This window comes from Gossypium arboreum, chromosome 4, assembly GCF_025698485.1.
Source record: "Gossypium arboreum isolate Shixiya-1 chromosome 4, ASM2569848v2, whole genome shotgun sequence".
Lineage (NCBI taxonomy): Eukaryota > Viridiplantae > Streptophyta > Magnoliopsida > Malvales > Malvaceae > Gossypium > Gossypium arboreum.
The window spans coordinates 25754418-25826506 of record NC_069073.1 but is presented as its reverse complement, the minus strand read 5'-3'; the positions used below and the strand labels follow the sequence as shown (position 1 = coordinate 25826506).

At 36.2% G+C, this 72089-nt stretch overlaps 1 non-coding gene across 1 annotated transcript; it reads left to right on the top strand.

Annotated features, from left to right (window-relative positions):
- Positions 1–38295: 38295 nt before the first annotated feature.
- LOC128292470 (small nucleolar RNA R71) lies at positions 38296–38401 on the top strand. Its single transcript, XR_008282455.1, has one exon. It is a non-coding gene; the product is annotated as a small nucleolar RNA R71 (small nucleolar RNA).
- Positions 38402–72089: the final 33688 nt, after the last annotated feature.

The window sequence follows — 72089 nt, the reverse complement described above, 5'->3', positions numbered from 1 at the left end:
CCATTCTTTGACTTTGTTTCATAATAGCTATTCGGTCACCACATATATACCATTCAATTCACATTCGACTTTATACAAACAAGTACAATAAAATTGTATACACATATTACACACTTTCACATCATCACTTAATAGTCATTCAGCCACATTATATACATAAATCATTCATTTCATATTCGGCTTTATAGCCTAAATTCAATATACTTATTGCAAATCGAACTTGTAAAGGTCAAATAATTACATATCATATTATATAATCTTAAGCGCGCAACAAATCAAATTTAATTACTTAAGGACTTACCTCAGACAACGATAATCGAAACGAGACGACTAATCGACCACTTTGATTTTCCCCCCGATCCAAATCCGAATTCCACTTTTGCCAATCTAATTAATATCAAAATTAACTCACTTATTCAACATTTCATTAAATTTTATCTAAAGACACATAATTTGGGCATTTTGCATTTTATCCCATAACATTTCACATTTTTACAATTTAATCCCTATTTCAAAATAACACAAATTACTCAAAATTTCCAATTACCCATGTTTAGCCGAATCTTACCCATTACTATACGAGTCCATATATTTCATTAATTTCACATTTTAGTCCCTCAATTTATTATTTTTGCAATTAAGTCCTAATTACTCAAAATTATCAAAAATTCCAAAACAAAATATGTTAAGCTAAAACATATTTTTCATTTTCATCATTAAACCACAAAAATCACAAGCTATCAACAATGGCACAACTCAAAATATTCATCAAAATCAAAAATTCAAGCATGGGCTTTGTAGTACTCAAGCAACGATCTCAAAAGCGTAAAAATTATCAAAATCGAACAAAAACGAACCTTGTATGGGCTTGAATATTGACCGAACCCTAGCTTGCTTTCTTTTCTTTTTATTTTGTTTAGTTTCGGCTACCAAGAACATATGAACACTCAAATATGGCTTTGTTTATTTTATGTTTATATTATAATATAACATATATTATATAATATTTAATTTACTTATATATCTTTACTAATATAATAGAAAAACCATGTAACTTATATTTTATGCCATCCCACTTACTTATTAATGGGATATTTACAACATAAATGTCCCAACTTAGAAAGCCACTAACAATTTGGCCCTCATGCTTTAAACTATCAAGTTTTTAATTTATGCGATTAAGTCCTTTTTATTAAATCAAGCACACAACAATAAAATTTTTGTACGAAAATTTCACACATATCAATTCACATACTTTAAACACGGAAAATAATATAAATATATATATATATATATATTTGTACTCAGATTCGTGGTCCCGAAACCACTGTTCTTACTAGGGTCTAAACTAGGCTGTTACAGCTCGTTTGGGTTAGGCATCGGCTAAGAGTGCTTGGAGCGCGGATTAACTCCAGTCTCCTATCAGGTGTGTATTTCTTACTACTCTAGCTATAGGATGGCCACTTCGGGCCGCGATGGGCCGAAAGGGGCCATGTGGGCCTAATGGGCTTACGGGTCCAATTGGATAAATTGTTTGATTGTATAGTAAATATTGGGTTGGATTATGTGATTCTCATATCTATAGGCTAGCATTATTGAAATACCCTTGTAGGGTAGAATTACTAAAATACCCCTGTAGGGTAGAATTACTAAAATACCCTTGTAGGGTAGAAATACCGAACTACCCCTGTAGGGTAGAATTACGGAAATACTCCTGTAAGGTAGAATTACCAAGATAACCTTGTGGGGTAAAATTACCAATTTTACCCCTAGGGTGTTAAATGACTGTTTTGCCCTTATGGGCAAGTGACTGACTTGGACTGTGTGGTTGACGGATTTGATTGTGAATATATGTTAGTGATATGAATGACTTGACTGTGATTGTTTGATTCAAATATGGACATGATATTCGATTACGTATGTTGTATGCCATGACATGTATATCATTGCATGGGATATGGGTTATATTGATGGAGGAAGCGTTACGCGACCTCATTGCAATCTGTGGCCTCGCCACATATATCTGATACGGTGACTTCGTCACAATATCCGCGATCTCACTGCAATCTGGTAACCATACAAATATATATATATATATATACATTACGGTGGCCTAGCCACAATATTCAGATCTGGTGACTTCGTCACAATATCCGGTGACTTATTGCAATTTCTATGGTGTGTAGTGGTTGGGTGGGTCGAGTAGTCTCCCCACATGGTGTAAGGTTGGCACGGGGGTGTATACGGCTGGATTGGGTTGGGATTGCATTCACATTCGATTTTGATTACATTTTTGATCTGATTCGATTCTAATTTTGTCACCGATTCGATTCGATTTTGATTACGATTACGTGCTTTGATTCGATTCGAATCTCATTTTGATTCTGGTTCTGATAATATTTCTTATTCTGTAACGGGCTAAGGCCCATCTGGTACTGTCTGTTATAGTGGGCTAAGGCCCAATTGATACTGAAACTGTAAGTAGGGTTGGGGCCAGACTTTTAATTCTATTATATGACTGACTATTCCTTTTTATAGTAGAGGATTTCAAACTGAGTTTTCGTAAACTCACCCTGTTTATTAACCTTTCAGGTAATTTCCAGCCTTAGACGGATTGGAGCTGCGAGGGGCTCGGAGGAAGCCACACACACTGTTTATTTTATAGTTTTGATTATTACTTTTAAATGTTTTATGTGGGTTGTAGTAAAGCCGTTGTAATTTTCTGGATTTCAAATTTGAAATTTTACTTATTGTTCTTATAATTGCTAGTATTAGAACACGATTTTCCAAAGCAACTACTATTGTTCAAAACATCATGTATCCGCAATTATTTTTAAATTAAGTTTCTGCAACTGCCAAGATTTTTATAAAGTTGTTAAGAATGTTATTTAGCTGACGTTTTCTAACAAGGTTTAAAAAGGGTATAAGTTTTTAATTATTAAGAAGGGTGTTTAATGGAAACATGGTTTTCGAAAAACACTTCAATGTGACACGCCAGATTCGAGCCAAACTTCCAGGCTGAGTTTGGGGTGTTACATTTAGTGGTATCAGAGCCAAGTTGCAACAACTTTGCTGTGGATTGGGTTTTCAAAGGTTAAATTTCAGAAAATTACTTTCAACCATGTGGTCAGTTTGAAGTATTTCTCTTAAAAAGTGTGGCACACCGAGTCTCCGGTGCCGAATCTGTAAGTCCTCTGAATACTTTTGTCTGTTTAGAAATTGAAATATTGTGGATTCTTTAGATATTGGTCTGAATTTAAATTTGGTATTTATTTTATGTGGATGTGATGTTTAGATATAGAAATTGTATATATGTGTGATAAATATGTGTCTGCTTCAGTGAATAAGTGTTGTATGTATAAGATGTTTCAAGTTCTAGTTGAAGTGTGATAGTGATAGTAGGACCAGAGTACGTAGTAGTAATGTAGTGGGTAGATGTTACACGACTACCCTGTTAGATGGAAATTTTGGGGACGAAATTTCTTTAAGGGAGGTAGAGTTGTAACACCCTGAATTTGGGCCTAGAAGTTTTGAGCCTTGAGCATGGGAGCGGTTGAAGGCAGCTTATAATATTTTGTTGTGCATGTAAATTTCGTTAATGAAGGCTTGTTTTAGTGGTTAAGTGTGCTGAGAAGTGTTGAAGAAGTCTTGGGTTCAAATCTGGACTCTAGCAAAATTTTTGGTTTAAGGTGAATCAAACCCTGGGTGTAGTAGGTAGGCCTGAAGAATATTGTTGGGGAAATAGTGCCACAAAAAGCCTTGTGGTCTAGTGGCAAAGTAGCGCCACATAAGAGGCAGGAAGGTGGCGTTGTAGAGTTGGCAAAGAGGTCCAGGGTTCGAAACTCATGGCAATCAAAGAGCATTGATTTTGCTATGTTGGGACGGCAAGAGTTGGTGTTGGTTTTAAACTCTGGTGATGGAGGGATCCCACATCGAGAAGCTAACATAAGAGTAGATGGAGAGCTGGCTTTAAATAGAGAGAACCATGAGGAGAGTAAAGGTACCATTCTTGGCTGATCCCTTTTGCTTTATAACGTGCTCGTTTGGGTTAGGCGTCGGCTAAGAGTGCTCGGAGTATGTGTAACACCCCAAACCCGTGACCGTCATCGGATTTGAACACGTGGTGTTACCGGGCTTACTTCCCTTATTTCTCTCTTTGTAAAATCTGATTGCTGTTCTAGGCAGGCTAGCTAACTGCGTCACTGTCGCCTTAAAAATCATATCTCGAGTTTCAAAACTTGGAAACTGATTCCGTAAATTTTCCCTGAATTTAGACTCATATATCTATCCATGGATTTATTTCTAGAATTTTTGGTCAGGCCAATTGGTACAGTTTATTAGTTAAAGTCACCAATGTTACAGGAGTCGACTACACTGACCTTCGCGCGTTAAAACTTGAATATCTCTCTGTACAGGGCTTTAATACTGGTGCCGTTTGTTTCTAATGAAACTAGACTCAAAATAGAATCTGCACATATAAGGCATGACTTCTAATTCTTTCTGGATAATTTATAGTAAATTTTCAAAGTCACGACAGGGGACCCAGAAACCGTTCTGGCCCTGTCTCACGAGAACTTTAATATCTCTCAGTATACTGCTCATATGGTCGTTTCGTTCCATCCATATTAAACTAGATTCATCAAGGTTCAATTGCATAATTTATTCACTATTTAATTCTACTTCTACTATTTTTAGTGATTTTTCAATCTCACCTCACTGCTGCTGTCCGCAACAGTTACTGCAGTAGACTATGCCAATTTCATGAATCTTTCCTTGGCCTTAATCATCCATCATACATGACACAAATTATGGCCACCTTATCAAAATTAAAGTTTCTAAGACTCGTGGCTATAGGTTCTAGCATCCCACTCGGCGACCACATAGGCCATTTTCACATGGCTTAAAGTTTACAACCCACAGTTCAACAAAATATAATAGCCTATACATGCCAAATGTTCTTCAACAACGAAGACAATACCAAAATATTTCAGCCGGTGTGATGACTTCAACGACGGTTCGATCACGCAAACAATACGAGTCCGAGAGACCTAAAATGGGTGACAAGAAAACACCGAGTGAGTTTATAACTCAGTAAGTCATAAGCATTCATCAATCCACCGATAAAGTTACTACAACATGAACAATAAACGAGGTTAGGTACTCATCCATATCGAATCTATACCATAATTCCTCGGACCTTTTGGTCCAATCTCATACCAAGTCATACATCCACATTTCATATTCTACACAACAAGATATTTGAAGCATTTTCACACACTAACTCATTTCCACCACAATCATACAATTTCAATCATCACATAGATTTAAGGCTTACCAAATTCAACCCCGAGCATGAACGTATTTTCTATTCGTCATGAGCTCGAGGTACTTACCGATCCGCTGTCCATACTCAACTCGATGGAGACACACCCTCCATATATATAGAGTACGCACACACGTGCTTAATACTCGATTTTGCACACTTAGTGCCACGCAATTTAAGCCCGCACACATAGTGCCATACCCTTGAGCTCGCACACCCAAGGTCGTATTTTTTCCAGCATGCACACTTAGTGCCATATATTTCCAGCATGCACACTTAGTGCCAATCTCGTCACCGTACACACGTATTGCCCGCAGACACTTAGTGCCGAAAGCAAACTTTCTACACATTTCACTATTTCTTTTACATTCAACAATTGTCATCACTCCATACACATACAATTTCATTTATATATATATATATAGCATCCCATTAAATACAATTGCATAGATTTTACAATCATTTAAGCAATATCAAACATATGTGTAATGACTTACCTTGTGTTGGGCAAAATGGTTCCAACTCGGCTACTCGATGTTCTTTCCTTTGCCTTTGCTTGTTTCTCCACCTCGAGCTTCTTGAGCTTAGTCAATAAATTAACTAGTTTAACCGTCTTGCCAAATATTTATACATATATACATGACATCAACTATACTATCATCATTAATACATCAATTCACAAAATTTTATCTCATGAGCATATGACCCATTTTTACCCCATATGGCGAATGCTTCATTCATTACCCAACTAGCCATTCAACAATTTTCAACCTCATTACCACCCTTTTATGTCTAATTGTCTAAATGAGATTATCAACATGCCTATCTATAGCCGAATGTGCTAAAATTGATCTAACATCACCTACACACTTGATTAAATGGCGAATACCTATACTATCAATTATGGCATCATTTTATTCTTTCAAACACATAGTTTTCCTCCCATGAACACTTGGCGAATTTCTTTTCTCTTCTAGCATAGCTTCACATCTATTTGTAACATCCTATGAATCCACATACATCATATTTCTACATAAATTTCTTTTACTTTTCTTCTACTTCCATTCACAACATCAAAACACCATACACATATATCATTACAAAGCTTGACACTTAGCATGCAAATGACATCCACACAAACCCACCTTAGCGAAACTTAACTCATCTTCATGCCTCACCACCACAACATCAAACATCAAACATCAATGATACCAAGAAGACAACACCCATGGCCGAATATCATCCCCATTTCATGGTAAAGGTTTAGACCATGGGTTAGGTGGAACTCAAACTATCAACTAAAAACATGCATGAATCTCATGGATAACATCAACATACCTTAGTCTAGCAAACTCCCATGGCTGATTTTCTCAAGCTTTCCCCCCCTTTCTTCTTAGTACATTCGGCCAAGCAAGGAGAAAAATGAGAGAATGAACACTTTTTTTTTTCTTTTCTTTGTTTTTCTTCATATTCTCTTTTTTTTTTTCATTTCTTTATTCTTCCTACATAATCCACTAACTAAACATGTTGGCAACATGTTTCCACTCATAGCATGGCCGGCCATCATGCTTCATTTTGGCTAATTTGACATGCAAGGACAACACTTTCCCACATGTATTAATAGGCCACCTTACATTTGCCTAGCACATTTCTAAATTTTCTCACATAAGTCCTATTTGATAAAAATTCACTTACAATTAACAAAATCCAAACATGAATTTTTCACACATGCATATATGCATATAATGAGCATCAATTATGATGGTTAATTATTATTATGACTTCGGTTTAGTGGTCCCGAAACCACTTTCCGACTAGGGTCAATTAGGGATGTCACAACTCTCCCCACTTAAGAAATTTTCGTCCCGAAAAATCTTACTGGTAAATAGGCTCGGTATCGCTCTTTCATAGAGTCTTCAAGTTCCCAAGTGGCTTCTTCCATTCCGTGTTTATGCCACAACACCTTCACTAACGGGATTTTCCTATTGCGCAATTCTTTTACTTCACGCCTCATAATGCGAACCGGTTCCTCTTCATAGCTCAAATTAGGTGAATCTCAATCTCGGATGGAGCAATTACGTGCGATGGATCGACCTATATCGTCGAGCATCGAGACATGAAAACGTTGTGAATCTTTTCGAGCTCGAGGGCAAAATTAATCGATATGTGGTGGCCCAACTCGTTCGGATACTTCATATGGCCCGATGAACCTCGGACTCAATTTGCCCTTACGACCAAATCTAAGCACCTTCTTCCAAGGTGAAACTTTGAGAAAGACCTTGTCTCCAACTTGATATTCAATATCTTTTCTTTTCAAATCCGCATCGACTTTTGGCGATCCGGCGCTTTCAAACTTTCACGAATTACTCGAACTTTTGCTCGGCATCCTTAATCAAATCAACCGAAGAATTTACCTTCACTAAGTTCAGTCCGAATAATGGGGTATGGCATTTACGACCGTATAAAGCCTCGTCGAGCGCCATCTTAATACTTGATTGAAAGCTATTGTTGTAGCGAATTCAATCAAAGGCGAATACCGTTCCATGAACCACTAAACTCAAGGATGCAACATCTCAACATATCCTCGAGTATTTGAATTATCCGTTCGGATTGACCATCGGTTTGGGGTGAAAGGCGGTCTTGAAATGCAACTTGGTACCCAAAGCTTCTTGCAACTTCTTCCAAAATCGCGAGGTAAATCTCGGATCTCTATCCGACACGATGAAATAGGCACCCGTGTAGTCTCACAATCGAGAAACATACAATTGGCTAGTTTGTCCATTGAAAAATCCGTGCGTCACGGGGACAAAGTGAGCCGACTTAGTCAATCTATCTACAACGACCCAAATCGCATCCTTCTTACTAGGCGACAATGGCGGTCCGGATACAAAGTCCATTGTGACTCGATCCCATTTCCACTCGGGTATCGTGATCGGTGAAGTAATCTGAAGGAACTTGATGTTCCGCTTTCACTTGTTGACATATTAAACATCTCGAAACAAAATCAGAGATGTCTCGTTTCATACCATGCCACCAAAACCGACGTTTCAAATCGTTGTACATCTTCGTACTCCCCGGGTGGATTGCCATTCGGCTACAATGGGCTTCGTTCAGAATTATCGAAATAAGTTCCGAATTCTTTGGAACACACAGACGACTTCTGAACCTCAAACAATCATCATCATCAATTTGAAACTCCGATTCCTTGTTCAGAACACACTCAGCCCATTTTGCAAGCAACTCCTCATCAACTTTCTGAACTTCCCGAATTTGATGAGCCAACAATGGTTTGGCCTTTAATTCGACTACTAACACATTGTCGGGTAGGATAGACAAGTGTACATTCATCGCTCAAATAAAAGCAAGCGGTGATTTCGGCTTAAGGCATGCGCAACCACATTAGCCTTTCCGGGTGATAATCAATGACGAGCTCATAATCTTTTAACAACTCGAGCCATCGCCTTTGTCGCAGATTTAAGTCTCTTTGGGTCATCAAATATTTGAGACTTTTGTGATCCGAATACACATGGCACTTCTCACCAAATAAGTAATGTCGCCATATCTTTAAAGGCGAATACGATGGCGACCAATTCGAGATCATGGGTGGGATAATTTTTCTCATGTGGCTTTAATTGTCTCGACGCATATGCCACAACTCGCCCTTCTTGCATCAATACGTAACCCAACCCAAGTAGGGATGCGTCACTATAAATGACAAACTCTTTGCCCGATTCGGGTTGCACTAGAATTGGGGCTTCAGTCAAATAAGTTTTCAGTTGATCGAAACTTTTCTGACATTTCTCCGTCCATTCGAACTTAACATCCTTTTGGAGTAGCTTCGTCATTGGCGTGGCTATCATTGAGAAACCTTTTACAAATCGTCGGTAATAACCGGCAAGCCCTAAAAAGCTCCTAACTTCGGTAACATTCCTTGGTGGTTTCCAATCGACTATGGCGAAATTTTGTTCGGGTCCACCGACACCGATGGACACCACGTGCCCCAAAAGATAACCTCTTTCAACCAAAATTCACATTCTTGAACTTTGCGTATAATCGCTTATCTCGTAAGATTTGCAACACTAGCCTCAAGTGTTCAGCATGTTCGTTTCATCTCGAATAGACCAAAATGTCATCGATAAATACAACTACGAACCGATCCAAGTATGGCCTGAAAATTCTATTCATTAAATCCATAAACACCGCGAGGGCATTAGTGAGCCCAAACGGCATCACCAAGAATTAGTAGTGACCGTACCTTGTTCTAAAAGCGGTTTTGGGTATGTCCGATTCTCGGACCCTCAACCGATAGTACCCGACCTCAAATCTATCTTTGAAAACACCGAGGCTCCTTTAATTAATCAAACAAATCGTCAATTAGGTAACGGGTATTTATTCTTTATCGTCACTTTATTGAGTTGGCGATAGTCGATACACAACCTCATGCTTCCGTCCTTCTTTTCACAAACAATCTTGGTGCGCCCATGGAGAAAAACTCGGTCGAGCGAAACCTCTATCCGTCAATTCTTGCAATTGAACCTTCAATTCCTTTAACTCCGTTAATGCCATACGATCACGGAGCTATTGAGATCGGCGTAGTACCCGGTACAACTTCGATGCCGAATTCCACTTCTCGAATCGGTGGCAATCCCCGGTAACTCCTCCGGAAAAACGTCTGAATACTCACAAACCACTGGTACCGATTCGAGTTTCTTTTCCGTCTCTTTACTTTCAAACACATACGCAAGGTATGTTTCACACCCCTTTTTCACATACCTCTGAGCGGTCATAGAAGATATTATCGCTGGCACTCCTTTTAAATCGATGACTCGACTCGGACTACCTCATTATTTGCACTCCTCAAATCAATGGTTTTCCTTTTGCGATCCACCAACGCATCATGTACGGTCACCAATCCATACCAAGAATAACATCAAATTCATCAAATGGTAGAAGCATCGGATCGGTAGGAAAAGCAGATTCTCGAATTATTAGGGGCATCTCTTGCACACTTTATCAACGAATGCGTATTGACCCAAAGGGTTTGACACTCGAATTACGAACTCGATAGACTCAACAGGTGAGAGTCTTCTTGGATGCTAAAGTTTCACATACATATGAATGAGTAGAGCGGGTCAATCAATGCAATCACACTAGTATCAAAGAGAGTAAAAGTACCGGTGATAACGTCGGGGAGGATGCCTCCTCTCGTGCGCGGATGGCATATGCTCTAGCAGGAGCGCGGGTCTCGGATCGAACAGCCGTATCAGTGGCTCCTCTCTGATTACCACCCCTACCTCCTGAAATCCTCGGGGTCTACCTCTAGTTGTCGCCCCACTAGATCTTGCACCTTGCATCTTATTCTTCTCATCTAGTTCGTGCAATCTCTAATGAAGTGGTCCTTGAACCACATCCGTAATAGGCCGGTTAACGGACTTACCCCAACATTCACCTAGGTGTCGTCTTCCACATTGGGGGCATTCAGTCGCTCTTGACGATTATTGCCCACACTAGCTACCGATGTAGCTCGGAGTCCGTCAATGGTCGGGCTCGATGGAAATTCCCGATGCCCTCGACTTACTAGTGTCCTCCACGAATTTCTTTACGGTCGAGAACGGAGCTTTACTCGCCGATCTTTTACGATAATCTCTTGCTTCAAATTCAGCCTTCTTCTTCTCCTTTCCAAGTTCTTCCGCCTTGCGTGCTCGTTCGACTAGTGTTACGAACTCCTTTATCTCCAAAATACCCACTAGTAGCTTTAAATCTTCATTCAATCCTTCTTCAAATCTTTTGCACATAGCAACCTCATCAGCCACACACTCCCGAGCATACCGACTAAGTCTTACGAACTCATGTTCAGTATTCGAGATCTTGTCATACGGCCTTGCTTGAGCTCCAAAAATTCCTTACGTTTACGATCGATGAACCGTTGACTAATATATTTCTTCCAAATTACATTTGAAAGAAACCCCAAGTAACTTGTTCCTTTGGGACTATGGAAATCAAGGTCCTCCACCAATAGTAGGTGAGTCTCGTAACAAAGATATAGCACACTTAAGACATTCATCGGTGTGCATGACAGTTCATCAAACACTCTAATGGTGTTATCAAGCGAATTCGGCCCTTTCGGCATCATTGGTAACTATGGCCTTAAACTCCTCATTACGCTTCCTAATCAAGTCCACAGGTGGTTTACTCAGCCTCACGATGTCGATGGCGATGGCATCACGGGCTCTTAGGGTGGATTATTTAAATTGGGAATGGTTGGACAGCCGGATTAGTTCGGGCATCTTCTTGCGACCCACTCATTCATCATGGTGAAGAAGGCTTGTTTCGCCCTTCATTTTGATTATTCGCGGATGGTGAGGCTCAACAGGCGGTGTCCCTTGCGCAGAGCAGCCGCTACACTTTCAACGTCATCCGCCAAGGGTCTCTCTATCCGGGTTCCATCGCTAATCAAAACAAAAATTTCAACCGTCAGAAGTCATCACATTATTAAGCACTAACAATTTGGCATGTATAGCTAGACTCACACGCTCTATGGTAGTCCTAAAACCGACTAAACCATAGCTCTGATACCAATAAAATTGTAACACCCCAAACCCGTGACCGTCACCGGATTTGAACATGTAACGCCCCATTCTCGATACCATCGCCGGAGCAGGACACGAGGGGTTCTCAGACCAACTCTCATGTGTCACACAGACTATTTTTCACATTCCCAGTCCAGCTGGCAAACTGCGTCACTGTCAGCTTAAAAATCATATCTCGAGTTCCAGAGCTCGAAATCCAGTTCCGCAAATTTTCCCCGAATTTAGACTCATATATCCATCCATGGAGTTATTTCTAGAATTTTTGGTTGGGCCAATTGGTACAGTTTATTAGTTAAAGTCACCCCTGTTTCAGGGTTCGACTACACTGACCTTTGCGCATTACAACCTAGATATCATCTCGTACAGAGCTCCAATGCTCATGCCGTTTGTTTCTAATGAAACTAGACTCAAAGGGGAATCTATTCATATAAGGCATGACTCCTAATTGTTTCTGGATAAGTTATGGTAAATTTTCAATGTTGAAACAGAGGATCCAGAAACCGTTCTGGCCCTGTCTCACGAAAACCTGAATATCTCTTAAAATACAGCTCACATGGTCATTTCGTTTCCTCCATATGAAAATAGATTCATCAAGGTTCAACTTCATAATTTATTCACTATTTAATTCTACTTCTACTATTTTTGGTGATTTTTCGATCTCATATCACTGCTGCTGTCCGCGACAGTTACTGCGATGAACTATGCCAATTTCATGAATCTTTCCTTGGCCTTACTAATCATTCACATACATGACGCAAACTATGGCCACCTTATCAAAATTAAGGTTTCTAAGACCTGTGGCTATATGTTCTAGCATCCCACTCAAAAGACCACATAGGCCATTTTCACATGGCTTAAAGTTTACAACCCAAATTTCAACAAAACAAAATAACCCATACATGCCAAATGTTCTCCTAGGTTGACTAAGAAGACAATACCAAAATTTCTCGCGGTGTGATGACTTCAACGACGGTTCCGAGCACGCATAAGCGAGACGAACCCAAGGGACCTAAAATGGGTGACAAGAAAACACGAGTGAGTTTATAACTCAAGAAGTCCTAAGCATTCGACAATCATCCATCAATAAAATTATCACAACATGAAATAATGTACGAGGCTAGGTACTCCATCCATATCGAAAATATACCATAGTTCCTCGGACCTTTCGGTTCATTCTCATACCAATTCACCCAATGACATTTTATATCTGTTCAATAGAATAATAGAGGCATTTCCATACATCATCTCATTTCCGCAATAATCATACAATCAAATGAACTTTCATCTATTCCACGATACTTTATTTACGGAATGCAATTGAAATCATCACATAGATTTAAAACTTACCAACTCAACCCGAGCATGAACATAGCATCTATTAGCCATGAACTCAAGGTACTTACTTTTTTTCGCTGTCCGTACTCAACTCGATAAAGTCACCCTTTCGTATAAATATTCAATCGAAATATATATATAGAGTTCGCACACATAGTGCTTAATACTCGATCACGCACACTTAGTGCCATATATTCAGCTCACACACTTAGTGCTATATAATCAAACTCGCACACTTAGTGCTGTACAAATTTTAAACCCGCACACTTAGTGCCAATCTTGTCACCATGCCCATTTAGACCCGCACACTTAGTGCCAAATCAACAACTCAATACATCACACCTCTTTTCTTTTCATTCAATACCTTCATCACCACATACATACATGTATATAAATTTATCATTTCTTTCGGCATAATTACATAGACATTATGTCTATTTAAATCAATACCAAATACATGCTTAGTGACTTACCTCGGATGTTGTCGAACGTCTTCAACGGCTATTCAATTACTTTTTCTTTCCCCTTATCCAACTACGATCCTTTAAGCTCTTGAGCTTGTTTAAGAACAATTGAATTCATTTAATTCCAATTCAAATAGACGATTTAATATAACACATGTACATTATAAGGTTGAGGTACATATGACTTATTGGTTAACTATCAAACACCATACGCATATATACATATATTCTCTAGTCATGCACAACCCAACATCTTACTTGGGCATTAACAACTTTATAGATATATGCATATCTATGTTAAGGCGAATATATATATTTAACACATTCTACAATTATGGTTATTTATAATGACTAACACCGTTTTATCTCAAGTCATACTCATAAACACATCCATCCAAATACATTCGTACTTAAACATTATTCGGACTTAACACTCATATCACATTTATAAAACTACAAGCCGAATATACCTATACTTACATTACTTAAACATCAACCCTCAATTTCTTTGACAAAGCACATTCCCGGAAATGATAAGACAATATAACAGCCTTTAATCCAACTTATAATTCATTTACATCACATTCCAAGCATTCACTCTATTCTATCACTTAAAATACAAACATTACTCAATAACTTCCTAGTTCAAATTCGGCAATTACACATACACACAAGCGATTTCTTTTCCTACCACCCAAACCACCTATATGAACATTTAACTAACTCATACTTCACCCATCCATAATTACTCATTCAAACATGAAGAAGGTAATCAAATTTCTTCACTATCAACCATGGCCGAATGCTTCATTCACCACCCAAAACCAAAATTTTAGCATGGGCTAATTGAAGAACTTAGTAAATAACTTAAGTTAAGCTAAAATCCCAAAATCTAACAAGAATTACTAACCTTGTTTTTGAGCTTAAGATGACCGAATGCCATATCCCCCTTCCTTCTTTAACTTTCGGCTCCTAAGGTAGAAGATGAACACCAATATTTTTTTTTTTCAATTTCCTTTCTTCTATTCGGCCAAGGCACCCAAGGATGAGCAACAAATTTTCTTCCCCTTTTTTTTTCTTTGTTTCTCACGGCAAAAGAGCATCCACACCCATTTTTTTTCATCATTATCTTTTTTTTTTCCATTTCTTTATTCTCCCTTACATCATGCACTAGGCCAACATGTCTAGGACATGTTTTCCTTGCCCATCACCTAGTCATGGCCGGCCACTCACCTTAGGAAAAGGGGTTATTTGACATGCAAGGACAACCCTTTTCCCACATGTATTAATAGGCCACCTTACATTTGCCTAGCACATTTCTAAATTTTCTCACATAAGTCCTAATCACTAAAATTCACCTATAATTAAGCAAAAATTCAATAAAGAAATTATCACACATGCATATTCACATATTTAGACAGTAACTATCATACTCAAATAATTTAGTGACTCAGTTTAGCGATCCCGAAACCAGTTTCCAACTAGGGTCACTTTAGGGCTGTCACAACTCTCCCCCACTTAAGAAATTTTCATCCCCGAAAATCTTACCGGTAAATAGGCTCGGGTATCGCTCTTTCATAGAGTCCTCAAGTTCCCAAGTGGCTTCTTCCATTCCGTGTTTATGCCACAACACCTTCACTAATGGGATTTTCTTATTGCGCAACTCTTTTACTTCACGCATCAGAATGCGAACCGGCTCTTCTTCATAACTCAAATTAGGCTGAACCTCGACCTCAGATGGAGTGATTACGTGCGACGGGTCGGACCTATACCGTCGAAGCATTGAGACATGGAAAACGTTGTGGATCTTTTCAAGCTCAGGGGGTAAAATTAATCGGTACGCTACTGGTCCAACTCGTTCGGATACTTCATACGGACCGATGAACCTCGGACTCAATTTGCCCTTACGGCCAAATCTGAGTATCTTTTTCCAAGGCGCAACTTTAAGAAACACTTTATCTCCCACCTGATACTCGGTGTCTTTACATATCAGATCCGCGTACGACTTCTGACGATCGGAGGCTATCTTCAGACTCTCACGGATTACTTTCACTTTCTGTTCAGCATCTTTAATCAAATCCACCCCGAAAATTTTGCTTTCATCGAGCTCAGTCCAAAACAATGGTGTACGGCATTTACGACCGTACAAAGCCTCGTAAGGTGCCATCTTAATACTTGATTGAAAACTATAGTTGTAAGCGAATTCAATCAAAGGCAAATACCGTTCCCATGAACCACTGAACTCGAGGATGCAACATCTCAACATATCCTCAAGTATTAGAATTATCCGCTCGGATTGACCATCGGTTTGGGGGTGAAAGGCGGTGCTGAAATGCAACTTGGTACCCAAAGCTTCTTGCAACTTCTTCCAAAATCGTGAGGTAAATCTCGGATCTCTATCCGACACGATAGAAATAGGCACCCGTGTAATCTCACAATCGAGAAGCGTACAATTGGCTAGTTTGTCCATTGAAAAATCCGTACGTACGGGGACAAAGTGAGCCTACTTAGTCAATCTATCTACAACGACCCAAATCGCATCCTTCTTACTCGCTGACATTGGTAGTCCGGATACAAAGTCCATTGTGACTCGATTCCATTTCCACTCGGGTATCGTGATCGGCTGAAGTAATCCTGAAGGCACTTGATGTTCCGCTTTCACTTGTTGACATATTGAACATCTCGAAACAAAGTCGGAGATGTCTCGTTTCATACCATGCCACCAAAACTGACGTTTCAAATCGTTGTACATCTTCGTACTCCCCGGGTGAATTGCCATTCGACTACTATGAGTCTCGCTCAAAATCATCAAAACAAGTTCCGAATTCCTTGGAATACATAATCGTCCCTTGAACGTCAAGCAATCATTGTCGTCAATCTGAAATTCCGATTCTTCATTCAAAACACATTCGGCTTGCTTAGCGACCAATTCAGCGTCGACCTTCTGAGACTCAAGTATTTGATGAATCAACAACGGTTTGGCCTCTAATTCGACTACTAGCACCTCCTCGGGTGAAATGGATAGGTGAGCATCCATCGCTCTCAAAGCAAACAGTGCTTTATGACTTAAAGCATCGGCCACCACGTTGGCCTTTCCCGGATGATAATCAATGATGAGTTCATAGTCTTTCAATAACTCAAGCCAACGTCTTTGTCGCAAGTTTAAATCTCTTTGAGTCATCAAATATTTAAGACTCTTGTGGTCCGAATAAATATGACACCTTTCTCCAAACAAGTAATGCCGCTATATTTTCAAGGCGAACACTATGGTCGCTAGTTCAAGGTCATGGGTGGGATAGTTTCTCTCATGCGGCTTTAGGCGTCTCGTCGTAAGCCACAACTCGACCTTCTTGCATCAACACACAACCTAACCCAAGCAAGGATGCGTCCTTCAAATGACAAACTCTTTCTGGGACTCGGTTGTACTATGCTGGGGCCTCGGTTAAATAGATTTTTAGTCGATAGAAACTTTCTTGACAGCGTTCCGACCACTCGAACTTAACATCTTTTTGAAGTAGTTTTGTCAACGGTGCAGCTATCATCGAAAAACCCTTTACAAACCGTCGATAGTATCCGTTAAGCCCCAAAAAGCTCCTAACTTCGGTAATATTCCTTGGAGGTTTCCAATCGACTATGGCTGAAATTTTGTTCGGGTCCACTCGGACACCCGATGCGGACACCACGTGCCCCAAAACGCTAACCCCTCTCAACCAAAATTTCACATTTACTGAACTTTGTGTATAACTGCTTATCTCGTAAAATTTGCAACACTAGCCTCAGGTGTTCAACATGTTCAGTTTCGTCTCTCGAATAGACCAAAATGTCATCGATAAATACAACTACAAACCGATCCAAGTATGGCCTGAAAATTCTATTCATTAAATCCATAAATACCGCAGGCGCATTAGTGAGCCCAAACGGCATCACCAAGAATTCGTAGTGACCGTACCTCGTTCTAAAAGCAGTTTTGGGTATGTCCGATTCTTGGACCCTCAACTGATAATACCCCGACCTCAAATCTATCTTTGAAAACACTGAGGCTCCCTTTAATTGATCAAACAAATCGTCAATTCTTGCAATTGAACCTTCAATTCCTTTAATTTCGTTAATGCCATACGATACGGAGCTATCGAAATTGGAGTGGTACTAGGTACCAGTTCGATGCCGAACTCTACCTCTTGAACAGGTGGTAAACCCGGTAATTCTTTAGGAAAAACATCCGGGTATTCACAAACCACCGACACAGATTCGGGTTTCTTTTCTAACTCTTTGTCATCAAGTACATATGTAAGGTCTGCTTCGCACCCCTTTCTTACATATTTCTGAGCCATCATTGTAACACCCCGTACCCGAGTCCGCTGCCGGAGTCGGACACGAGGGGTTAACGGCTTAAACCATTCACTTTCACGGTCCATTTTAAAAAAAATTTCCAGGCAGTTGGCTAACTGCGTATCTGTCACTTTAAAATCATATCTTGAGTTCCACAACTCAAAAATCAGATTCATAATTTTTCCCGAAACTAGACTCATATATCCATCTACAGATTTTTTTCTAGAATTTTTGGTCGGGCCAATTAGTGCAGTTTATTAGTTAAAGCCTCCCCTGTTACAGGGTGCGACTACACTGACCTTCATGCATTACGATTTGGATATCTCCCTGTACAGGGCTTAAATACTGATGCCGTTTATTTCTATAGAAACTAGACTCAAAGAGGAATCTATACATATATGGTATGACTCCTAATTATCTCTGGTTAATTTACAATGAATTTCCAAAGTCGGAACAGAGAATCCAGAAACCGTTCTGGCCCTGTTTCACGAAAACCTAAATATCTCTTAACATACAACTCATATGACCGTTTCGTTTCTTCCATATGAAAGTATATTCATCAAGGTTCATTTACATAATTTATTCGCTATTTAATTCCATTCCTACTATTTTTAGAGATTTTCACATTCACATCACTGCTGCTGCCAGCATTTATTTTGAGGTAAACTTTACCTATTTCATGATCCTCCATGGATCAACTAGAGTTTGTCATACATATACCAAAAATGATCATGAATACCATTCCCATGACTAACCGTTACCAACATTTCCATACTTCTTGATGGACGACATACAAAATGATTACAGTGCTATGATCAAAGTATACTTAAAGCCATTTTCGCATGGCTTATATACATTAACCGAATATCCCCTCGCTACTAGTCTATTCTATACATGCCATAAGATATTCCAAAACATAGCGATACCAAGCGGTGGATAGTGATAGTGTGACTAGTTCTTGACGATCCCGAGCACTGTAGCTTCCAATTGAGATCTATAAAACAGAGGAAACAAAGTACGGAGTAAGCATTACAATGCTTAGTAAGTTTCAAGCAGTGCCAACAGATAACAATCAAGTTATAACATAGTTGTTCGTATTTTTATTTCACTCTTCCTTCGGGCATACCACCCCTTTACCCAAATATGCACATCTCATCATAATCATAGGAATAGTCTCATAGATTGCTCTCGTATACATCACATAACTACCTTATGGTTTGGTTTAAATCAAGCTCACATATAAACTTGGAGTACATACCTGTTTGACCTTTCGCATTGCGTATTTTTATAAGCAATTCTTATAAAAGAAGTCTTACCGGTCATAATCTCCACACGTAGTCATCGGGTCTTACTCGGTCATAATCTCCACACGTAGTCATCGGGTCTCGCCGGAACATATTCAAGTTTCATGTACATTTAATCACATGTTACAACATTCACATTAGCCATTCGGCTTTACCACATATGCATATCACACATATATTTTACATTGGCCATTAGGCCTCATCACATATACATACACTTTCACATTCACCACATCGGCCATTAGGCCTCATCACATATCGTACACTTTCACATTCACCACATCGGCCATTAGGCCTTATCACACATATATGTATATCATACATATTTCATATTTTCTTGTACATCAATTGCAGCAATAGCTTATAAGCAACTCAAATAGTTTCATCAAAGTTTACAACAAAATCACATATTCACTACAAGCAGTTTTTCTGACCAACAGTCATTAAGTTGTTTATAACTGGAGCTACAAAACTCAAAATCAATTGCCGTCAATTTTCCCGAATGTAGACTCATGTATCTTTCACCCATAAAATTTTCAGAATTTTAGGTTTGGCCAATCAATACCAGATTTTTCTTAAAGTTTCCCTGTTTCACTGTTTGACTAATCTGACCACTCTTCGCTCTGAATCGAATTTTTCATTGTACAGAATTCATAATGTGTTCTATTTGATTCCATTTGAAACTAGACTCATTAAGGAGTCTAAGAATATAAATCTTATCTTATAACCATTTTTGTACAAATTATAATGATTTTCCAAAAACAAATCAGGGAATTTCGAGTCAATCCGACACTGTCTCGCACAACTTTAAATATCTCTTTATAGAAAATTTCTTTGCTTCCACAGTCTCTTTTATAAGAAACTAGACCAACTAAGCTTTGATTACATATTTTACTCAGCCTATAATTCCACACCGACAATTTATAGTGATTTTCTAAAATCACATTACTGCTCTTGTTCAAGCAAATTATCACAATTTGCTCTTAAATTTCAAGTCCAAACACTTATGAACTTACCACTTGGGTTTAAGACATATCATGGCCACATCATATCTTATTAAATCAACTCATTATGTCCTATTATGATTGAATTTACTCAACGTTTAATCACTTAAAACTTACAAAGGAATCAAACTCATATACTTAATAACTTACCTCGGGAATTGCCGAACGGTTACAAATCGACTATTCGGTTAGGTAGCTTGTTCTCTTTTTTCCGAATTAGACTCCCTAAGCTCTTGAGCTTGCATAAACAAATTTAATCTATTACCAACCAATTATACAAACTCATGGCCGAATATAACAAGAAGACTACTAGATTCTACTAGCCACTCATTGCTCTATTATTAACCTTACTTAATTATAAACGCATTCGGCAATTTGATAATTAAGTTCATTTCATGGTATCATAACTCAACATTTATCAATATATCATTAACAAAATATGCTCATGTCAAATTCACTCCCAATCACATCTCAAAATTCAGCAAGCTTAGAACTCATTTAATAATTAAATTCGGTAGCTTAACCACTTTGCTAACTACTTATGCATATAAGACTAATTTTTCATACTCGTCAACTTGAACCTAAAACAATAGCCGAATGCTCACGTACATATTATCTATTATTTCCATCACATAAATCATGCCATAAAACAATTTTAAAACAACTCACCATCATAGCCAAATATACATTTAATGAACATTACTCCTTTACCAAAGCTACTAATAACTATCACAAATACAAAACATATCAATATGTCAAACTCATTACCTCACCTATTTAGTCAAGCGAATAATAGAATCACTCACACTTAATCCATCCCATTATCTAATTTTTTTTTTCTCCAAAATGAACTAACCATAATACCGATTGTATATTATACCTAGCATTTCTCATTACCAAATCACAAAACCAAACACCACAAGCATATTTACCATAAAACATATCTCCAAAATAGTTGAAAACACAAACAATAAACACAAACATTGGCATTATGCTCAAATCACCATAAGAAATCTCAACTTTCTTGACATTACCAAGAGTGCATCCACAACTTAACTTAGCATATTATAAAGCCAAATCAACAAATTCAAAGCTTACCTCCTAATAGCTAAAGATGAAGGCCGAATTGCTCTAGGTAAGTTTTCCCTTCCTTTCATCTTTGTTTCGGTTAGAGAGTGGCATGAGAAGAAGATGAGCACCATCCTCCTTCTTCTCTTTTCAATTCGGCCAAAGAGAACCGATTTCCTCTTTTTAGCCTTCTACTTGAAAATTTCAACTTAGAAGCAAACAAATTCCATGGTTTTCCACTACATGCAGTCGGCCTATCTTCTCTAGCTTCCTTTGCAAGAGACAAAGAAGCAAGATAGAAAATGAAAGTTGAGTCTTTCTTTCTTCCATTCACGGCAAGGGGGAGACAACTTTGGTTTCTCCTCCCACTCCCTTCTTTATTTATTATTCTTCCCACACCTTTTTAACATAATATGTCTACAATATGCCTTACCCCATAGCATGGCCGGCCACCATTTAGATTTTTGGCTAATTTGACATGCAAGTCCCTCATGTCAATAGTTCATGCATTAGTTGGCCACTTTAAATTTCACCTATCACATTTTCAAGTCCTATCACATGGGTCCTTTCTTATAAATTAGCACCTAATTGATAAAATCAAGGCACGAAATATTCACACATACAAATCCCACATATAATAAGCACGAATATAACATCTAATTATTTTTGTGACCGGTTTTGTGGTCCCGAAACCACTTTCCGACTAGGGTCACATTAGGGTGTCACAACTCTCCCCACATAAAAAAAATTTTCGTCCCGAAAATTTCTACCGATCATAGTTTAGAATAGCGTCCTCTTATTGAATTATATTCATATAAACATTAGCTCATCGATAGCAATTGTAATTCATTATTGATTTCACATCGATCTATAAAATCATTTTCCTATCTCAAAACAAATACATAAACATTTCTACAAGTATGCACATATATCTCATTTCCTTGATTTCATAAGCAATAATCACTTAATTTAATTCACAATTGCATTTCAAACACATATCAAGCACATACTAACATGTATAATTCACATCATCCACCCACATATTTGTAACCCACATTTTCATCCATGTATAAGCTGTAACTTGGCGAAAATACACATATACTCAAACATCCCAATAATTATCCTTCATAACTCCATCGTATCTCAATATTCAACTTCCACACACGAACATTTGATTCATTCAAGACATACGAACATACCTCGTTGCTGAAATTTTTGCAAGCGTATTAGCTGAAATTTTTACAGCAAGATTGCTCATTTCGAATCACGTACCTTGAGTTTAACCGGATATAGCGACTCGCTCGATTGTTCTCGGGACATAGCCGGTTATAGTGATTTGCACAATTGCCTTGAAATTAGCCCGGATTTAGTAACTTAGCACAAACGCCGGGACTTAGCCGGATACCATTCGAATAACCAAGCACATATATCAACCAATCAATACACATTCTTATTACATTTTCATTACCAAAGCTCAAACACAAGACACTCATCATATTTACAATTTCGGCTCAATAGCCACACACCAAGAGCATGATTTCGATTTGCTTAAAACATGATCTAATCCAATCATAAGTTAAGCTCTATTCACTCAAGAACTTACTTCACATTACCAACCCTTATGTTCATACACATAAGATCAACTTAGCCAAAGGCGGTAGCTCGTTTATCAAGCGGCGAATACTTACTTGTAAGGGCTCAACTAATTCAAGCACATATAGCTCTTACAATGCCATATCCTAGATATGGTCTTACATATTCTCACATCTCGAGCCGATGCCATGTCCTGGGCATGGTCTTACACATTATCTCAAATCAATGCCTTCGTCCCGAGCGAGGTCTTACATGAGTCTCATTTCACACACTTAGTGCTCTGTTGAAAACTTCGTACACGGTGCCTCAATTCGATCTCGCACACATAGTGCCTCGATTCGATTTCGCACACATAGTGCCTCGATTCATCGATCTCGCACACACGGTGCCTCGATTCGATCTCGCACACGGTGCCTCGATTCTTGATCTCGCACACACACGGTGCCTCGATTCGATCTCGCACACACGGTGCCTCGATTCGATCTCGCACACACGATTGCCTCGATTCGATCTCGCACACACGGTGCCTCGATTCGCGATCTCGCACACACAAGGTGCCTCGATTCGATCTCGCACACGGTTGCCTCGATTCTTGATCTCGCACACACGGTGCCTCGATTCGATCTCGCACACACGGTGCCTCGATTCTTGATCTCGCACACACACGGTGCCTCGATTCGATCTCGCACACATAGTGCCTCGATTCTTGGTCTCGCACACATAGTGCTCGGTTAGCGAATTTGCACACAGTGCCTCTAATCATTCGCTACGTAATGCCCATATTCATTCGTTATTACCCATTGAAAGGACTTAACCAAGTCTATAAAACATCATATATGTACACTTTTAAACATATCATCTCATTTAAGTTTGAATTAGTATAGAAATGAACACTTAAATTTTGCTCAAATTACCGCACGAAGCCTACTAGGCACGAAGGCGAATACCGTCACTAGTATGATTGCTCTTGAACTTAGTCGGATACATCACTCTCAATTCCCATGTACATATACACATATAGCAATACACATTTGTATATCATTTACATTACTTGAATACAAACACAACATGCTTATCGACCACTCAACTTCCAGTTCCATAGCCACATACAAAATCACATTTATAGTCATAACACTCTTTCAAAATTGCATCACCTATACCCTTAATTCAATCCAAATCAAAATTCAAATACGAGTACATGATCGTGCACTGATCAACTTAATAATTTAGGCGTATCTAAGTGAAGTTATATCACAAATTCTCATAGTCGAAGCTTGCTACAGCTCGATCGGGATCAAGATTCATTACAATCAAAGAACCACATTTTAATAGTCAAAAATCATCACACTATCATTTTATCACTTTATGGCATGTATAAATAGACTCACGCGTGCTACGTTAGTCCTAGAATCGACTAAACCGTAGCTCTGATACCAATAAAATTGTAACACCCGTACCGAGTCCGCTGCGGAGTCGGACACGAGGTTAACGGCTTAAACCATTCACTTTCACGGTCCATTTTAAAAAAAATTTCCAGGCAGTTGGCTAACTGCGTATCTGTCACTTTAAAAATCATATCTTGAGTTCCACAACTCAAAATCAGATTCATAATTTTTCCCCGAAAATAGACTCATATATCCATCTACAGATTTTTTCTAGAATTTTGGTCGGGCCAATTAGTGCAGTTTATTAGTTAAAGCCTCCCCTGTTACAGGGTGCGACTACACTGACCTTCATGCATTACGATTTGGATATCTCCTGTACAGGGCTTAAATACTGATGCCGTTTGTTTCTATAGAAACTAGACTCAAAGAGGAATCTATACATATATGGCATGACTCCTAATTATCTCTGGTTAATTTACAATGAATTTCCAAAGTCGGAACAGAGAATCCAGAAACCGTTCTGGCCCTGTTTCACGAAAACCTAAATATCTCTTAACATACAACTCATATGACCGTTTCGTTTCTTCCATATGAAAGTATATTCATCAAGGTTCATTTACATAATTTATTCGCTATTTAATTCCATTCCTACTATTTTTAGAGATTTTCACATTCACATCACTGCTGCTGCCAGCATTTATTTTTGAGGTAAACTTTACCTATTTCATGATCCTCCATGGATCAACTAGAGTTTGTCATACATATACCAAAAATGATCATGAATACCATTCCCATGACTAACCGTTACCAACATTTCCATACTTCTTGATGGACGACATACAAAATGATTACAGTGCTATGATCAAAGTATACTTAAAGCCATTTTCGCATGGCTTATATACATTAACCAGAATATCCCCCCTCGCTACTAGTCTATTCTATACATGCCATAAGATATTCCAAAACATAGCAGTACCAAGCAGGTGGATAGTGATAGTGTGACTAGTTCTTGACGATCCCCGAGCACAGTAGCTTCCAATTGAGATCTATAAAACAGAGGAAACAAAGTACACGAGTAAGCATTACAATGCTTAGTAAGTTTCAAGCAGTGCCAACAGATAACAATCAAGTTATAACATAGTTGTTCGTATTTTATTTCACTCTTCCTTCGGGCATACCACCCTTTACCCAAATATGCACATCTCATCATAATCATAGGAATAGTCTCATAGATTGCTCTCGTATACATCACATAACTACCTTATGGTTTGGTTTAAATCAAGCTCACATATAAACTTGGAGTACATACTGTTTGACCTTTCGCATTGCGTATTTTTATAAGCAATTCTTATAAAAGAAGTCTTACCGGTCATAATCTCCACACGTAGTCATCGGGTCTTACTCGGTCATAATCTCCACACGTAGTCATCGGGTCTCGCCGGAACATATTCAAGTTTCATGTACATTTAATCACATGTTACAACATTCACATTAGCCATTCGGCTTTACCACATATGCATATCACACATATATTTTACATTGGCCATTAGGCCTCATCACATATACATACACTTTCACATTCACCACATCGGCCATTAGGCCTCATCACATATCGTACACTTTCACATTCACCACATCAGCCATTAGGCCTTATCACACATATATGTATATCATACATATTTCATATTTTCTTGTACATCAATTGCAGCAATAGCTTATAAGCAACTCAAATAGTTTCATCAAAGTTTACAACAAAATCACATATTCACTACAAGCAGTTTTTCTGACCAACAGTCATTAAGTTGTTTATAACTGGAGCTACAAAACTCAAAATCAATTGCCGTCAATTTTCCCCGAATGTAGACTCATGTATCTTTCACGCATAAAATTTTCAGAATTTTAGGTTTGGCCAATCAATACCAGATTTTTCTTAAAGTTTCCCTGTTTCACTGTTTGACTAATCTGACCACTCTTCGCTCTGAATCGAATTTTTCATTGTACAGAATTCATAATGTGTTCTATTTGATTCCATTTGAAACTAGACTCATTAAGGAGTCTAAGAATATAAATCTTATCTTATAACCATTTTTGTACAAATTATAATGATTTTCCAAAAACAAATCAGGGAATTTCGGAGTCAATCCGACACTGTCTCGCACAACTTTAAATATCTCTTTATAGAAAATTTCTTTGCTTCCACAGTCTCTTTTATAAGAAACTAGACCAACTAAGCTTTGATTACATATTTTACTCAGCCTATAATTCCACACCGACAATTTATAGTGATTTTCTAAAATCACATTACTGCTCTTGTTCAAGCAAATTATCACAATTTGCTCTTAAATTTCAAGTCCAAACACTTATGAACTTACCACTTGGGTTTAAGACATATCATGGCCACATCGTATCTTATTAAATCAACTCATTATGTCCTATTATGATTGAATTTACTCAACGTTTAATCACTTAAAACTTACAAAGGAATCAAACTCATATACTTAATAACTTACCTCGGGAATTGCGAGCGGTTTACAAATCGACTATTCGGTTAGGTAGCTTGTTCTCTTTTTCCGAATTAGACTCCCTAAGCTCTTGAGCTTGCATAAACAAATTTAATCTATTACCAACCAATTATACAAACTCATGGCGAATATAACAAGAAGACTACTAGATTCTACTAGCCACTCATTGCTCTATTATTAACCTTACTTAATTATAAACGCATTCGCAATTTGATAATTAAGTTCATTTCATGGTATCATAACTCAACATTTATCAATATATCATTAACAAAATATGCTCATGTCAAATTCACTCCCAATCACATCTCAAAATTCAGCAAGCTTAGAACTCATTTAATAATTAAATTCGGTAGCTTAACCACTTTGCTAACTACTTATGCATATAAGACTAATTTTTCATACTCGTCAACTTGAACCTAAAACAATAGCCGAATGCTCACGTACATATTATCTATTATTTCCATCACATAAATCATGCCATAAAACACTTTTAAAACAACTCACCATCATAGCCAAATATACATTTAATGAACATTACTCCTTTACCAAAGCTACTAATAACTATCACAAATACAAAACATATCAATATGTCAAACTCATTACCTCACCTATTTAGTCAAGCGAATAATAGAATCACTCACACTTAATCCATCCCATTATCTAATTTTTTTCTCCAAAATGAACTAACCATAATACCGATTGTATATTATACCTAGCATTTCTCATTACCAAATCACAAAACCAAACACCACAAGCATATTTACCATAAAACATATCTCCAAAATAGTTGAAAACACAAACAATAAACACAAACATTGGCATTATGCTCAAATCACCATAAGAAATCTCAACTTTCTTGACATTACCAAGAGTGCATCCACAACTTAACTTAGCATATTATAAAGCCAAATCAACAAATTCAAAGCTTACCTCCTAATAGCTAAAGATGAAGGCCGAATTGCTCTAGGTAAGTTTTCCCTTCCTTTCATCTTTGTTTCGGTTAGAGAGTGGCATGAGAAGAAGATGAGCACCATCCTCCTTCTTCTCTTTTCAATTCGCCAAAGAGAACCGATTTCCTCTTTTAGCCTTCTACTTGAAAATTTCAACTTAGAAGCAAACAAATTCCATGGTTTTCCACTACATGCAGCCGGCCTATCTTCTCTAGCTTCCTTTGCAAGAGACAAGGAAGCAAGATAGAAAATGAAAGTTGAGTCTTTCTTTCTTCCATTCACGGCAAGGGGGAGACAACTTTGGTTTCTCCTCCCACTCCCTTCTTTATTTATTATTCTTCCCACACCTTTTAACATAATATGTCTACAATATGCCTTACCCCATAGCATGGCCGGCCACCATTTAGATTTTGGCTAATTTGACATGCAAGTCCCTCATGTCAATAGTTCATGCATTAGTTGGCCACTTTAAATTTCACCTATCACATTTTCAAGTCCTATCACATGGGTCCTTTCTTATAAATTAGCACCTAATTGATAAAATCAAGGCACGAAATATTCACACATACAAATCCCACATATAATAAGCACAGAATATAACATCTAATTATTTTTGTGACCCGGTTTTGTGGTCCCGAAACCACTTTCCGACTAGGGTCACATTAGGGGTGTCACAATCATTGATGACATTTCAGCTGGCAACCCCTTTAGGTCCGTAGACTCAACTCGGACTATCTCGTTATTTGCATTCCTCAGATCAATGGTTTTCTTTTTGCAGTTCACCACTGCCTCATGTACGGTGAGCCAATCCATTCCAAGAATAACATCAAATTCGTCAAACTGCAAAAGCATTAGATCGGCCGGAAAACAAGATTCTCGAATTATTAGGGGCATCTCTTGCACACTTTCTCAACAAGTGCGTATTGACCCAAAGGGTTTGACACCGAATTCGAACTCGAGAGACTCAACGGTAGAGTCTTCTTGGATGCTAAGGTTTCACATACATATGAATGAGTAGAGCCGGGTCAATCAATGCAATCACACTAGTATCAAAGAGAGTAAAAGTATCGGTGATAACGTCGGGGAGGATGCCTCCTCTCGTGCTTGCAGATGGCATATGCTCTAGCAGAGCACGGGTCTCGGATCGAACAGCCGTGTCGAGGCTCCTCTCGATTACCACCCCTACCTCCGAAATTCTGGGGCCCTACCTCCAAATTGTCGTTCCACTAGGTCTTGCACTTTGCGTCTTATTCCTCTCATCTAGCTCGTGCAATCTCTAATGAAGTGGTCCTTGAACCGCATCCATAACAGCCCTATTAAGACTTTCCCCAACATTCACCTAGGTGTCGTCTTCCACATTGGAGGCATTCAGTCTCTCTTGACGATTATTGCCCACACTAGTCGCCGAAGTAGCTCGGGAGTCCGTCAATGGTCGGGCTCGATGGAAATTCCCGATCGCCCTCGACTTATTAGTGTCCTCCCGAACTTCTTTACCGCCGAGAACGGAGCTTTCTTGGCCAATTTTTTTACGATAATCTCTTGCTTCAAATTCAGCCTTCTTCTTCTCCTTTCCAAGTTCGCGCATTTAAAGGCTCGTTCGACTAGTGTTACGAACTCCTTTATCTCCAAAATACCCACTAGCGACTTTAAATCTTCATTCAATCCTTCTTCAAATCTTTTGCACATAGCAACCTCATCACCACACACTCCCGAGCATACCGACTAAGTCTTACGAACTCATGTTCAGATTCGAGATCTGATCATACTGCCTTGCTTGAGCTCCAAGAATTCCTTACGCTTCGATCGATGAACCGTTGACTAATATATTTCTTTGAAATTCGATTGAAAGAAATCCCAAGTAACTCGTTCGTTTGGGACTATGGAAATAAAAGTCCTCCACCAATAGTAAGTGAATCTCGCAACAAGGATATAGCACACTTAAGACATTCATCGGTGTGCATGTCGGTTCATCCAACACTCTAATGGTGTTATCCAGCGAACTCAGCCCTTTCGGCATCATCAGTAACTATGGCATTACGGGCTCTTGGGGGGGAGGAGTATTTAAATTCGGGAATGGTTGGACAGTAGGATTGGTTCGGGCATATTATGCGACCCACTCATTCATCATGGTGAAGAAGGCTTGTTTCGCCCTTCACTTGATTATTCGCGACGATGAGGCTCAACAGCGGTGTCCCTTGCTCAGAACAGCCGCTACACTTTCAACGTCATCCGCCAAGGGTCTCTCTACCGGGTTCCATTTGTTAATCAAAACAAAAACTTCAACCGTCAGAGTCATCACATTTTAAGCACTAACATTTTGGCATGTATAGCTAGACTCACACGCGCTATGGTAGTCCTAGAACCGACTAAACCATAGCTCGATACCAATTAAATGTAACGCCCATTCTCGATACCGTCGGGGAGTAGGACACGAGGGTTCTCGGACCAACTCTCATGTGTCACATGACTATTTTTCACATTCCCATCCGGTGGCAAACTGCGTCCTTGTCAGCTTAAAATCATATCTCGAGTTCCAGAGCTCAAATCCAGTTCATAAATTTTCCCGAATTTAGACTCATATATCCATCCATGGAGTTATTTCTAAAATTTTTGGTTGGGCCAATTGGTACAGTTTATTAGTTAAATTCACCCCTGTTTCAGGGTTTGACTACACTGACCTTTGCGCATTACAACCTAGATATCATCTCGTACAGAGCTCCAATGCTCATGCCGTTTGTTTCTAATGAAACTAGACTCAAAGGGGAATCTATTCATATAAGGCATGACTCCTCATTGTTTCTGGATAAGTTATGGTAAATTTTCAATGTCGAAACAGAGGATCCAGAAATCGTTCTGGCCCTGTCTCACGAAAACCTGAATATCTCTTAAAATACAGCTCACATGGTCATTTCGTTTCCTCCATATGAAAATAGATTCATCAAGGTTCAATTTCATAATTTATTCACTATTTAATTCTACTTCTACTATTTTTGGTGATTTTTCGATCTCATATCACTGCTGCTGTCCGCGACAGTTACTGCAGTAGACTATGCCAATTTCATGAATCTTTCCTTGGCCTTACTAATCATTCACATACATGACGCAAACTATGGCCACCTTATCAAAATTAAGGTTTCTAAGACCCGTGGCTATATGTTCTAGCATCCCACTCAAAAGACCACATAGGCCATTTTCACATGGCTTAAAGTTTACAACCCAAATTTCAACAAAACAAAATAACCCATACATGCCAAATGTTCTCCTAGGTTGACTAAGAAGACAATACCAAAATTTCTCGCCGGTGTGATGACTTCAACGACGGTTCCGAGCACGCAAACGAGACGAATCCAAGGGACCTAAAATGGGTGACAAGAAAACACAGAGTGAGTTTATAACTCAGTAAGTCCTAAGCATTCGACAATCATCCATCAATAAAATTATCACAACATGAAATAATGTACGAGGCTAGGTACTCCATCCATATCGAAAATATACCATAGTTCCTCGGACCTTTCGGTTCATTCTCATACCAATTCACCCAATGACATTTTATATACTGTTCAATAGAATAATAGAGGCATTTCCATACATCATCTCATTTCCGCAATAATCATGCAATCAAATGAACTTTCATCTATTCCACGATACTTTATTTACGGGAATGCAATTGAAATCATCACATAGATTTAAAACTTACCAACTCAACCCCGACCATGAACATAGCATCTATTAGCCATGAACTCAAGGTACTTACTTTTTCCGCTGTCCGTACTCAACTCGATAAAGTCACCCTTTCTGTATAAATATTCAATCGGAAATATATATATAGAGTTCGCACACATAGTGCTTAATACTCGATCACGCACACTTAGTGCCATATATTCAGCTCACACACTTAGTGCTATATAATCAAACTCGCACACTTAGTGCTGTACAAATTTTAAACCCGCACACTTAGTGCCAATCTTGTCACCATGCCCATTTAGACCCGCACACTTAGTGCCGAAATCAACAACTCAATACATCACACCTCTTTTCTTTTCATTCAATACCTTCATCACCACATACATACATGTATATAAATTTATCATTTCTTTCGGCATAATTACATAGACATTATGTCTATTTAAATCAATACCAAATACATGCTTAGTGACTTACCTCGGATGTTGTCGAACGTCTTCAACGGCTATTCAATTACTTTTTCTTTCCCCTTATCCAACTACGATCCTTTAAGCTCTTGAGCTTGTTTAAGAACAATTGAATTCATTTAATTCCAATTCAAATAGACGATTTAATATAACACATGTACATTATAAGGTTGAGGTACATATGACTTATTGGTTAACTATCAAACACCATACGCATATATACATATATTCTCTAGTCATGCACAACCCAACATCTTACTTGGGCATTAACAACTTTATAGATATATGCATATCTATGTTAAGGCCGAATATATATATTTAACACATTCTACAATTATGGTTATTTATAATGACTAACACCGTTTTATCTCAAGTCATACTCATAAACACATCCATCCAAATACATTCGTACTTAAACATTATTCGGACTTAACACTCATATCACATTTATAAAACTACAAGCCGAATATACCTATACTTACATTACTTAAACATCAACCCTCAATTTCTTTGACAAAGCACATTCCCGGAAATGATAAGACAATATAACAGCCTTTAATCCAACTTATAATTCATTTACATCACATTCCAAGCATTCACTCTATTCTATCACTTAAAATACAAACATTACTCAATAACTTCCTAGTTCAAATTCGCAATTTCACATACACACACAGCCGATTTCTTTTCCTACCACCCAAACCACCTATATGAACATTTAACTAACTCATACTTCACCCATCCATAATTACTCATTCAAACATGAAGAAGGTAATCAAATTTCTTCACTATCAACCATGGCCGAATGCTTCATTCACCACCCAAAACCAAAATTTTAGCATGGGCTAATTGAAGAACTTAGTAAATAACTTAAGTTAAGCTAAAATCCCAAAATCTAACAAGAATTACTAACCTTGTTTTTGAGCTTAAGATGACCGAATGCCATATCCCCCTTCCTTCTTTAACTTTCGGCTCCTAAGGTAGAAGATGAACACCAATATTTTTTTTTTCAATTTCCTTTCTTCTATTCGGCCAAGGCACCCAAGGATGAGCAACAAATTTTCTTCCCCTTTTTTTTTCTTTGTTTCTCACGGCAAAAGAGCATCCACACCCATTTTTTTTCATCATTATCTTTTTTTTTTCCATTTCTTTATTCTCCCTTACATCATGCACTAGGCCAACATGTCTAGGACATGTTTTCCTTGCCCATCACCTAGTCATGGCCGGCCACTCACCTTAGGAAAAGGGGTTATTTGACATGGAAGGACAACCCTTTTCCCACATGTATTAATAGGCCACCTTACATTTGCCTAGCACATTTCTAAATTTTCTCACATAAGTCCTAATCACTAAAATTCACCTATAATTAAGCAAAAATTCAATAAAGAAATTATCACACATGCATATTCACATATTTAGACAGTAACTATCATACTCAAATAATTTAGTGACTCAGTTTAGCGGTCCCGAAACCGGTTTCCGACTAGGGTCACTTTAGGGCTGTCACAGAACACGTGGTGTTACCGGGCTTACTTCCCTTATTTCTCTCTTTGTAAAATCTGATTGCTGTTCTAGGCAGGCTAGCTAACTGCATCACTTTCGCCTTAAAAATCATATCTCGAGTTTCAAAACTCGGAAACTGATTCCGTAAATTTTCCCTGAATTTAGACTCATATATCTATCCATGGATTTATTTCTAGAATTTTTGGTCAGGCCAATTGGTACAGTTTATTAGTTAAAGTCACCAATGTTACAGGAGTCGACTACACTGACCTTCATGCGTTAAAACTTGAATATCTCTCTGTACAGGGCTTTAATGCTGGTGCCGTTTGTTTCTAATGAAACTAGACTCAAAATGGAATCTGCACATATAAGGCATGACTTATAATTCTTTCTGGATAATTTATAGTAAATTTTCAAAATCACGACAGGGGACCCAGAAACCGTTCTGTCCCTGTCTCACGAGAACTTTAATATCTCTCAGTATACTGCTCATATGGTCGTTTCGTTCCATCCATATTAAACTAGATTCATCAAGGTTCAATTGCATAATTTATTCACTATTTAATTCTACTTCTACTATTTTTAGTGATTTTTCAATCTCACCTCACTGCTGCTGTCCGCAACAGTTACTGCAGTAGACTATGCCAATTTCATGAATCTTTCCTTGGCCTTAATCATCCATCATACATGACACAAATTATGGCCACCTTATCAAAATTAAAGTTTCTAAGACTCGTGGCTATAGGTTCTAGCATCCCACTCGACGACCACATAGGCCATTTTCACATGGCTTAAAGTTTACAACCCACAGTTCAACAAAATATAATAGCCTATACATGCCAAATGTTCTTCAACAACGAAGACAATACCAAAATATTTCAGCGGTGTGATGACTTCAACGACGGTTCGATCACGCAAACAATACGAGTCCGAGAGACCTAAAATGGGTGACAAGAAAACACCGAGTGAGTTTATAACTCAAGAAGTCATAAGCATTCATCAATCCACTGATAAAGTTACTACAACATGAACAATAAACGAGGTTAGGTACTCATCCATATCGAATCTATACCATAATTCCTCGGACCTTTTGGTCCAATCTCATACCAAGTCATACATCCACATTTCATATTCTACACAACAAGATATTTGAAGCGTTTTCACACACTAACTCATTTCCACCACAATCATACAATTTCAATCATCACATAGATTTAAGGCTTACCAAATTCAACCCCGAGCATGAACGTATTTTCTATTCGTCATGAGCTCGAGGTACTTACCCGATCCGCTGTCCATACTCAACTCGATGGAGACACACCCTCCATATATATAGAGTACGCTTTACACAGTGCTTAATACTCGATTTCGCACACTTAGTGCCACGCAATTTAAGCCCGCACACATAGTGCCATACCCTTGAGCTCGCATACCCAAAGGTCAGTATTTTTTCCAGCATGCACACTTAGTGCCATATATTTCCAGCATGCACACTTAGTGCCAATCTCACACCGTACACGTATTGCCCTCACACTTAGTGCCGAAAGCAAACTTTCTACACATTTCACTATTTCTTTTACATTCAACAATTGTCATCACTCCATACACATACAATTTCATTTATATATATATATAGCATCCCATTAAATACAATTGCATAGATTTTACAATCATTTAAGCAATATCAAACATATGTGCTTAATGACTTACCTTGTGTTGGGCAAAATGGTTCCAACTCGGCTACTCGATGTTCTTTCCTTTGCCTTTGCTTGTTTCTCCACCTCGAGCTTCTTGAGCTTAGTCAATAAATTAACTAGTTTAACCGTCTTGCCAAATATTTATACATATATACATGACATCAACTATACTATCATCATTAATACATCAATTCACAAAATTTTATCTCATGAGCATATGACCCATTTTTACCCCATATGGCGAATGCTTCATTCATTACCCAACTAGCCATTCAACAATTTTCAACCTCATTACCACCCTTTTATGTCTAATTGTCTAAATGAGATTATCAACATGCCTATCTATAGCCGAATGTGCTAAAATTGATCTAACATCACCTACACACTTGATTAAATGGCGAATACCTATACTATCAATTATGGCATCATTTTTATTCTTTCAAACACATAGTTTTCCTCCCGTGAACACTTGGCGAATTTCTTTTCTCTTCTAGCATAGCTTCACATCTATTTGTAACATCCTATGAATCCACATACATCATATTTCTACATAAATTTCTTTTACTTTTCTTCTACTTCCATTCACAACATCAAAGACACCATACACATATATCATTACAAAGCTTGACACTTAGCATGCAAATGACATCCACACAAACCCACCTTAGCGAAACTTAACTCATCTTCATGCCTCACCACCACAACATCAAACATCAAACATCAATGATACCAAGAAGACAACACCCATGGCGAATATCATCCCCATTTCATGGTAAAGGTTTAGACCATGGGTTAGGTGGAACTCAAACTATCAACTAAAAACATGTATGAATCTCATGGATAACATCAACATACCTTAGTCTAGCAAACTCCCATAGCTGATTTTCTCAAGCTTTCCCCCCCTTTCTTCTTAGTACATTCGCCAAGCAAGGAGAAAAATGAGAGAATGAACACTTTTTTTTCTTTTCTTTGTTTTTCTTCATATTCTCTTTTTTTTTTCATTTCTTTATTCTTCCTACATAATCCACTAACTAAACATGTTGGCAACATGTTTCCACTCATAGCATGGCCGGCCATCATGCTTCATTTGGCTAATTTGACATGCAAGGACAACACTTTCCCACATGTATTAATAGGCCACCTTACATTTGCCTAGCACATTTCTAAATTTTCTCACATAAGTCCTATTTGATAAAAATTCACTTACAATTAACAAAATCCAAACATGAATTTTTCACACATGCATATATGCATATAATGAGCATCAATTATGATGGTTAATTATTATTATGACTCGGTTTAGTGGTCCCGAAACCACTTTCCGACTAGGGTCAATTTAGGGATGTCACAGTATGAATTAACTCCAGACTCCTATCAGGTGTGTATTTCTTACTACTCTAGCTGTAGGATGGCTACTTCGGGCCGCGATGGGCCGAAAGGGGCCATGTGGGCCTAATGGGCCTACGGGCCCAATTGGATAAGTTGTTTGATTGTGTAGTAAATATTGGGTTGGATTATGTGAATCTCATATCTATAGGCTAACATTACTGAAATACCCTTGTAGGGTAGAATTACTAAAATACCCCTGTAGGGTAGAATTACCGAAATACCCTTGTAAGGTAGAAATACCGAAATACCCTTGTAGGGTAGAATTACTGAAATACTCCTGTAAGGTAAAATTACCGAGATACCCTTGTGGGGTAAAATTACCATTTTACCCCTAGGGTGTTAAATGACTGTTTTGTCCTTGTAGGCAAGTGACTGACTTGGACTGTGTGGTTGACAGATTTGATTGTGAATATATGTTGGTGATATGAATGACTTGACTGTGATTGTTTGATTCAAATATGGACATGATATTCTGATTCTGCATGTTGTATGCCATGACATGTATATCTGTTGCATGGGATATGGGTTATATTGATGGAGGAAGTGTTACGGCGACCTCATTTGCAATCTGTAGCCTCGCCACATATATACATTACGGTGACTTCGTCACAATATCTGCGACCTCACTTTGCAATCTGGTGGCCGCCACATATATATATATATATATATATATATATATATCTGCTCGTGGCCTAGCCACAATATTCATATCTGGTGACTTCGTCACAATATCCGGCGACTTATTTGCAATTTACGTGGTGTGTAGCGGTTGGGTGGGTCGAGTAGTCTCCCTACATGGTGTAAGGTTGGTACGAGGGTGTATACAGCTAGATTGGGTTGGGATTGCATTCACATTCTGATTTTGATTACATTGCACGATAATGATTACGATTCTAATTACATCACTGATTCTAATTACGATTCGATTACGATTACGATTACGTCACCGATTACGATTACGATTACGATTACATCACCGATTCGATTACGATTCTCATTTTGATTCTAGTTCGATAATATTTCTTATTCTGTAATGGGCTAAGGCCCATCTGGTACTGTCTGTTATAGTGGGCTAAGGCACAATTGATACTAAAACTGTATGTAAGGCTGGGGCCAGACTTTTAATTATATTATATGACTGACTATTCCTTTTTATAGTAGAGGATTTCACACTGAGTTTTCGTAAACTCACCCTGTTTATTAACCTTTCAGGTAATTTCCAGCCTTAGACGGATCGGAGCTGCTAGGGGCTCAGAGGAAGCCACACACACTGTTTATTTTATAGTTTTGATTATTACTTTTAAATATTTTATGTGGGTTGTAGTAAAGCCATTGTAATTTTCTGGATTTCAAATTTGAAATTTTACTTATTGTTCATATAATTGCTAGTATTAGAACACGGTTTTCCAAAGCAACTACTGTTGTTCAAAACATCACGTATCCGTAAATATTTTTAAATTAAGTTTCTACAACTGCCAAGGTTTTTACAAAGTTGTTAAGAATGTTATTTAGCTGACGTTTTCTAACAAGGTTTAAAAAGGGTATAAGTTTTTAATTATTAAGAAGGGTTTTTAATGGAAACATGGTTTTCGAAAAACACTTCAATGTGACACGCCAGATTCGAGCCAAACTTCCAGGCCGGGTTTGGGGTGTTACAGTGGAATGTTTGAACCTGTAGCCAAAGTGATAATCCATGATGAGGGCACCTTCTCAGTAAGTCCTTGTATCTCTCACATGCACCGTAAAGAGTTTCTAAGTCCATCTGCACAAACGAAGAGATATCATTACGTAATTTGGCTATTTTAGCTCGCGAAAAATATTTTAATAGAAATTTTTCTGTTATTTGTTCCCAAGTAGTGATTGACCCTCATGGTAACGAGTTCAAAAACTGTTTAGCTTTGTTTCTCAATGAAAAAGGGAATAACAATAAATGAATGGCATTGTCAGAAACGCCATTAATTTTAAATGTATCTCAGAATTCCAGGAAATTTGGCAAGTGAGTGTTTGGATCCTCATCCTGCAAACCATCAAATTGAACAAATTGTTGTATCATTTGAATAGTGTTAGGTTTTAGTTCAAAATTATTTGCAGCAATAGTAGGCCAAACTATACTTGACTCAGTTCCTGTTAAAGTAGGTTTAGCATAATCATACATAGTATGAGGAGCAGGATTCTGATTTGCTAGCTCAACGTGTATCGTAGGAGGTAGCTGATTGTCTTGGTTTTCAGCCATCTCTTTGATTGGCGATTGAGTATCGTCCTCTTGCTCGTTCTCTGTGTATCTTAAGCCTCGCCTTATTTCTCTTTGGTTTCTGCGAACTGTGCAATCGATTTCTTCGTCAAAAAGTAGTGGTCCTGACAGGTTTCTTCTAGTCATGAACTATAAAAACCTACCAAGAGAAAGAAAAAGTAAATTAATAAATAATAATTAGAATTAAATTTCAAGAAAAATAAATGGCTAAAGTAATAAAAATTGAGTGTTCCTAATATCTTAGTTCCCCTGCAACGGCGCCAAAAACTTGGTCACGATTTTCATGTGACAGGTTTTAAATATTTATAAAGAATCATTGTTGAAACTAACTATTATCACAATGTAGGAAAGTGTACCTATTGAACAGTAGTATACTTTTAGCAAGACAGGATTGTCGAACCCAAAGGAACTAAAAGTACTAGTAATGACTGCCTTTTTATTATCTAGCCTAAGAATAAGGGCGTTTTGTTTTAACTAACTAATTATCTAAACTAAGAATTCACAGAAAGTAGAATTGGGGGATTACTTTTGGAAAACGATTTAATTAAGACAATACCTAAGGAAAAATCCACCTAGACTTTACTTGTTATTCTGGCTTAGAATCGGACGATTTATTCATTTAACTTGTCCCGTAGAGATCCCTAAGTTATGTTATTATCCCTATTCAGGACTCATAACATCTAACCCCTAGATTGAATAATTGAGACTTTTCTCTAATTAACACTCTAGGGTTGCATTAACTCGATCTATGGATCCCCTTATTAGGTTTCACCCTAATCCGGCAAAATCTTGTCACCCTATGTCTAGGCGCGCAATCAACTCCGTTTAATTATGACAAATATACTCTTAGACAGGGTCTATTCCTCCTCTGAATAAGAGCTTATCTTGAATCGGTATCCTGGGATATCAAAACAAGAATTAAGAACACATAATTAAGAACAAGTTAAATATTTATCATACAATTTAGAAAATAATAACAAGATTCATCTTAGGTTTCATTCCCCTTAGGTATTTAAGGGATTTAGTTCATAACTAAAAAAGGAAAACATCTCAGAAGAATAATGAATGCAAAACATAAAGAAAACCCAAAACTCCTGAAGGGAAATTGAGGGGAGATCTTCAGTCTTGATGGTGACTCTAGCTTCTGAGATGGATCAATCGGGTTCCCTTGAGTAGTTCCCTGCCTCCTTCTCTCTGTACCCCTTTTCCTCTTCCTTTAGGGCGTATTTATAGGTTTTAGAATGCCTAAAAGCCCTCAAAATTAGCCTTTTCCTAATTGGACTCAATTTGGGCTCGGTAGGGACACGCCCGTATGTGATTACTTTAGGCCGTTGTCAAGCCTGTTAAATAGGCACAGGCGTGTGGTCTACCTGTGTGAGTCGTGCTTTGATTTTGCCAAAGTGACATGGCTGTGTGGTCTGCCCGTGTGAGGAAGTCCAAGTCGTGTTGATTTCGTACTTTGGCCTATTTTCTCAGTTTTTGGCTCGTTTCTCATTCCTTTCGCTCTCCTATGCTCACCTAAGTATAAAACATGAAATTAAGGCATTAGGAGTATCGAATTCACCAATTCTAAGGAAACGTCATCCATAAAATATGTTAAGCATGGGGTAAAAATATGTATAAATTACGGTTTATCAGAATGATTAGGTTATAGTGCATGCATAGATAGACATGTGTCTGAATTGGTACCTAAGAGTAATTGGCTATACTCTAATGTGAACAGGATTTATTTAGGCTTAGGCAATATATGATATGTTTATATTTAAGAATGATTTACTAATCTTGGCTTAGAATTGAAATGAAATAATTACGATAAATATATTTTTAAATGGTATTAGTTATTTAAAATCAGTGGCTATAGTAATGAATAAGTGTATATACATATATGCATAAGTCATGGTTATTAATATAATGAATTGACCAAGCAGCGACAAGTTGCATATGTTATTTAGACTTATTTATATACTACTTTGTGGTTCAAAAAATGTGATTAAAATAGGTCACAATGTGCCATTTCTATGCTCGTGTTATAATTACGGTTTAGTAATATGTATTATAAGGTTTGATAATATTTGATAAATGAAATGGACATTGTGATATATGTTATTTATATGAAGCAAAATGATGTATAATAATATTAATTAAAGTTAGTGCGTATGAATTATAAGTTAATAGATTAATTTGTATGTAAACCATTCATATATTTTAATATTAAATTTGCATATATGATTTGAGTATGAAATGAATTACATTGGGTTAGAAGTTAAACATTTAGTTTCTATGATTATTTATTTGTAATGTATTAGCAATAATTTGAATAATTAGATAAATGTTATGATTGAGACGTGTTAATTTGGTTTAAAAAAAATTATTAGATGGTTTACTTTGTAATGAAAGTCTGTTTTGAAATGTCCTATGATCGATAATGCTTCGCAACCCCATTTTGACGACAGATTCAAGTTAGGGGTGTTCACTACCATTGGTGGAAGACACTTGTGTCAGTAGTACTGAAAGAAAGAGTTACTTGGGATTTCTTTTAGGAGGAGTCCCCTAAGAAATACATTAGTCAGAGGTTCATCGACTAAAAAAGAAAAGAATTCCATAAACATAAGCAAGGTAAGATGACAGTGACTGAATATGAACGTGAATTTGTCAGGCTCAGTAATTATGCTCGAGAGTGTGTGTCTACTGAAGCTATTATGTGCAAGAGATTTGAAGATAGGCTTAATGATGATATTCGACTGTCAGTCGATGTTTTAGAAATAAAAGAGTTTGTTATTTAGTTAAAAGAGCTTGTAATGCAGAGGAGTTGCTGAAAGGAAAGGGTAGAGATGAAATTGAGATGCAAGACATGAAGAAAAGACAGATGAGCAAGTTGTTTCAGTCTACATCCAAGAGGCCTAGAGAGTTCTCTACGAGATCTGATTTTTCAGCAAGGTATTCTAGCCGAAACAGAGGAAGAAGATTTATGGGTCAGAAAGCTCAGACCACCACAATTGCTAGTGTTGGTAGTATTCAGCTTGATAGACCCGAGTGTCCTCAATGTGGTCGACGTCATCCAGGTCAATGTTAAGCAACTGAGATTGGTTGTTTTCATTCGGGAGTGTCCTGAGATAGTTAAAAGAGAATTAATATCGAGTGTAAGATCAGGAAATGCCCCCGCTAGAGGCAAACCTCAGAGAAGTTTGGGAATAGGGGCAGGTAGAGGTGCATCTAGAGATTCAGCAGTGAGACCAGATGTTAAAGCACCTGCAAGGACCTATGCTATTCGTGCTCGTGAAAAGGCATCCTCCCCTGATGTAATTATGGGTACATTTTCTCTTCATAATGTTAATGTTATTGCTTTGATTGATCCAGGTTCGACCCATTCCTATGTTTGTATGAAATTGATGCCCAGTGTGAACATGTCCATAGAGTCTACGGTATTTTTGATTAAAGTATCGAATCCATTGGGTCAGTATGTATTAGTAAACAAAGTATGTAAAAATTGCCCTTTGATGGTTAGAGGTTACTATTTTATGGCCGATCTCATGTTATTGCCATTTCATGAGTTTGATGTGATTTTTGGTATAGATTGGTTGACTGCGCGTGATGTGATAGTCAGTTGTGGAAAGAAATTCATTGAGTTGAAATATGAAAATGGTGAAATTCTTTAGGTTAATTTAGATGAGTCAGATAGTTCAATTGCCATGATTTTTGTTATGTCTGCTCAGAAATGCTTGAGAAAAGGATATGAAGCTTATCTTGCTTTTGTGTTGAATACTAAAGATCCAAAGTTGAAAATTGAATCAGTGCCTGTAGTATGTAAGTTTCTTGATATGTTTCCGGAAGAACTACCAGGTTTGCCTCCTATCAGAGAAGTTGAGTTTGGTATTGAATTGGTTCTGGGTACGACACCCATTTCTATTGCTCCTTATAGAATGGCTCTAATAGAATTGATAGAACTAAAAGTTCATTTGTAGGAACGAACAGAAAAAGGCTTTGCAAGACCTAGTTGTTCACCATAGGGTGCACCAGTGCTCTTTGTGAAAAAGAAAGCTGGTTCGATGAGATTGTGCATAGATTATCGGTAGCTTAACAATATGACTATAAAAAACAAGTATCCACTGCCTGGAATTGATGATTTGTTCGGTCAATTGAATAGAGCTATTGTGTTCTCCAAGATATATTTGAGATTCGGATATTATCAGTGGCGAGTTAAAGAGTCAGATGTTCCGAAGACTGCTTTTCGGACTAGGTATGGCCATTAGGAGTTCCTTGTGATGCCATTTGGTTTGACTAATGCTCTTGTCATTTTCATGGACTTAATGAATCAAATTTTCAGACCTTACTTGGATAAATTTGTAGTTGTGTTCATTGATGATATCTTGATTTATTCTCATGATAAGACTAAGCATTCAGAGCATTTGAGAATAGTTTTACAGACTATGAGAGATAATCAGCTTTATACCAAGTTTAGTAAAAGTGAGTTCTGGTTATGGGAAGTTGGTTTTCTTAGACATTTAGTCTCAGGTGAAGGTATTAGCGTTGATTCGAGCAAGATTTTAGCCATTATTGATTGTGTAACACCCCGTACCCGAGACCGTCGCCGGAGTCGGACACGAGGGGTTAACGGGCTTAATCCACTTATTTGCACAATTCATTTTAAAATTTTCCAGAGAGCTGGCTAACTGTGTCACTGACGCCTTAAAAATCATATCTTGAGTTCCACAACTCTAAAATCAGTTTTGTAATTTCTCCCTGAAACTAGACTCATATATGAATCTACAAATATTTTTCTAGAATTTTTGGTCAGGCCAATTAGTACAGTTTATTAGTTAAAGTCTCCCCTGTTACAGGGTGCGACTACACTGACCTTTGCGCATTACGACTTGGATATCTCCCTGTACAGGGCTTCAATACTGATGTCATTTGTTTCTACAGAAACTAGACTCGAAAAGGAATCTGTACATATATGGAATGACTTCTAATTATCTCTGGTCAATTTATAATGAATTTCTAAAGTCGGAACAGGGACTCCAGAAACTGTTCTGGCCCTGTATCACAAAAACTTAAATATCTCTTAACATACTGTTCATATGATTATTTCGTTACTTCCCTATGAAAACAGACTCGTCAAGGTTCGTTTACATAATTTATTCACTATTTAATTCCATTCCTACTATTTTTAGTGATTTTTCACATCCACATCACTGCAGCCGTCAGCATCTGTCTTTAAGGTAGGCTTTACCTATTTCATAGTTTTCATGATTCAACTAGCCCTTTAACATAAATAGCACAAAATATGATCATGATTAACCGTCCCAATGGCTAATCGTTTCCAAACATTTCCATACCTCTTAATGAACAACATACAATGATTATAATACCATGCCCAAAGTATACTTAAGCCATTTTCGCATGGCTATCCAAATATACACAAAACCGAAAGGTACATGACCTACAACAAAAGGGTAATCCTATACATGCCATTTCAAAATTCAACCAAAAGTATACCAAAAGGAGCTTTGATAGTGTGGGAGACTTGACTTCAAAATCCGAGTCCGATAGCTGAAGAACCAAAATCTATAAAGCAGAGAATCAAAGAAACGGAGTAAGCATTTAATGCTTAGTAAGTTTGAGTCATAAATTTAGACACAACCAAAGTATAGCATTTATGTAGCCAAGCAGATAATTTCACATGCACAAATTCTCAATATCATACTTACTTCACATTACCAACCCTTAAATTCATACACAAAGATCAACTTAGCCAAAGGCGGTAGCTCATTTATCAACGGCGAATACTTATTTGTAAGGGCTCAACTAATTCAAAGCACATACAAAACATACCTCATTGTTGGGATTTCACACGCGTATTAACTGAAATTTTTACAGCAAGTTCATTCATTCCCTAATCACGTACCTTGAGTTTAACCGGATATAGCTACTCGTTCAAATGCCTTGGGACATGGCCCGGTTATAGTAACTTCGCACAAATGCCTTGGGACATAACCGGATTTAGTAACTCGCACAAATGCCTTGGGACTTAACCCGGATTTAGTAACTCGCACAAATGCCTTGGATCTTAGTCCGGATATAGTCACTTAGCACAAAGCCTTGGGACTTAGCCGGACATCATTCAATAACCATGCACATTTATCAATAAATCATGACACATTCGTACTTCATTTTCATTAGCAAAACTCAAACACAAGGCACTTTTCACACTTGCATATTTCGGCTCAATAGCCACACACAAAAAGCATGATTTTAATTTGCTTAAAACATAATCTAATCAAAGCATAATCTAAGTTCTATTACTCAAGAACTTACCTCGGATGTTGTCGAACGATTCCGATGGCTATTCGACCACTTTTTCCTTTCCTTTATCGAATTTAGTTCCCCTTTGCTCTTGAGCTTAATTTAACAAATAAATTGATTTAATCATTTGAGCATCGAAAAGAGGAACTCAAGGTACTTAGCCCACATATATTCATTAGACATTAAAGTCACATATGTACGGAATCATGAATCACACTCAACACATTAGTTAATACTCTCCTTAGCGAATTTTCTAAGTCAAGATAAAGCCTTCAATATGCTTACCTATGGCGAACAACACATCAACCTATGTACTCATTCATGTGGCCGATTATGCATGTCTATGTTGAGGCCAATTATATACTCAATACCACACACAAATGGCATACCTTTTACTAACTAATGCATTACATATTATAACTCAATACGCATCCATCATGTACTCCATAACCGAAACACCATCATATGTAAGTATATACCTTGAGATATTGTATATGTCATACCAATACGTCATGTGCAAACATATATATATATATATATATATATATATATGTGCAAGAGCCGAATCTCAAAGTTGATTATAACTAAACATGAACATAAATCCAAAACACAAATCTTACCTACCATGCAATAAGCATAAATCATACTTATGGATATACCATGGCCGAATACATCACAACACCATACCATTTCAATTTTGGTCATGGTTAAACAAAGAACTTAATGTCTCACTCAAAAATGCTAAAAAGAAAATCCAAGAGTCATCAATCCACCATCACATGTATCATTATCAAGCTTCATATTTAGCATGCAATGGCATTAACACAAAATCCACCTTGGCGAATATCATCCCCATGACATAGCAAAGATTTGAACCATGGGCTAATTAGAACTCAAGCTAGCAACTAAAAACATGCATGAATCTCATGGCACAACCTCAAACATACCTTAATCTAGATACAAGTATGGCTAAACCTCTTCCTAATCCTCTTCCAAACCAAACATGAAGCAAGAACTCCTTCCTTCTTCCTTAGAATTTTCGCCAAAAGAAATGAAAAGGATGAACAAATTTTTTTTTCTCTTTTCTTCAACTCACGGCAATGGGGGAAACACTCACACACATTCTTTCTTTTTTTTTCCATTTCTTTATTACCCATACTCCTTATTTTATTTTTCCTAACATACCTCACTAACATAACATGTTTGTGACATGTTTCCACTCATAGCATGGCCGGCCACTACTAATTAGGGGGGGAAATTTGACATGCAAGTCCTCCCTTTTGATTACATGCACTATTAGATCCTTATAGATTAGCCTATCACATTTCAAAAGTGTCACACAAGTCCTACTAGCTGAATTCACATGCAATCGACTAAATCGAAGCTTGAAATTTTCACACATTCATAATTACATATTCCAGACAATAAATATTACGTTCAAACATTTCGGTGACTCAGTTTAGCGGTCTCGAAACCACTTCCGACTAGGGTCAATTTTGGGCTGTCACAACTCTCCCCACTTAAGAAATTTTCGTCCCGAAAATCTTACCGTAAATAGGTTTGGGTATCGCTCTTTCATAGAGTTCTCGGGTTCCCAAGTAGCTTCTTCCATCCGTGTTTGAGCCATAACACTTTTACTAACGGAACCCTTTTGTTTCGCAACTCCTTCACTTCACGAGCTAGGATACGAATCGGTTCTTCTTCATAACTCATATTGGCTTGAATTTTGACCTCTGATGGACTAATTATGTGCGATGGATCAGATCTATAGCATCGAAGCATCGAAACATGAAAGACGTCGTGAATCTTTTCAAGTTCAGGGGGAAAAATCAATCGATACGCAACTGGACCGACTCGTTCGGATATTTCATATGGCCCGATGAACCTCGGACTCAATTTGCCCTTACGCCCAAATCTGAGTATCTTTTTCCAAGGTGAAACTTTAAGAAACACTTTGTCTCCCACCTGATACTCAATGTCTTTTCGTTTCAGATCCGCGTACGACTTCTGGCGATCTGTGGCTGCCTTCAGACTTTCACAGATTACTTTTACTTTCCGTTCAGCATCTTTAATCAAATCAACTCCGAAAATTTTACTTTCACCGAGCTCGGTCCAAAACAATGGTGTACGGCATTTACGCCCGTACAAGGCCTCGTAAGGTGCCATCTTAATACTTGATTGAAAACTATTGTTGTGGCGAATTCAATCAAAGGTAAATACCGCTCCCACGAACCGCTAAACTCGAGGATGCAACATCTCAACATATCCTCAAGTATCTCAATTATCCGCTCGGATTGACCATCGGTTTGGGGTGAAAAGCGAGCTAAATGCAACTTGGTGCCCAAAGCTTCTTGCAATTTCTTCCAAAATCGTGAGGTGAATCTCGGATCTCTATCCGACACAATAGAAATAGGTACCCGTGTAATCTCACAACGAGAAACATACAATTCAGCTAGTTTATCCAATGAAAAATCCGTACGTACGGGGATAAAGTGAGCCGACTTAGTCAGTCTATCAACAACGACCCAAATCGCATCTTTCTTACTTGCCGACACTGGCAACCCAGATACAAAATCCATCGTGACTCGTTCCCATTTCCATTCAGGTATCATAATCGGCTGAAGTAAACCCGTAGGCACTTGATGTTCGCCTTTACTTGCGACATATTAAACACTTGAAACAAAATCGAAATGTCTCGTTTCATACCATGCCACCAAAACTGACGTCTCAGATCGTTGTACATTTTCGTACTCCTCGGGTGAATTGACATTCGGCTACAATGAGCTTCGTTCAGAATCATCGAAATGAGTTCTAAATTTCTTGGAACACACAACCGATTTCTGTACCTCAAATAATCGTCATCATCAATTTGAAACTCCGATTCCACATTCGGAACACATTCAGCCCGTTTTGCAACCAACTCATCGTCGACTTTCTGAGCTTCACGAATTTGATGAATCAATAATGGTTTGGCCTTTAATTCGGCTACTAACACATTGTCGGGTAGAATAGACAAGTGTACATTCATCGCTCGTAAAGCAAACAGTGATTTCCGGCTTAAGGTGTCTGCAACCACATTAGCCTTTCCCGGGTGATAATCAATGACCAGCTCATAATCTTTTAACAACTCGAGCCAACGTCTTTGTCGCAGATTCAAGTCTCTTTGAGTCATCAAATATTTGAGACTTTTGTGATCCAAAAATACATGGCACTTCTCACCAAATAAGTAATGTCGCCATATTTTCAAGGCGAATACGATGGCAGCTAATTCGAGATCATGGGTCGGATAATTTTTCTCATGTGGCTTTAATTGTCTCGATGCATAGGCCACAACTCGACCTTCTTGCATTAATACGCAACCTAACCCAAGTAGGAGGCGTCACTATAGATGACAAACTCTTTTCACGATTAAGGCCGCACTAAAATTGGAGCTTCCGTCAAATCGTTTCAGTTGATCAAAACTTTTCTAAAATTTTTCCGTCCATTCGAACTTAACATCTTTTGAAGTAGCTTCGTCATGGGTGTGGCTATCATCGAAAACCTTTTACAAACCGTCGGTAGTAACCGCAAGTCCCAAAAGCTCGAACCTCGAATATTTCTGGAGGCTTCCAGTTAAGTATGGCTGAAATTTTGCTCGGTTAACTCGAATACCCGATCAGATACCACATGACCCAAGAAGCTAACCTCTCTAACCGAACTCACACTTGCTAAACTTAGCATATAAGCGCTTATCCGTAAAATTTGCAACACTAATCTCGGTGTTCAGCATGTTCGGTCTCATCTCTTGAATAGACCAAGATGTCGTCAATGAACACAACTACGAACCGGTCCAAATACATGCGAAGATCGATTCATCAAATCCATAAATACCGCGAGGGCATTAGTGAGCCTAAGCGGCATCACGAAGAACTTCGTAGTGGCCGTATCTCGCTTACGAAGCGTTTTGGGTATATCCGAATCTCGAATTCATGGCTGGTAATACCCGATCTCAAATCTATCTTTGAAAACACTGTGGCTCCCTTTAGTTGATCAAACAAATCATCAATATGCGGTAACGGATATTTATTCTTTATCGTCACTTTATTCGGTGACGATAGTCAATGCACAACCTCATGGTTCCGTCCTTCTTTTCACAAACAATCTTGGTGCACCCCAAGGTGAGAAACTTGGTCGAGCGAAACCTCTATCCGTCAACTCTTGCAAGCGAGCTTTCAATTCTTTTAACTCGGTTGGTGCCATACGATCTGAGCTATCGAAATTGGCGTAGTCCGGTACAAGCTCAATACCAAACTCTACTTCCGAGCAGGTGGTAAACCCGTAATTCTTCGGAAAAACATCCGGTATTCACAAACCACCGCACAGATTCGGGTTTCTTTTCCAATTCCTTGTCATCAAGTACATACGCAAGGTATGCTTCGCACCCTTTCTTACATATTTACGGGCCAACATTGCGATATTACGGTGGCAACCCCTTTAAGTCCGTAGACTCAACTCGGATTATCTCGTTATTTAGCATCTCAAATCAATAGTCTTGCTTTTGCAATTCACAACCGCATCATGCACGGTCAACCAATCTAAACCGAGGATAACATCAAATTAATCAAACGGCAACGACATCAAGTCCGCCAAAAAGCAGAACCTCAAGTACTAGGGACATTTCTTACACACTTTGTTGACAAGCACGTAATGACCCAAGGGATTTGACACCGAATTACGAACTCGATGACTCAATAGGTAGTCTTCTTTGGATGCTAAGGTTTCGCATATATAAGAATGAGTAGAACCAGGGTCAATCAAAGCAATCACGTTAGTATCAAAGAGAGTAAAAGTACCGGTAATAACATCTGGCGAGGAAGCATCCTCGCGTGCCCGTATAGCATAAGCCCTAGCTGGAGCACAAGCCTCAGATCTGGTCGTAGCATCCCTAGATCCTCTCTGACCACCACTAGCATTGCTCGTATTTCTAGATGGTCTACCTCGAGCAGTGGTAGCACCCGGTTTCCCACTCTAATTTACATTCTGTTCAGACAACCTCGGGCAATCTTTAATGAAGTGGTCAACTGACCGCACTTGTAACAAGAGCGGTCATGGAATCTACAACTCCCGAAAGTGCCATTTACCACAATCGACACTCTCGCTCGTCTCGACGATCATTTCCAACATCGGCGATCAAGTGACTCGTGCACTCACGGGGTCGATCGCGATCTCGTCTAGATAAGCCAAGTGTCTCTCGACCGCCTAAGCCATCTCTAAATTTCTTCGATGGCTATGGGAAGGGCTTCCCCGAAGACCTCTTACGGAACTCCTTTGCTCCCACCTCAGCTTTTCTTTTCTCCATACTGAGCTCCTCGGCTTTGCAAGCTCGCTCGACAAGTACCACAAATTCTCGGATTTCTAAAATGCCAACATACAGCTTTATCTCATCATTTAGCCCATCCTCGAAACATTTACACATTACGGCTTCCGAGGAAATGCATTCTCGTGCGTACCGGCTAAGCCTCACAAATTTCCGTTCATAGTCGGTAACCGACATGGAACCTTGTTTGAGTTCAAGAAATTTCTTCCGTTTTTGGTCAATGAATCTCTGACTGATATACTTCTTTCGAAACTCGGTTTGGAAGAACTCCCAAGTTACTTGCTCTCTAGGCACAACAGAAGTCAACGTATTCCACCAATAGTAGGCAGAATCACGTAGCAAGGAGATAGTACACTTTAGGCACTCATCGGGTGTGCAAGATAGCTCATCGAGTACCCGAATAGTGTTGTCCAACCAAAATTCAGCTTGCTCGGCATCATCGCTATCCGTAGCCTTAAATTCAGAGCCTGTGTTTTGATTCTATCAATGGGGCTTATTTGACCTTATTTGGTCGATTCGGAGGCATTGTAGGTGCGGGGTTGTGTTTGTTGGGAATGGAGGTTGTGGAACAGTAGTATTAGTTCGAATGTATTGGTTGAACCAATCATTCATCACGCTATAAAAGCTTGTCTAGCTTCATCATTCGGATTACTAGCATTAGGTTGAGAGTCATTGGCGCTGTCCCTTGTCTTGGGAGTAGGCGCTACACTCTCAAGATCATCACTACCGCTTCGGTCGGGATCGGGATCCATTACTATAAATAAACACATTTGCAAATGTCAGAAATCACCACACTATCAAATAATCACATAAAATGGCATGTATAGCTAGACCCAAACGCATTACGGTAGTCCTAGAATCGACTAAACCGTAGCTCTGATACCAATAAAACTATAACACCCCGTACCCGAGACCGTCGCCGGAGTCGGACACGAGGAGTTAACGGGCTTAATCCACTTATTTGCACAGTTCATTTTAAAATTTTCCAGACAGCTGGCTAACTATGTCACTGACACCTTAAAAATCATATCTTGAGTTCCACAACTCGAAAATCAGTTTTGTAATTTTTCCCTGAAACTTGACTCATATATGCATCTACAAATATTTTCTAGAATTTTTGGTCAGGCCAATTAGTACAGTTTATTAGTTAAAGTCTCCCCTGTTACAGGGTGCGACTATACTGACCTTTACGCATTACGACTTTGATATCTCCCTGTACAGGGCTTCAATACTGATGCCGTTTGTTTCTACAGAAACTACACTCGAAAAGGAATCTGTACATATATGGTATGACTTCTAATTATCTCTGGTCAATTTATAATGAATTTCTAAAGTCGGAACAGGAACTCCAGAAACCGTTCTGGCCCTGTCTCACGAAAACTTAAATATCTATTAACATACTATTCATATGATCATTTCGTTACTTCCCTATGAAAATAGACTCATCAAGGTTCGTTTACATAATTTATTCATTATTTAATTCCATTCCTACTATTTTTAGTGATTTTTTAAATCCACATCACTGCAGCCATCAGCATCTGTCTTTAAGGTAGGCTTTACCTGTTTCATAGTTTCCATGATTCAACTAGCCCTTTAACATAAATAGCACAAAATATGATCATGATTAACCGTCCCAATGGCTAATCATTTCCAAACATTTCCATACCTCTTAATGAACAACATACAATGATTATAATACCATGCCCAAAGTATACTTAAGCCATTTTCGCATGGCTATCCAAATTTACACAAAACCGAAAGGTACATGACCTACAACAAAAGGGTAATCCTATACATGCCATTTCAAAATTCAACCAAAAGTATACCAAAAGGAGCTTTGATAGTGTGGGAGACTTCGACTTCAAAATCCAGTCCGATAGTGAAGAACCAAAATCTATAAAACAGAGAATCAAAGAAACGGAGTAAGCATTTAATGCTTAGTAAGTTTGAGTCATAAATTTAGACACAACCAAAGTATAGAATTTATGTAGCCAAACAGATAATTTCACATGCACAAATTCTCAATATCATACTTACTTCACATTACCAACCCTTATATTCATACACAAAGATCAACTTAGCCAAAGGCCGGTAGCTCATTTATCAACTGAGCGAATACTTATTTGTAAGGGCTCAACTAATTCAAAGCACATACAAAACATACCTCATTGTTAGGATTTCACAAGCGTATTAACTGAAATTTTTACAGCAAGTTCATTCATTCCCTAATCACGTACCTTCGGAGTTTAACCGGATATAGCTACTCGTTCAAATGCATTAGGGACATGGCCCGGTTATAGTAACTCGCACAAATGCCTTCGGGACTTAACCCGGATTTAGTAACTCGCACAAATGCCTTCGGGACTTAACCCGGATTTAGTAACTCGCACAAATGCCTTGGATCTTAGTCCGGATATAGTTACTTAGCACAAAGCCTTGGGACTTAGCCGGACATCATTCAAATAACCATGCACATTTATCAATAAATCATGACACATTCAGTACTTCATTTTCATTAGCAAAACTCAAACACAAGGCACTTTTCACACTTGCAAATTTGGCTCAATAGCCACACACAAAAGCATGATTTTAATTTGCTTAAAACATAATCTAATCAAAGCATAATCTAAGTTCTATTACTCAAGAACTTACCTCGGATGTTGTCGAGCGATTCCGATGGCTATTCGACCATTTTTCCTTCCCTTTATCGGATTTAGTTCCCTTTGCTCTTGAGCTTAATTTAACAAATAAATTGATTTAATCATTTGAGCATCGAAAAGAGGAACTCAAGGTACTTAGCCCACATATATTCATTAGACATTAAAGTCACATATGTACGGAATCATGAATCAAACTCAACACATTAGTTAATACTCTCCTTAGCGAATTTTCTAAGTCAAGACAAAGCCTTCAATATGCTTACCTATGGCGAACAACACATCAACCTATGTACTCATTCATGTGGCCGATTATGCATGTCTATGTTGAGGCCAATTATATACTCAATACCACACACAAATGGCATACCTTTTACTAACTAATGCATTACATATTATAACTCAATACGCATCCATCATGTACTCCATAACCGAAACACCATCATATGTAAGTATATACCTTGAGATATTGTATATGTCATACCAATACGTCATGTGCAAACATATATATATATGTGCAAGAGCTGAATCTCAAAGTTGATTATAACTAAACATGAACATAAATCCAAAACACAAATCTTACCTACCATGCAATAAGCATAAATCATACTTATGGATATACCATGGCCGAATACATCATAACACCATACCATTTCAATTTTGGTCATGGTTAAACAAAGAACTTAATGTCTCACTCAAAAATGCTAAAAAGAAAATCCAAGAGTCGTCAATCCACCATCACATGTATCATTAACAAGCTTCACATTTAGCATGCAATGGCATTAACACAAAATCCACCTTGGCGAATATCATCCCCATGACATAGCAAAGATTTGAACCATGGGCTAATTAGAACTCAAGCTAGCAACTAAAGACATGTATGAATCTCATGACACAACATCAAACATACCTTAATCTAGATACAAGTATGGCCGAACCTCCTCCTAATTCTCTTCCAAACCAAACATGAAGCAAGAACTCCTCCCCTCTTCCTTAGAATTTTTGGCCAAAAGAAATGAAAAGGATGAACAAATTTTTTCTCTTTCCTTCACTCACGGCAATAGGGGAAACACTCACACACATTCTTTCCTCTTTTTTTCCATTTCTTTATTACCCATACTTCTTATTTTATTTTTCCTACCATACATCACAAACATAATATGTTTGTGACATGTTTCCACTCATAGCATGGCGGCCACTACTAATTAGGGGAATTTGGCATGCAAGTCCCCTTTTTATTACATGCACTATTAGATCCTTATAGGTTACCCTATCACATTTCAAAGTATCACACATAAGTGCTACTAACGAATTCACATGCAATCGACTAAATCAAGCTTGAAACTTTCACACATTCATATTTACATATTCTAGACAATAATTATCACATTCAAATATTTTGGTGCCTCGGTTTAGCGGTCCCGAAACCACTTTCCGACTAGGGTCACTTTAGGACTGTCACATTACCCCTTTCTCTTTTCCCTGTCTTACAGAGCTCATGGACTTGTGAAGATTGGAAGACGGTTGGAGAATCAACACACTATGGACTTATTCTGCTTTAATATATAGATACTTTTATTTTGTTTAATAACATGTATAGGATTTTTGGTTATTTTGTTATATGTGTCATTTGACTAGCCAATGTAAGGGCTTAAATGGTATACTTATTCTTTTGTATATGGCCATGAGATATGGCTCATATTGATGTAGGTTGTAAACTTACTAATGATGCATATTTATGTTTAAATGTTTCATGAGATATGATAATGAGGTTTATCATGGACGGATGCATGAAATGGGACCTAATAACTTAAGAGTGGATATAGCATATAATGGTATATGGTTATAATATGGCCTAAGTGTAAAGTGTAAAATGTGTTATATTAATTCCTAATACAAAAAGGATAATTTAGCATGTATTTAACCGATGAGATGAGGCTAACACGAAATTAGTTGTGCCAAGGTTGTTTAAGAGTATAATTAGGCCATGTTAAATAATATTGAAGTCTATAAGTGTGTATGGTTGTTAGCGGGTGACCAAAGGCCTGGAAAATATCCCTAAAAAGGTCCACACGGGTAAACACACGAGCCTTTGTTTAGGCCGTATGTGACACACGGTCAACCCCCATGGACGTGCTGTCTGGCCGTGTATCCCTTGCACCTAAAAATTTTAGGTTAGTTTGCATGTTAGTAAACACACGGGTAGAGACACGACCGTGTGGAGGACACAGCCTAGCCCACGGGCGTATGCCTTGGCTGTGTGCCTCAAAATGAATAATGATGTCATAAACAGAATGTCTGAGTTTTTGGACACAGGTGACGACACGGGCATGTCTAGGCAGTGTGATGAACACAGGCGTGTGCTTGGCCGTGTGAAAACCACTGTAGGTTCGAAATGGAAAATAAATCCAATAATTCAACATGGGTAAGGGACACGGACGTGTCTCCAAGTACACAAGCGTGTGCCTTGCCTTCACACCGGCATGTGAGGCTTAACCCTTGGAATTTTTATAAAATTTTCTTAAGTTCTCGGTTCTATCCCGGATCATTTTAATGTATGATTTGGACCTTGTAGTTCCATAATGGAGATAATATGATTTTGTTCAAATGGTTTGAATTTGTAAATGAAATTTTATGACTCGTCTTTCTGAAATGTCTGAGTATGTGTCCGGTAGCGCCTCGTACTTTGTCCGGGTCTCGGGTACGGGTAAGGGGTGTTATAAACTCCTTTTATATGAGCTTACTAAGCATGAGTTGCTTATATATTTGTTTTCTTTATTTTGTAGATCATTAGAAAGCTCGAACAGTTCGAAACTTTGCCGGAGTACGATCACATTATCCATTGAATTATTTTGGTAGCTTTTGAACATATTGAAATGGTTATAAGTGGCATGTATAGGGTGGAATGTATATTTAGTTTGTAGTTGATTGTGCCAGGCCTTGGTGTGCTTTAATGCTTCTGTTGATGGTATATATATATGATGTGCATTTATAATATGTTAATAGTTTTGCATGGCCTTTTGATTTTAGGAAGGAAATAAATGAACTTATGATGTTAAATAGATTTTAGGTTAAATGTTTGAAATGTGGTGCCTTTGAATGACACATTGGTTTGTTATTTAGGTGCTTGAATGGATGAAATTATTGCCTTTTGTGGTTTGGTAATTTCTTAGCATGAATTAAATTTGCTAAAATGAGATTTTTACCATTATTAAGATAAGTATTGATACTTCGACATTTGGTATCGATATTTGACCAAATGAACAGTATTAAAAAAAAATGCCAAAATGGTATTGATTTTCAATTGAGCATCGATACTTATTCATAAAATATCGATACCATGAACTAATTATCGATACCATTATTTTACAAAGAAAAACATAATTGAATTTTGGTATCACTTTTTTCTGTAAGGTACCAATTGGGTATCAATACCAACTGCGAAATTTTCATTTTTGTTTTAAAACTTAATGTTTTTGAGACTTAATCCTATTATATGTTTGAAGTTTACAATTAGACCTTCATAGAGTTTTGAAATTAAAATTATATATATTAGTTTACATGTGATTGATGTTATAATATTAGAGTGATTATATTATGAATAGAACTAGTTATTGTATGTTTTTAAATTATTTGCATAATTGTTCCAGAATGATGTGAAGTGTTCTGTATTGCTTAGTAACATCCATAACTCTAATCTGGTAACGGAGAGAGGTTGAGGATCTTACATTATTTATACAAACTATTACACAATACAATCAAATATATATTAAGTTTTGCTCATCACCATCATTAGTTCAATCTTTTCCTTTCAAACACTTACCGTAACTTACCGTGCTACATTTTTGTTCATTAAAACCACATTTTGTTTAGTAGCCTACTATAGACTCAATATAACACTTAGGATATTTGAAAACATATGCAGAGTTGCACCAAAGTGCATTAACAGAATAGAGGTGCATCGAAGTGCAATTTCAGAATAAAAGGCATCGTACTGTAGTCGGAACATAGGGCATCGAAGTGCTAACAGAGTAGAGGGCACGCTAAATATCCTTAATGATATGCCATCTATATCCTAGTAGTTCACATCTCACCTACATGGGCTTTCCTTCCAATAAATTGCAGTATTTTATACGTTTCAAAAGATACCTTGTAATTTGTCAATTTTCAGTATTTAGTCCTTGATCAAATATATATGCCAAACTTGTAGATTTCATCAAACAATTAATATTCATAACATCGTAAATTTAATATTTTTCATATAACCCTTTTTCAACATTTCAAATTATTATGACATATTTTTCTTTATTTTCAGTTTAGTCCTTTTTCACCAATAGTATGAATTACTTCATTTTCACATCATAAAATAGATATACATAATTTACATAGATTTCCATCAATAATTATTTCATAAATTCATATAATACTAGTAGTTAAAACATCTAAATAGCATAACTTTTAGCTATACTAAAACTAAACAAGGTAAAATTCTTAAAGTATTTACAACCAAAGCTTGAATAATAAGGTTTCCTTTCTTCTTACTCATTGATCACCTCTTTTCCTTTTTCTTCAATTTGATCCTCACCCTGCTTCTCTTTTTCTTCAATTCCATATCAAAACATATAATATATTCATGTTAAAACCACAATCAAATAAGTTTTCTATGTTGTTTTATCGAAATAAACATGTATGTCATGAAGATTTTATCATCTTTTACCTTAGTCACTTGAAATCACAACCTAATTCGTACTTTCTCTCTCCAATACATCTATGAAGACTCTTCTCATGAAATTAATGTAGCTAGTAACTACTCTATTGATTTTGCTAAGGAAACATGAAAGAAACTTGAAGAAATAAACTTACAAAGGTTCCAAAATGATGGAAGGACCTCAATATAAAAAAAAGTCCAAATGATGGAGAAAAATGGTGGTGGCGTGGAAATAGGAAAGATGAATGGCTTTTCATCTTTTCTCTTCAATTTTCTACACAATTCCACAAAAATATCTCTTAATTTAATAATCAATTTTTATTAATTTGCAAATTAATCAATTAATCCCATTTCAACACAATTTCATCCTTTAACAATTATGTTTCCATAATTATCTAAATCTAATTACCATTTTGTCCTTTACCTTATTCTGTGATACCATATGTGAATCATACCTTATTTTACTAAAATTTCACCCTTAATCTTTCCTCAATTTCCACTAATTCCTTGTAATCATTTCAAACTTTTTATTTTTTTCACTTTTGCCCCATCAATTTTTATTTTTCTACAATTTAGTCAATGTCCTAAATCATTTTTCTCATCTAATAAGCATTTCCTAATTTCTTATCAACTCTAACTATTTTCTAAATGGACACTCAAAATTCTTATTCTATCTATTTAAAAAATTCCTTACTATTTCCTAACTCGATATATCATTGTACCCAGCTCCGTGGCATAACATGGATGTTACATTTCTCCCCCTCTTAAATAAAATTTTGTCCCCGAAATTTATCTAATATAAAAGACTATGGATACTATTGACTCATTATTTCCTTTCTTTCCCATGTTGCTTATTTTGTGTTATGATGCATCCATAAAATCTTTACCAAAGAAACTCGTTTATCCATCAATTATTTTACCTCTCTAGCAAGTAACTTTACTTTTTCTTCGTAAGTCAAATCTAGTTGAATTTTTTTTATCGTAAGTCAAATCTAGTTGAATTTTTTTTACTTCAGGTGTGATCACATGTGGTGGAACAAAACTATATCTTCGTAACATTGACACATGAAAAATATTGTGAATTCTATGGAACTCTGGTTGTAAGGCTAGTCGATAGGAAACTGGACCAACCCGTTCTAAAATCTCATATGACCCAATATCCCTTGGACTGAATTTCCCTTTCTTTCTGAATCAAAAAACCTTCTTCCAGGTGATAATTTCAGAAATACTTTTTCACCCACATTATACTCAATGTCTTTCCTTTTAAGATTAACATAAGATTTCTGTCTATTGAAGGCTACTTTCAAATGATCTTTGATCAATTTCACTTTCCCTTCTGTTTTTTTAATCAAATCTGGACCTACTAATATGTTTTCACCTAATTATGTCCAACACATAAGGGTTCTACCTTCCCGTACAATGCTTCATACGAAGCAATTTGAATATTAGATTGATAACTGTTATTATAAGTAAACTCAACCAAAGGTAAATGCATTTCCCTTTGTGATATTTATAGCAATAAACCATATTGAATTTGTACCCGTGTTTTCAGATAAGTGGATCATTGATGTTTTCCAGCTTTCAACCAAATGATCTTCTCTACTATTCTCGTACCATGAATTGCTTCGAGTGTGGGTTCGAACAAATTGAATCAAAGCACAGAACAAATTGAATTGCTTCAAGTGTGGGTGAAAACTTAAATTCTTTCTTCCTTAATAGAAACTGGTAAAGTTTTTATTCTAAAAAATATGTTTGTAAGTTGAGAATAAATTCTCTCTATTTTTTTGGTAGAATAACAATCTCTCAAAAGATGTGTTAATAGCTCTACCGGTGTCATCTATTTATAGGAAGAGAAGGTAGAACCCTTATAGAGTTGTAGAGGTTTATTTTAAATAGAAAAAAATCATCCTACTTGGAGTTGAAGAGAGGTGAACGACTCACCCTAGTATTTATACTAGAGTTGTCACCCCTTCATGTTATATGAGGGGTTTTGGGTCTCTTTCACATCGGGTCCTATTACGAGTACTTCCTGGGCCTTTTTGACTCAGTACTCTATAATGTTATCCAACCCAATTTAGTTTTTCTATTCCACAAAATAAATTTAAATATTTACATATTAAACTCTTTTCTCATCTCAATTTTACTTCAGTATATTTTTGACGATTTTACTCCTTGATAAAATTTTGACGATTTTACCCCAAATAAAATTCGTTCAATATGTCACAATTCAACATGTTTACTATGACACGAATGGTTTGTTTTCATTTTCGAGCTTCAAAATAGTCCAAAAACAAAAACTCATTCTTCCATCATTTTTAAGTAATTGTAGGATTGTAAATTTCCATTTTCATTTTTGGAAACCTACTTTCATTTTCAAATGATTCCATTTCTCCATTTTAGAGAAAATCATAATCATTTCCTGAATGTTTCACATTTCTCTTTTTCTATTCATTTCATTCATTTTTATTCAAACACACAATTCATTAATGGTTTCAACGAGCTAGTACAGGGACCAATTGGACATATGTAATTGATGCTCAAATGATTTATAATTAAGTTCTGACTATTGCCTATTGATTATAAACTCATTTAGTCACGAAGTCATTCCACTATAGTATCGTGACTGAGCTTTTCCCAACAACATACCATTACGAAAGTAACTACTCAATGCTCATCGAATGGTATTGCCATAAGTGTGTTACCCTTATAAGATATCCTTGATCTCTTTGAGATAATATACATTCTCCCAATATGATCTTATTTTATCTCATGGTAATCATTACATCTTCCTTCATAAAAATTAAATCATTATCAAATAGTGATTAAGTCATCCATCACAAATACGGACGACCGGTGGCCATGTTTACTTTTCATCAACTATGTAATGCCAATGAGAGGATATCATTTACCCATGTTTTGAGCTATGAATTCCACTGTTGTGAATGACACTACATACTATAAAAGTCGTAACCCAACGCACCAACTTTCAGTTCCTTTTCTATTTGAACTCAGGCTTTTACTTACATCAAAGTATACGAGTCATGCATACATAGTCCACCATCCACTTAAGATTTAGGTATGCCACACTATGAATGTCACACGTAAATAAACCCATAAACATATTCAGGATCTATTCTACTTGGGCCCTGTCTGATGTATTTTCAGTCCAGTTAGTGACATTTATGTCTCTATCTTCTCAGAGTCATCCGCTCCGACGCTAAGACAAGGCATTTCCTCAATTAGACTTGATAGACGACATATTAGTTTGTCAATTGGTTTGCTCATTTCTGATTAGACTAAAGAAATGTTTAGGTTTATCTACTAATACAAGTTGTCTTTTTGTATTACAATCCGGCCATGTAATACCGCTTAGTATTAGTTAAACATTAGACAACCAATAAGCGACATTTGCTTCTATTTTTCTTTGCATGAAAAAACCATGTAAAGACAATTATAGAAAGTATATTAATGTAATCAATGAATTTTTTTATTAACCAGTTTGTTCAAAAAAAATTCAAGTGTATATTGACGAATATAATATACTTAGGGCACCATATCCAACAGTTCATTTTCATCAAGTTAATATATACCAAATGTTCAGCAGATTCACACATACAACTAATCATATGGCTCAATAAAACACAACAGAATATACAAACATTTCACCACAACACTAATACACATTACAACCGGTGAATGGTTTAACAAAACAACATGATCAGTAACATTTTACCTAGCATACAATTTATATATAGATACCTAATTTCATGCTCACAATAAACATACATATATACTACAAAAATTAACTAACCCATTAACATTTCAGCAGAAATTCCATTATAGATCAATATCTTCGTCATCAAAAGAACACAAAAGTGAATTCTTAGTGACTATAACCAACCACTACAACACGGAAACATACAAGATACAAATAGAATATTTGAGTTAAGTGACTTACCAACCATTACCTCAAAGTCATAGCACCTATACCGGCTTAACCATTCCCTTGTCATTTGGTTCTTCCCATTTCAGTTCACGAGTTCCACGCTTGATTAAGCTAATTTGCCATTTTTCACCAACATACAGATCGATTCATTTATTTCTCTTTCTTTTATTCGAAAATAGCCAGAGAGAAAAATGATTAGTTGAGAAGAATTTTGAATAAGAAGAAAGAAAAGATATATTTTCACTGGTTTCCTTCTCCATTATATATCCACTTTTTATTGATCATTCATCACTTTCCATATAAGAACTAACCCAATTTAATATAAATTATTAGAAACAAGTCATTATTTCCCAACAGGTGTCTCAAAAATTTTGATAATCATCACTAATGCCCAATTGAACCCTCAAATTTTACAATTCAATACAGATAGGATGCTATAGGATTAAATTAAAACATATAAAATAACTCAGGGTCTCTAATCTAATATGGCCGAGTTTTGATAAAAAAATTCAGGTGTGACATATATGTTAGATATAATTAGAATTTATTGAATTTGACATGTGTGTCTTATAACAGACTGAATTAAATAATTGTGTGAATATTAGTTATTTTGAAATAGTAAATGATGCAAAATTGTAAATGTGATTGATTATAGGACTTGTAAATAAAATATGTAATCATGTTCAGATATTGGTAATGACATATATATATACATATGAAAATGATGCCCATGTGAACTTAGTAAAAGGTGAGAATATGTATAACATGCCATTAGGGTTATACGAGTGCTTGATTAGGGATTTTACAAGTTATAATGAGGTCTATCATTTGTTGTAGATTCTCGGGTTATAAGTATCATAAGTTTAGTCCAGACAGGTAACCTTGATATAATGTTAGCTTGTGTAAGCAACCCTGATATAATGTCAACTTGTGTGAGCAACTTATTCCCGTGTATCCGAGATCATTTTACTATAGTTCCATCAGGTGATATTTAATTGAATAAAAATGAGAACATAAATGTGAATTAGAAATGAGATAGCATATGTTGACAATTGATATGTAATAGGTGTGTGATTACATTAATGTAGTGATTTTATTCATGATACGAAAACATGACTAACACACTTATTTGGTAATGTTGATATGTGACTACTTATGTGACCTGTAGCCAATTGTAGTGGTAGTTTAAATACATTTTGGCACTTAACAACCTTATTTTCTTGGAATTTTATAATTAATCATTACATTTTCAATATTAGTAGATTAGGAACTAAATATTAATAAAATAGGCATTTTTAAGTATTTTTACTGTTTCGATGACTCGAAAGACCGACTTGGGCCCCGGGCGTAACTAATGGGCTATTTAAGTGTGTAGGGTGCCAATCTAGGCTCAAGAATACAAGGGATAATGATTGGGCCCTGGCACAAGGGAGCTTGACGGATCATCGAAGCTGACAAGGTCGAAAAAACATTTGACGTTTTGACGAGAAATTACCTTTCGTCACGAAGACACAACAATCATAGGAAATAATCCACGGTGCTGGAGTCGTGACAAGGAGTCTCTCCACATCACGACGATGCAACGAAGGCATGCCAAAATGATGATGATATTTGGACTACACTTTTGGGATATTTTCTTATTTAGGCCCCAAGAATTTGTCAGAATATTGCATTAATTAGTATCCCAAAGTGTATCTAGGTTAAGTAGCCACCTAGTAGCGAATAGCCTATGTAAATATCCTTTGGGTCACCTAAATGTGTGCAGACTTAGATAGATAGTTTTTATTATTCAGTTTTCTTTGTATTTTATTTCTATGTTCGCTTACTCGGAACTTCTTTATTCCGATGTGAATACATTTGCAAGCGGAGATTACTCCAAAACCGCACTTTAGTATATATTCATGAGCATTCTCTTTATTCTTCTAGTTTATTCTTTTATTTATATTTCGTTAACCTGATCAATTAACATTTGTATAGATATTAGAATACATCATTGTGCTTTATTTATATCTTGCATGATTTGGTTAAGAAACTGATTAATCGATTAAGTAATTATTTATCTAAAATTAGGTATTTATTCAATAGTGCTTAGTATATTAGGGAGTGACACCCTTGATAGAATATCTAGACAAGTAAGACTGGAAGGGTATCTTATCGTGTATAACTTGTGCTAAGCGATGAGGCCGGGAGGGTATCCGCATGCCTAAGAAGAGACCAGAAAGGTGACTTAGGTGGTAATCCTTAGTGAAGATGAGACCTGAACGGTATTCTTAGCTAAGGGTGATAAATAACTCAATCGAAGATAATTAATTATTTAATTAGATAATTAGGGATTTAATCGATCATAGGCTAAAGGCTCGCATTGTTGATACTAGGAATAGGAAATTCCATTAGATTAGTTAGGTTAATTAATTTAATTAGCTTAATTAATATTTTAATTTGGATTAACACTACTAATTCATGACTCGATTAGATTAATAATTATTTTTCTATAATTAATTTAATAATAATTTCTCCAATCTGTAATTCCTTAGGTACGGTTCTGGAAATAATTGTTGGTGTTCCATTGTAACACAAATCTATATTACAATTTGACTTGTTCCCTTGTAGATACCTCACTTAATTTATATTTATTTATTTGCACGATTTTAGCTCTAAACATTCGCACATTTGGAGGCAAACATTATGTCATTATGTGCCAAGGATAATCATGTTGAATGCAAAAATGATTAATGTAATTATGATTTAAATTATTAAGGTATGTTTAGTGATTCCATTCGAACTTACTAAGTATTCTTAATGCTTATTCTAGTTTTTTTTTCCTTCATTGTAGATAGTCACCTTACAAAACTTGTTGAGCAAGATTAGCGGAGGAGCACACACACTATCCTGATATGGTAGTTATATGTTCAATTCAAATCTAAACTACGTGGCATGTACATAAGGACTCTCAGTGCGCAAATGGTCATTTTGGAGTTGATAGTATTATGCTAATTGTAGTGATGAATGATGTTGGATATACCATTTGGTATGTAATTTAGTGGTGCATATTTTGGTTCAGTTTGATGCTATATGAATGTTGATTTTATATTTTGCAATTTATAAATTATAAATTATATAGTAATGTGCAATTATATATGATTGACTTGAATAAAAATTTATTAGGAATGTAAAAAAAATATCATCATTTTTTAATTAAAAAAACTAGGAATTCAGTGGTGTTTGTGGAAAAACATGGTAAAAATGTCTTATATTTTGCAACGTCTAAAAAGAGAAATGCCGTTGAAGGTCTTACATTTAGCGACGTGTTTGTGAGAAAATGCCGCAGAAAGTAACGTTGTTAATAAAACACCGTTACTTTTCGCGATGTTGCTTATAGTTGCGATTTTTGCAGCACTTAACCTATTACATTGCTATGTATATTGTGGCACCAAAAGAGCTAAACAGACTGCCGCTAAAGACTTATTTTGATGTATCTTTTAAAATTACACCAAGTTGTCGCAAATCCATTATTACAATAAATAACATAAAATGATTTCACATTGGTAACCGTAACCCGAATTTGTTAAAATTAAACTTTTGTATAAAATTAAATTATATGTATGGTATTTTATATATATAAATGCTTAATATAATATTTTTTCTAATTTGGTAACTATATTATTTTAGTCTAATTTGGTATTTAAATTTGACACTTTTTTAGGTTAGTATTTAATCTTTTGGGATCTAATTTGATACTTGAACTTGTCAAGCGTTTTATAAATTATTTTAATATACTAACAATATTATTTTTATGAGGTAACAAAATAATTAATGTATGATCAACATGTGACGGATGATATGATTTTTTTGTATTTTATATGTTCAATAACTTTTAATTTTAACTAATTGATTGAAAATAATGAATTTCTTTTAGTTTGAATTTATGAAGCTCTTTTTTTATTTATATTAATTCATTAAGCATAGCTCAATATTTATTTTTTAACATGAATTTCCTCTAATACATTTATTGCGTGGGTTGCTGCTGGTTTACCATGTTTGATAAAAGCTTTGAATGCTAATTAATTTAAATTTGTATTGGTACAAAGTGAACAGAAGAAAAAGATGAATTATGTTAGGATTGATACTATATTTATATATATATATATATATTGGTAGAAAGATAGTCTTAAAAGAAAAATCAAAAGATTATAAAGTAGACTAGGAATAAAGAACCCCTAGCAATTTCTTTTTTTTTTAAAGTTTCTTGAATCTCCAAAGGTGGAGCTTTCAATAAATACAGCTCTTCTTCGTTTGCAAAAGTTATTTTAGTTAGAGAATTCGTTGCCTGATTATCCTTTCTACAAATATGTCATATGAACTATCTTTTTTTATGTAGTAAAATATATTATATTTTGATGTTATTGGTTGGATATAATGTTAAGGTATATTACATTTTTAAGGGGTTAACATAGGTTTGAATTTTAGAGACGACATTACTAAAACGGGTAGTCATGAACCTCGAATATAAACAAAAAACAAACATAAAGAATACCAAAACAAATATTATATTTTGATGTTAATTTATTAGATTAAAAGACATATTTATATATTAATTTAATATTTTCACTAACTTATAAATAAAATATAATTTTATAAATAAAAATTGAATTGAAACGAATACAATTAATTATCATTTTAACAAAAATCAAATTAAAATTCATAAAAAATAGTTTTATAGGTATAAAAGGTGCTTAAATGAAAAAATCAATTGAGCCCCTTCACTAAATTCACACCCAAATTAAGCTACCATGTTAACCAAAAAAAATCAATTAAGCTCCATCGATAATGGTTTTTATCTTTGACCACATTAATCGTTAAAATCATTTGATTGACCAATCAAATTACAACATGTAATAGATTCGATTTAATATGTTTCTCGAAGAAAATTATAGAAAATTTAAAAATCATAAAAAATATTTAAAGCATTGCAATATTAATATTTAAATAAACTTATAAAAATATTAAAAATTTTAAAAATTTATAAAAACTTATAAAAATTCTAATAAATTATAAAAATATTTAAAAATATTTAAAAATCTTAAAAATATTTAAAATTTCTGTAAACTTATAAAAATTCAAAAAACTTATGAAAAATCTAAAAAATTTGTAAAAATCATCAGTAATTATAAAACTTATACAAAATTCATAAAAACTTATAAAAGATTCTAATAAAGTATAAAAATAATTTAAAATTTATAAAATATTAAAAATATATAAAATTTATTTGTCCTCATTTTGAAAATTAAACCCTAGAATAAAAATAAATATGTGACATTAGACCAATCGTTGGATAATGAGAATAACCATTAGAATATTTCATGCTGATATATACTAATATTTGTAACCATTTGATAATGAAATTTTGGTTTTATGGTATCTAATTGTATAAAAATAATTTATATCATACAATATTTAGCAAACAATTTTCAACTTTTAATATCAAACTACTATATTGTACTTTAAAAATTTGAGATGAAAGTTTTAAAATAAAAATAATAATTTATCTATAAAATAATAATTTATTAATAAAAATAAGAGAGTCTTGTAATTATCGTTTTATTTATAGAAGATTGAGAATATTTTATTCGATGTGAAAATGAGGCTAACGAACTTACAACTAATTTTTGTAGTTTATTAGAAGTTTCCATAATTTTTGTAAGTTTTATTTATAAAATTTTAATATTTTAATAAATTTTATAATTTTTTATAATTTTAATAAGTTTATATCAATTTTAATATTTTTAATAATATTTTAATAATTTTTGGTAAAAATATAAAATTAAATTATAAATTACCATATGGTGCAATTAGATTAATTTGTAAATTGCTTTTAACGATCAACTTAATTAAAGACAAAAACTATCAAGGAAGAAGCTTTGATTTACAAGAAGAGTGAGTAAAAACTCAATTGATTTTTTTTTTAAAGGCATTTTGTATTTATAAGGCTAAAAAGTAAAGTAAAATAATAGGATTGGGATGATTTTCAATATTTTGTATTTATAAGGCTAAAAAGTAAAGTCAAATAATAGGATTGGGATGATTTTCAATATTTTTGTGTTTACTCATCCCTTAGGTCTATCTATTAATTAATTTTGTGAGGGCAAAATAAACAAAGCTTACGCTGCAGTCGATCAACATCTAACCTACCTTCACCCATCAACTATTATCAACATCATTTATTCATGTAATTAAATACAAACGAGTGTGGTTTCATCCACATGTATATTTTTGTAGATTAAGAGCCCTTCTCGATTTTTATCTGCACCTTCAACAAGGTTAAGTTTTCCAAGGAAAATTGAAGAAAATTCTTCCAGTATAGGTACTCTGCTTGAAATCTTAAATACTGAGAAGGAAAGAAAAACTCTATTTTACCACTCATGCTTGTATTTTATTTTATTTATTGTTTTTAAAATTTAACGTTTATTTAATTAATTTACCTTTAAGATAAGTATGATTTTAGTTATTATTTTTAACATAAATATAATTTTAATAATTTTATATTACTTTATATTTTTAATATATTTTAATTTATATTTTATTAATAATATAATTTTTTGACGTACAAGTCGATTTTGCACATTTAACAATAGTGGGATAAAATTGAGAAAAATATGCTTAACTAAAAATATAAAAAAATTGTCTCTTATCAATTTTTGTTTAGGAAAAATTCCTAAAAATATCGTTTTTATAAAAAAAATTATTGGATTAGGTCGGTTTTTCAAAAATTTACGGGATCAAGTCGAAACAACAAGCTGGACACGTTTTCAGCAGATTTGAAGGAAAACACTAGTCCTTCTGCTAGGGTTATTTTATTTTAAGGTTAAGGTTCAGATTTTTGTTAAGGTAGGGTTAAGGTTAGGGTTTTGTAGGTTATAGTGTTTTAAGGTTTATGGGTTTAGGATTTTTATAACTTTAAAATTTTTTATATATTCTTTAGATTTTTATAACTTTTGAGTTATATAGTTAATATTATTTTAAAATTTTGAAATTATTTAAAGTCCAATTTGGTATAATTTTCAAAAATGATAGGTACCAAAAGGGTATTTACAACAATCGTATATTTGAATTATTCGAATTGTAAAATTTAGTTCGATTCAACCACGCAATTGAACTACTCAATTCGATTAACTCTTAGTTTGTATTTTTTCGATGTTTTTAATGGTATTGACATAGTTTACAGTAGGTTGACATTGACCAGAATTTTTCAAAAAATATTATCCCGAGAATCCCAGGATATCTGATGGGTGAGTGAGAAATTTGTAGGAGTTGAAATTGGTAGTGAGAAAACGCTTAACGTAGGGCACGTTTTCTTTGCATTATCAGAAAATTGCACTGAAAGTGGGTCCAGCTAGACGTGTTTTTATGTCATGTCAACAAAAATACGTCCAGTTAGACACGCTTTCAGTGCATTTTTTTTACAGTACACTGAATATGCGCCGCCCTACATGGAGTGTTTTTCCTCTACCAAATTCAACAAATGCAACCTTCCCACTCACCCAGGAAAATTTGCTAAATCAATTGCCACTCACCCCAGCTCTATAAAAGAATGGCTTTCAGCATTAAGTGCCATAAGGCAAATTCGAGCAAACAAAATTGCAAGACGAATCACACGAAGAGGAAGTTCGCAAGGCATTTCATAAGGCATAATTTGGAGAAAACACGTAATTGCATCAAGTAAGGTACGAATTTTGTTGTTCATATATAATTACAACTCTATTTTTCTACATAATGTTTTTCTTTTGAACATGTGAAATAAGTTATTTCGTTGAAAATGATTGGATGAATTAATGTTGTTGTTTATTACCACAGTGAAGCCTGTGACACCAACAATGGGGTCCTTTTTTCATCGAAGAACACAGTGTGGTTGGCTTTCAACCCTAACATACAATTGTCGAAGTTGCATGCAAGAATTAGGCGAAAAATCCTCAGATCCAACCAGATGAGAGTATCGTCATTGAAATATCAATTTTGTGCTTTAGTCGACCATGTCAAATATAATGCTTCCGATATCAGAGGCGTAAGAGGGATAGAGGCGCTGATGCAAACTGTAACACCCTCAATCTGATCCGAATCTTGGGTATTACCACACAATTACAGACATAAGCTTGATTTAGTAATGTGGTTTACAAATAATGGCAACTTACTTAATTACAAATTTCAAACTAAAATACATAAGTAAATACAAATACAACACGAGGTAATTAAATTACAATGATATCTAAATTGAAACCCTAAATTATTACAAATACCCGAAGTGTGGATTTCTAAGGAGTATTTTAATCTTTGGATCCTCCACTAAGCTCACTCTGTATGCATAATAACCCGATACACCACTTTTTGGCATAGTACTAGCATCGTCTTTCTTGTCCTAGACCCATAGTATCATGCCTGCAACATAACATGCACATATAAGTTCATAAGAGCTTAGTGGGGGTAACATCTTTTACTTGGATTATTTTTGCATATAGCAATCAATATTTTAGTCCAACAATTTCATTGTTCACAACCTTTAAATTTTTCTTTGGCGAATATTTCCTCAAATTTTATTCTCTTATACTTTCCTGTTGCTATGTTTACTTTAATACTATTTCCTTCTCTTTATTGTCTTTGATACTTTACTTACATTTTCTAAATCTCTTAGCCATCACCTCATTGTGAATCAGGGATGAGCACATACACAGGTAATAGGTACTTCCTTTGATTATACAAAGGTTACATCTTTATTCAGAATCTATCTTAATACTAGCTCATTACTTCACCGTATCTCTTCAATTCACTATCTCCTATTGAGCCTTAGTCTTTGTGGGCTAACTTACCATTTAATCCATATGTATAATTCGTCCTTCTAACTTCACTTTTTATGTTTAAGGGCAACGCAGAGCATGCTAATTACTTAGCACAGAACCCACCACAAGGACATCCTTCGTAGTTCATTACTGATAGCCTTTTTAAAACATGCCACTAGAGCAGCCTATCTAGAGTGCACCATAAAAGTTCTTCTTGCAGGATTCACCACAGAGGTCGTTCCTTCATAATCCGCCACAAAGGCTTTCATGTCAAAATTTGTCACACATGCAATTTATTCATGGTTGGCCTCTAAGGTGGTTCTATAGAGTGCACCAAGAAGGCGTTCCTTACAAAGTTTGTCACAAAGGCATTCCTTTCATATTGAACCACAAAGGCATTACTTATCTGTTGTGTTTTTATGATATGAATTTGCCTAAACTCACATTATGTAAGGTTTACCCATCATCGTCTTGGGATACACAAGGAACCCTGTTGGTCAATCACTGTTCTTTAGCTTCTTTCAAAAAATGCCATGGCTATGGGCTTTTCCTTTTAGAGATCATGTTTAAAGTCCCGACAGGCCTCTTTAGACTCCACCACTGTGAACAGACATAGATTTACTTGACAAACTCATCACGCACTGACACAGTTCATATTCATCTTTAATTCCATAATTTTTTTCTTAACAGAGCATACTATAGTATACATCTAAGACACACATGTCTGACCAAACCTAAACTTCTCAGATTCTATAGTAGAACATGCATTCTATCCTTAGCATTCATTCATACAGCTGCATGACCATCATACTATACTTTTTTAGTTTTGGTTTCTACAAAGATACCTCATATGAACAGTATACATATAAGAGTCGATAAAAAGAATCATCTAACATCCACAAATAACAATGTGAACTCCAGATCCAACAAGAAGTTGTAGCTACACTACTTAAGAAACAAAAGAGCACCATTAAAACTCATTCTTAGCCCTTTCTCTATCAACACAAGCCCAGATAATCCTTCATATAAAGCCTTACTTAATTAACATGGGTATGTGTTCGCCACGATTTCAATTGTCTGATATTTAACTAGTTAGAAAATATTGGGATTAATGGATAAACTATTCACTTTCCTCGATAGGGTACGAGCTCATCAAACACCGTTTCCATGAAATGTTGGAAAACTTACTAGCCATTAGTAATGCCGGTGTGAGATATCTCTCTAACATACCTGTCTATTAGTGGACACAATCGTATAATGGAGGTCTACAATATGGGTATTGGAAAATATCTGGTTTGAAAACAGTTTTCTTGCACAGTGGAAAATTAAAATTTTGATAACCAACCCGGTTTCTGATGTTTATAGCTACAAACCTTTATCAAATATGTACTTTTGTTTTTGGATAAATGGATCCTTGATGTTTATTGACTTTC